A 72,089-nucleotide genomic window follows, 5' to 3' on the forward strand; every position below is an offset into this window, starting at 1 on the left:
GTCACTTTTGGTGGTGTAATTAATATTAGAGAATAATATAAATTATATTTTAAAATTTTATTGTATAGTTTAAATTATTGGATTAAGATGATTTTTTAAGATGATATTAGAATCTTGATAACTAAACGGTCATGAGTTTAAATCTCACCGTCTCTATTTATTTGATAAAAATTAAACATAAAGTAATATGTGCACGTGTAAGTTTCAAGTTTAAAAAACTTTTATTTAAAGAAGTATATTAAAGAATAATATATATCTTGAGACATTATCTATTAGTTTAAGCTATTAAGATGAGATAGTTATTTTAAGACTTAAATCTTTCACTACAGCCTTGGTTTGTCTATAAACATAGTCCACATACATGTTATCTAAATTCTAAAATTTCTGAAAAGCTTGTTAGAAATCGTTATAAATTATGATCTACGCTTACAGGCCCAAGGACGATGATCTGTAATGCTCAGTGAAATCAATTCCTAAGCGAACTTCAACTGCAGCTGAGCTTACTTCTAGCATTCATGCTGCTGGATTTTGCATGTGTTTAAACCCTAGGAATTGCCTGCAATTATTCAGCAATAATTTGTATCAAGTATTTTCTGTGTTCAGTTGACTAAATATTGTAAAGAGCAACCATAAAAATTTAATGTACCTCAAAGTATTCAATAATTTGGTGAGAATGCAGGCCTAATGGTCCCGAGTAGATCAATTGTCCTCCTCTCTTCATTAGGAGTTGCTCGTCAAAGGCTTCTTAGATGTCAACGCCAGGCTGATGAATTGTGCAGACAACTGTTCTTCCGGTGTCCATGGTGTTCCTTACCGTCCTCTAACAATACCTGCAGCCCTAGCATGGCATCGACTCCGGAAGTCAGTTCATCCATGAATATACTTGAAGGGTTTGCAACAGGCTCCATTGCTATTGTCAATCCTGCGACTTCCGGTAGCACAACTTTCACTTTTTTTACATTGTTGAGCTCAACTACTTCCTGTTAATTTATATGCATTTATTTATGTAAAATATATTTAATTTTATTAAATAAAAGTATTATTTATTTTTAATATTTATTTATATTTAATTTATAAATTTAATGTTTGATAAATAAATATAGAGTAAAAATAAAGTTTATTTAACAAAAATATTTTGCAAAACAAATTATAAAGATGTTATAATTATAGGATTCCTATCACATCAAAGTGTTATGCATAAATGTTCTTGATCAATGCTTTTTTAATAATAGATATTTATTAGAGTTATTGAGACAAGTAAATATTATGTTCTGTCATTTGTAAAAGGAAGCAATTGATCTCATAAGTTTAGGTACGAGAGATACTTAAAAAATAATATGTAAGTGCTTATCAGATGACATGTACACTAAACCGAACCACATGAGAATTTCATATAAAACATCACTTGTGTCTATAGAAAGGATCATATGATGATTGTGTAAGTGATCCTTATACTTAAATAATATATGAATATTATTTAAGGGGTAAATTGATATTTTATTTTTTGTAAGATTTTTAAGATTCCCTATAAATATAAAGCTAAGCCTATTTTTTTGGTAGAAAAAAAAGTTATGTTAGGTAGTTTTTATAGAAAAACTATGCAAATACAAAGTTAGAGCGAGTACTCTAGGCTTAGCAAATCTCTCTTTCCTAAATAGAAATTTAGGAGATTTTTAATTAGTGAATTGTGTGGATTACTGTTGGAGGCCGGATAATTTAATGGCTTGTGGTTTGCGACAACCCAGCCCTAAAATTTTAATTAAAGCCGAAGAAGATCAGATCTTCAGGTAAGTTTCATACAACTCTAGTTTTATCTAACAAGATTCTAGAAACTTCTGAATAATCTGTTTCATTGTTTCCGCTACATATATGTGTTTCAGGAACCCAACAGTGGTATCAAAGCCTTTGTTAGAACAATTAGGGTTGTTAATCGCATGCTTAATTTTTATTGGTGTTAATTATGAATTAATTTTATATGTAAATTTTTTTTCCAAAAATAATCAAATTTTTCTCTCTATGATTTTTTTGAAATAAAAAAAAACTCTGATTGGTTACTGTTCTGACCAGATAAGATCTAATTGGAATCTGGATTTCATGCCCAAAATTCCAGTGATTAAAAAAAAAAAGAGGGTGAAACTCTACCAGCGGCTGCGCTAATAGCCAAGAGTTGTTGTTGGCTATGGAGAGTAGCAACAACTACAAGATAAAGAAGAAGAGCAATTTTTGGTCTTTAGGGTTTTGGGAAATTACCCCCTTACATCTTCCCCCTTTTATTTTAAGTATTAAGCTTTTTTATTTAATTACAATTTAGGGTTTCAAGGTAAATTATGAATTTACCCTCTATAAATAAAATTTAGATTTTATACCTTAAATTAAATTAATTGTAGAATTAATTTTCCTAATAGGATTATGAATGAATTAAATTGTTTAATTCAATTTTTTTATTTTATAATATCCTAACAGGATTAAGATTTATTTAATTAAATTTTAGAAAAATAGTTTTTCTAACTTAATTAGAGTTTTTGAAGTAAAAAATTTTTGTTTGGGAAATTATCAAATTGGATTTGATTGAATATTTCTAAGTGTTAGAAATATTATTTTAAATTGCACATAAAGCCATTAATTAGAATAACATGCAATATATATTTTTAATTATGTACATTAAAATGTTTTATGCATAATGAGTGATTATGAACATTAAAGACTAACGTGATTGTGTTTTTATTTGATGGTTTGATGTTTGTAATTTGTATTAAATAAAGCTTGCATGTCTTGTCTTATCTTTATTTGTTTTTCTAGGTTGGAATTCTTTTCTCATCTAATTTCACTTGAATGTAACTTAAGGTTTCTTAATTAATTATATAAATATTGTGTAATTTAGAAATGTAGGAATCTAGATAAGAGATTATTATGTAATCCTAGATGAAGAAAGAAATGACAATGAAGGCTATAATCAAAATTCTTGCAATGAACTTATGAAAACTTGCTACAACTATCTAGAATTTGACTATCTAATTCCCTTCTATGACTCGAGGGAATTAAATTAGATATGTCTATAATCATCCAATTAGAATAGGATGCAAATAGGTGTATATTTATATATAAATTGTTATGTATGAAATGTGTGTGTCTATATATATATATATATATATATATATTATGTCATGTTATGCATGAGACCTAATTAATTGATAATAAATCCTTCATTAATATATTACGTACATGTTGAGAACATGAATAGTTGCCTTTTAATTTTGTAAGCATAAAACCAAAGTTTTATTCATGGATAACTTATTGAGTTACTTAAGGTTACCATTAATCAAATATGTTTAATGCTATATAATTAAGTCTTACTTAACTAACTTGTATACTTTGGATGAGTTACTTACGATCATATAAAGTTAGAGGCATGAGTTAGGTGAAACATATATGATATGTTTAGACAAAGAGTTGTCACCTAATTGATTTAGAAGTCACATAGAGATGTGATTGATAAATTATGTTATATACTTAATTTAATTTATTTAGATTTATTGAGTCACTCAATGTTAGATAAATTAAATGGGATCTTAGCTTACTAGAAAAATCTAAGCAAGATTTCTTGAATTAATAAGATCTATTAATTTGCAAAAAAATAATGAGAGACCAAATTGGGATTAAAAACCTTATCTAAACTTGGATTTAAATATGTATGCATGAAACTACTATTGCTCTCTTTACATTAATAGGTTGATAGATAAAATGAGTGGTAACATATCCTTACGAAGCATACTTGATGTTAACAAATTGACTAGACCAATCTTTTTGGACTGATACTAAAATTTAAGAATTATTCTCAAACAATAAAAAAGATTATATATGCTTGAAAGTGTGTAATGTTAGCCAGCATGTTATCTGAACTTTAAATAGAGTATGAGAATATGAATGCCTATAATATGATTAAACATCTCAAAGAGTTGTTTGATACTAAGAGGTATGAGACTTTTAAAGAATTGTTCCCAAACATGATAATATAATGTTTTAATGTAAACACTCGTGTGATGTTTATAATTGAAAACTATCTTACTACTTCACATAGTAGTTCTTGGGTATTAGATACCAGATGTGATTTTTACATTTGTAATAATGATCAAGAACTAAAGAAAGGTAAAAGATTGCTTAAAGGTGAAGTGGACCTAAGTGTGGGCAATGTAGCAAGAGTTGCTTAATTAGATTTAAGAACTTATAATTTAACTTTACCTGACGGGATGTTACTAGAACTTGATAATTGTTATTTTGTTCCAGCACTTGCTAGAAACATTGTATCCATTTTCTATTTAGATTTGAATGGATTTAAATTTATTATTGAGAACAAATGTTCTTTCTATAATAATAATGTTTGTTATGAATCAGGTAATTATACAAATGGTTTGTATGTACTTGATCTAGAGATACCCATATTTAATATAAACATCAAAAGAAATAAATTAAATAATCTATATCCATCTTACTTATGGCATTGTAAACTAGGTCATATTAATGAAACAAAAATCACTAAGCTATATAAAGAAGGATATTTTGATCCTTTTGGTTATGAATCATATGGTACTTGTAAATCTTGTTTATTGAGTAAGATGACCAAAACACTCTTTATTGGAAAGAGTGAAAGGTCGAAAGAATTGTTACGTTTGATATATACTAATGTATGTGGACTAATGAACATTCATGTAATAGGCGGATATACATGTTTCATTACATTTACTGATGACCATTCTAGATATAGTTATATATATTTAATGAAATATAAGTTTGCATCATTTGAAAAAAGGTTTAAAGAATTCAGAAATGAAGTGAAAAACAAATTGAAAAAAGTATTATAATACTTTTATTTGATCAAGGTGGTGAATACTAGAGCTATAATTTTCAACATTATCTAAAAAAGAATGAGATTCTTTTATAATGTACACCTCCTACAACACCACAACACAATAAAGTTTCTGAAAGGAGAAATCACACTCTATGATGAGTTATACCGACCTTCCACCTTCTTTCTAGTGCTATAGCTTACAAACTACTGCTTGCTTTTTAAATAAGGCTCCATCCAAATATGTTAATAAAACTCCATATGAGATATGAAATGAAAATAGACCAAACTTATTATACCTTATGATTTGAGGATGTGATGCTTATGTGAAGCATAATGTATTTGAAAAGTTAGGAGCTAAGTTAGATAAATATAAGTTTGTGGGATATCCAAAACAAATAACTGGATATTATTTCTACCATCATGTTGAGCAAAAGATATTTTCTCAAAAAAAGCTATCTTTTTAGAGCAAGAATTTGTTCTTAAAAGGAGTAGTGGAGGAAAATTGAACTTGAAAAATTTCAAGAGCCACAAATTGACATCCAAATAGAACTTGAGCTTGAGACTGTAACATTGGATGATCAATCTTAAGTTAAAAAAAAATACAAGAACTTCGTAAATCTAGTAGGATATGTCATGCACCGTTAAGATATGAGCTTCTTATAGATGTTAAGAATGACAAGTTGCTCATGATTGATGAGCCCATAAACTACATAGAAGCAATATCTGATATTGATTCTGAAAAATAGCTTGAAGTCATGAAATCTAAAATGAATTCCATGTACACCAACCAAGTATGGACGTTGGTTGATCTATTTAAAGGGATAAAATCTTCTCGCCAGTAGCTATGTTAAAATCCATAAGGATTTTGCTTGCTATAGCTGCATACTATGATTATATGATTTGGTAAATGGATGTCAAAATTACATTCCTGAATAGAAGTCTTCATGAGGATGTGTATATGGCACAACTAGAAGGTTTTGAATCTAAGGAGCAAGCTACAAAAATTCATTTATGGACTTAAAAAAATTGTTGGAATATCTATTTTGATGAGACAATCAAATAGCTTAATTCCATAAAAAATATAAATGAACCTTGTGTTTATAAAAATGTTAGTAGGAGTGATGTTGTTTTCTTAATCTTATATGTAGATGGCATATTACTAATAGGAAACAACATTCATTTACTTCAATTAGCAAATATTTGGTTGTCTAAGAATTTTTACATGATGAATATGAGAGAAGCAACCTATATAGTGAGAATTAAAATCTATAGAGATAAATCTAAAAGATTGGTGGGATTGTCCTAATCTATGTATATATATAAGATGCTAAAACGGTTTAACATGGAAGAATTCAAAAGATGATACTTACCAGTTTCGCATGAGATCCGTCTCTCCAAATACATGTGTCTAAAAACACAAATTGAGAGATATAAGATGGAAATAATTCCTTATGCTTCAGCTATAGGATCCATTATGCATGCGATACTATATATATATATATATGTATATATATATATATATATATATATGTATATACTTTGAGTATAACAAGTAGATATCAATCTAATCCTGGGGAGGGTCACTAGAAAATAATTAAAATCATTCTTAAATACTTAAGAATGACTAAGAATGTTTTTCTGATCTTTGAAGGAAATGAACTAGAAATTTATAGTTATTTAGATGCTAGTTTTCAATTAAATATTGATGTTAGAAAATCTCAGTTGGGATATGTATTTACTCTGAATGGAGGTGCTGTGAGTTAAAAGAGTTCTAAACAAGAAACCATAATAGATTTTACAATTGAAGTTGAATACATCTTTATGTTTGAGACAGTAAAAAAAGCTATTTGGATCAAGAAGTTCATTACTGAACTTAATATGGTTCCTAACATTACTGATCAAGTAGCCCTATACTGTGACAATAATAAAGCCATTGCACAAACAAAGGACCCAAGGTCTTATCAAAGATCCAAATATGTACTTAGGTAAATCATAAAAAAGAAAAATGTATAGATAAATTGAGTACCTACTAAAGAGAATATTTTAGATCCTCTCACTAAAGTATTGTCCTCGCAGAAACATGATCACCATATGGAGGGATATGATATTAGATATATGGCCAATCGATTTTTATGTAAGTGAGAGATTATTAATTTATATGCCTTGTAGCCAATCAATTAGTTACGCGTGACACTATTTTATTTATGTAAAACATATTTAATTTTAATAAATAAAGGCATTATTTATTTTTAATATTTATTTATGTCTAATTTATGAATTTAATGTTTGATAAATAAATCTAGAGTAAAGATAAAGTCCATAAAATAAAAACACTTTGCAAAGAAAATCATAAAAATGTTATAATTATGAGATTCATATTGCATCAAAGTATTATTCTTAAATTTTCGTGGTCAATGCTCTCTTAATAATGAACATTTATTAGAGCTGATGAGACTAGTATGTATTATGTTTTGTTTTTTTATGAAAGAAAGCATCTGATCTCATAAGTTAAAGTATGAGGGATACCTAAAACTAATATGTAAGTTCTTGTTATATGACATGTTCACTAAACCAACCTACATGAGAATTTTATAAGGAGATATCATATGTGTGTATGGAAATGCTTATATGATAATTGTGTAAATGATCCATAGACTTGAGATTACTAAGTTATTTTATATAGGGAGTATTATGTTTTGATTTTGTTACATAGTAAGGTAAAATGTCTAAATGAAATTCTAATATTGGGTGCACAGACTAGGATAAAAATCTTGACGAATCAGACACTATACTAAGGTTCAAAATTGATGAATGATATGGAAATAAAATAAATTTGGTTGCTCGAATTGTTATTTCACAGGAAAGGACAAAATACATAGAGTTTTTAGTTTCCGATGATTGATATGATTTCTTTCTTTTCCCTGTACATTTTATTGGGCAGATCGCTCGTTAGCTTCTTCCTCGGACATAATTACTAGTGGTTTTCAAAGAGCTATTAAAAAGAATCACGGAGTTCGAAAAATGTTAATGATGTTTGTCGAAGGATGAAAGAAAAGATTGTGTATTCAACCTTGAAAGATTGCCAGAAGGTGACATAAACTTACGGTTTAGGTACATGAGCGAGAAGGTAATTAACCAGAACATCGAACAGAATGGTGAATCCAAGAAGTCCTGTGGATCCAATCCAGTTCCAGTTTTTCTTGGGGTCTACATCAGCATTCTGCAGCATTGTCACCCCCAACTTTCTAGTTTTTTTTATGACTTCCAAAAATATTTTGCAATTTTTGAAACATGAGCATGTTTTCTCGTTTTTTATTAAGAAAATAAAAGGTAGAAATGAGGTAGAAAATTGGAGTTAAAAAATGAAAAATACTTTTCATCAGCGAATAACCTCTTAAATGTCATCTAAACAGTCATGGAAGGCCACCTCAAAATAACAACATGTTATCTCAAGTTTTTCCTTCCTTGCACATCCAGTTTTAAACTATAAAGAGATTGGATCGCTCTACATTTTGATTCTCTTCATTGTTGAATACAATAATAAAACATTGCTACCTATTATATATCTCCAAGCTCAGCTTGACATACAAATCTTGCTGCCTATCTTGCCTGGAAGTTCAGTGTCCTTATGCAGAAGGCATACAAAAATGCAAAGAAGACTGTAAAGCCAATTAATACCGCAGCAACCGGCCCCATGAAATCTGGGTCAAACCCAAAATGGTCTTGTATGTAAAACTTTATTTGAGGATTATCATCATAACCAGGAACTTCAATGGTGTCCAGAACATCGCCATACTGGGACACAATCAGTCCATATACTGTCCACGCTACAGGGCAAATCCAATAGTACCAGACCCACCACTTGGGGATTTTCTGAAATCTCAAACGGAAAGTAACAAAAGTTTGTTATTACACTAAGTTGAAAATGATTAAAAAAATTATACTCTTTAGAAATTTAACATACCGGTCTTGGTATAAAGAAGCCAGAGAAAAGATTGAAGAGAGAATAGAATGTTGCAGCAAAGATGGCTGCTATTTGGTGGTTTGGGGTGACGGAAACAGCCATCATTCCGTAGTACGTGAAGTAAAGGAAGGAGAAGAAATTGATGAAGAAGAACCAGAAGAATTTGGCTGCAGTCCATTCAAAGGCCACCATGGCATATACAATCAGTGTATAATAAGTAGCTTGAACAAATACGTATGGTATTTCACAAACAACCTGCATGCATGTCACGTATGTGTGTATATATATATATAATACAGAATCCGGTCAGTGAATTTGATGTTAATAAGTTGCTATATACATATGTATGTACAAATGCTTTAAGGATACCAGATCGACTCACCTGTGCAATGGCATAAGGTAATGCAGAATACATCCCAGCTGCTTTTTCTCGGTAAAACACCGTTCTTTCAACAGCTACCACTGGTTGTACTGTTTGGCAGTTGTTAATGCCAACAAACAAGACAGAAGAATACATGGCACCGATAATCATAGACAGATCACTTGAGCTCTCCCTGAATGATCAGACAACGTAAACAAATTTTAATTTAGCCTACTGATCAGGAATATGTTAGAGTTCTTAGCCAGAGTACGCACTCGACAACTGACCTTCTAGTCCCAATCTTCCAGAATATGCTACCAACCATAAGAGCACAAAACAAGGTAAAGATGTATCTAACAAGGTTATAATCAGGAGTTCTCCAGTATGTCCACCACTGCTTCCAGAGGCAAGATTTGAACTGTCCCCATATTGACTCCGAATACCGAGAGGCAAAATAAAGGTCTTTTGCTCCTGGCTTTTGCGTGCTCAACTCCTTCACCAAAGCCTTGTTTCTCCTGCTCATAAGGAAACATGGATTGAGTTTAAACCTCATAATTTAGCATATAAAAATAAGCAAATAATTCTCATGTACTTGTCACTTGACACTTGACATACTGATACAAAGATGAACATTTGTAGTGTTCTGCAAAGTCCATTCCAAGCCGGACCTCAACTGCAGCTGAACTCACTTCTAGCATCCATGTTGCCGGATTGTACTTTTCTTTTATTTTAGGGACTCCGTGAATGGCCTGTAAGATGTCAATACCCGTGATATCAGATTATGAAAAACATTTTTATCAATTATTGGATCGATAAAATCATAGGGCGATTAAATTACCTCAAAGTACTCAATGATCTTGCGAGAATTTCGACCCAATGTTCCAGAGTATATTACTTGTCCTCCCCTCTTCATTAATAACAATTCATCAAAGGCTTCAAAGATGTCAATGCTAGGTTGATGAATCGTACAGACAACTGTTCTTCCAGTATCCACGGTGTTTCTCACAGTCCTCATAACAATGGCAGCTGCCCTTGCATCAAGACCAGAAGTTGGTTCGTCCATGAAAATGATGGAGGGATTAGCAACCAGCTCCACTGCTATTGTTAATCTCTTTCTCTGTTCTGTGGACAACCCTGTAATTCCTGGAAGCCCAACTATAGCGTCCTTGAGATTGTCCAGCTCTACCAATTCCGCCACTTCATCCACAAAATTCTGAAAAGATAAATCCCACCTTTAATTTAGCTCGTTAACTATCACCTCAGATTTTAATTATGATTACTTGAAGTCTGAAACAGTAACAAATTTACCATCTTTTCTTGTTTACCGACTTCTTTAGGGAGACGAAGAAATGCTGAATAAATCAATGATTCTTTAACAGTGACTTGAGGAGAGTGGATATCATTCTGTTCGCAATACCCAGAAATTCTTGCAAACGTTTCCTGCTTCTTGGGGAACCCGGAAATTCTAATATCACCGTCAACGTATCCACCAGTCTTTCTTCCGGCCAAAACATCCATCAGTGTGGTCTTTCCAGCTCCACTGACTCCCATTAATGCCGTGAGGACTCCAGGCCTAAAAGCTCCTGTTACTTCTCGAAGTAGCTGCAACCGATCCTCTGGAACTCCTTGCTCCTTCATTTCCTGTTTTCATTCATTAAAATTGGTTAGCGAAGGAGTTTGAGTGGTATTTTATGAATACTAGCTACTCTAGTTTCAAAAGCCCATGCTTCTAGTTAGCAGTGTCTTTATGCAAGAATTATGGTTGATAAGTAGCACGTCCATAAGATGAATGGAACATTTTATAAATTGACGTTTGGGGCAGAGTGGAAGTAGAAGGTATTGATTCTTACAGGAGGCATGTCCACAAAATAATTCACATCATCGAAGGACATGGAAAGAGGAGTGAAAGGGAGGACCATTCCTCTCTTAGGAGCAACTCCATTTGCTGCTTCAAGAGTTGAATCAGAATTTTTAATTGGTCCACCGGGATTGGACGGGTTGCTCATTCTCAAGAGTTCAATTTTACCTAATATATTGCAAGTCCATGTAAGGAATTCAAGCATTTTATACAGAGCATTGAGTTCTGACAAGTGACAAGATTGAAATATGGAATCCTTTTTTGAGGTTCCTTACTCGTTTTGTTTCCATCGGAAGAGGCTAATGACTGCGGGAGTGAACCTTTCTTTGACGTGGTTCCTTCTTTTGTTGTTTCCTCAGAGATTATGGCCTGTGGCTTTCCAGGAGCTATTGTGTAAAACAAAAACATGGAGAAGATTAGCTACCTTAAAGATGAGTGAATTGGAAATAGTTAAGAATGTCACAACATTCATTTTGATAGAATGTAATGCCATGACTTACGGCTAAAGTACTCGAGAGAAATGGTGAAGAGAACATTGAATAGAACAGCAAAACCTAGAATAGCAGCTGTGCCTATCCAATACCAGTTCTTATCAGTATAAACACCAAAGCTATTGAGCACTGCTGCGCCTAATCTGGTAGCGTTGTCTGAAGCCTGAAATGCAATCAAAATATACTTCTTATAAACAAGTTTAAATCGTCACTCTAAAATATTTGATTCACAATCTGAGACGGTTGATGCTGTAGATAGAATTATGTTGGACACGATATCATACCAGTTTGTTCATCCACCTGGGAGCGAACATTTCGTTCACAGCTATGGCATTGTAGCCATAAGACAAAGGGGAAACCCAGTAGCCCCATTCCCACCAATTTGGAATGGTACCTGTCACCATTGTAGCAACTCTTATTTAATGTATTGAAAGCCAACAACTGCAGAGAATTCTGAGACGGGGACTAAAATTTGAGTACAATAAAATTATATTTGAGGTTTTTGTTTCATTCTGACCTTTAGGTAAGATGAAACCTCCAAGCAAGAAAACAAGGAGCAGAGTGAGAGCCCCGCCTGTGTTGGCAACGATCATGGTCCTGCAGACCCCAGCAATAAGCCTAAAGAGGCCTACAGCCATTTGTTGAATGAAAAATACCAGTAGCAGTTGCTTGAAAAACCTGCAAAACAGGCAGGAAGAGATCACTCAAATGATCATGCAATGCAAGAGCATCTTTAATCTAGAAGTTCTGGTATGGTGGCTATGGTGGTTACCTGTTAGCTTCCGGTGCAAAACCAATGGAGTAATACGTAATTGACACCCAAACAAGAGACTCGATTATTGACGATGGCAGCTGCAGCAAGAAAGTTGGCAGAGTGAAAGTCCAGGCAGGATGGAATTGTAGTTCTCTTTGCTTGTAAAATACGGGAAGCCTCTTGATTACAAGTGTGAGCTCAGCGAGACCATTGAAAATGTTAAAGATGATGGTAAACAGAAGAGCACCAATATACACTGCTCCATCTTCTTCATTTCTTGTATGCATTTTAGACTTTATAAACAGCGTTGACACTATAATTGCCATGATAATAAGTTGGACCGTCTTGGCTACATAAACATACGCATTTCTCCGAACCAAAATCCATTCTCTATCCCAGCATGCCTTGAGCAGTTCCATTTTCGGAACTGTGTACTTTGAGAATGATAGTGCTGCTTTGTGGGCTCGGGACCTGTCAAATGGCAATGAAAGCTCATTCTCTATTCGCATGCCTACATGGAACCTCTTGAACCTCTCAGCAAATTCCGGGACTGTTATGCATCTATATGGCTTACTTCTGTCAACCCAATACTGCTCTTGGTCTTTCTTTGAAGTAACCTGCAGTCACAAATCATTAATCAAACTACAAGATGTCTGTGTTGATATTGGCTAAAGCCCACCCATCGGGTTAGGTCTGAAATGTTAGGCTTGGCCGTTTTCAACGGGTTCTTACCTCTAGTAAGAAATCAGCAGCGCCCTTTCTCTCAGGGCAGCGGAACCCACAGCTCTCAAAGAAAGCAAGGATGTGCTCTCGTGGGCCCTGGTACACAATCTGGCCTTCAGATAAAAAGATGATATCGTCAAAGAGATCAAACGTCTCAGGAGCAGGCTGGAGCAGGGACACCATGACTGTGGCCTCAGTGTGGTGCACAATATGCTGCAAGCACTTCACTACTTGGTATGTTGTGGAGCTATCCAGACCGGTAGATATCTCATCCATGAATAGTGTCTTCGTGGGCCCAACCATCATCTCTCCTGAATTAATTAATTAATTAATTAATGAAAATAACTCCCAATAAGAACAAGCATCAAATGCTAGTAGCTACACGAGCACCTACAATTTGACTTGCTCAAAATATTATACAGTATGTCCCAGCATACATCCACTGTTCTTATAAAAGATTTACTGGGTATTTTAAAATGAGATTATGATTTGTATCGGTGAAGTTAAGAGCAATTCATGTAATAATTCTAAGTAAATAGCAAGTAAAAACATAATAAATTAACCTGTCGTCACTCGCTTTTTCTGTCCACCCGATATTCCTCGTATCATTTCATCTCCTACAACGGTGTCCTTGCATATATCGAGTCCTAATATCTGTCTCACGACAACAAAACAAAGGGAAACAATAAAAGTACAGAATAAATTAGCCCATTTATCCTAGAAAGTCAAGTATCATGACAGCAACATTCGTGTTTTTTCAAAGAAAATGGGACGAAATGCTTATTAGTTGGTAGAGTATTTCCTTAAAAAAACAAATGAAGGTTGGGGTCAGCACAGCCCAGCTACACCAACATGGTAGTTAGACGTCAGTCAACGGAGCGAGTGACGAGGAGAAATATTTCAGAAGAGATCTTGAGATCGTCAGAAACTTGAAGAGTCATGAAGACAACTCCAAGTTATTTCAATTCCAATTATCTAAAGCAATAGTATATATTAATTCCATGGCTAGGGTAATTCTCCTTGAGCTTACCTTGAGTGTGTAGTCAGTAATAAGACTGCTTTGAACTCCTTCCATTGCAGTTGCCTGAAAATTACAGATGAAATTTATGTGATTTCTGGATTGTGAATGGCGGAAACTTGCTCTTTCTTTGTAGCTAGACGTATAATATTACTGCTTGGCATTTACCTTCATGAAAAGATCCACTTCTGCCTCTGGAAATATTCCACGTTCCTTCTCTTTGCTTACAAGTGCACTAAGGAGATCTATGAGAATGACATGATTGATTCAATTAAATTACTTGTTTTAGCACTTAATAAACCAAAGTAAAGACTGAAGTTTGGGCACGCTCAGATGTATAATCAGTTAATTAATACCATATCGTGTCCCGACCCCCTGACACCTTGATGAGAAATCCAAGGTTTCTTTCACAGTCATTTCTCCTATGTGAGCATCATTTTGGCTGATATATGCTGATGATTTCCGTGGCACAAATTCATCTAGTCGATATCCATTATATGTTATGTCTCCTTTAACCTGCTTCAACAATAGTTGATGTCCATAATTATCAAAAACTTGTATAAACAAACGTCATTCGTATGCCTTAATTTGTCACGAACCTTGAGACTCGGGTCCAGCTTTCCTGCTAGAGCCAACAGAAGCGTTGTTTTGCCTGAGGATGGTGGCCCTAATAATAGAGTCATCCTATAACAGAAACAAAATTTAAAGCTCTCGTCAAACTGCTGAAATGGACGTTTCTTAGAAGGCAGGCAGGCATGCAAGCTAGCGCTGGCTACTGTCTTGGCGTGATAAAGTACGGAGGTCAATCTATTTACCTTGATGGTTTTATAAGCCCGTATGCATCTTTGAGTATTGTGAGCTTTGTTCTCTCAGACAAATTAATCCCAACCATACCAAGAGCTGATTCAGCAATGTTTCTTGCAGCATTTGGAAGGGTGGGAAGAGCTCTGGTGCCAATGTGACAATCACCTTCAACGGTTAAATGTTCAAACCTAACCTCAATTGTTGGGAGTCGGATTCCAACCCTGCAATTACAAGGAAATTATTAGTAAATAAATAAATTTTAAAAGGTACAAGTGCACTATATTATTAGCACATGCTCATGCTATGACAGGTCGAATCAATTTTCTTTGAATATATATATATATATATATAAAGTGTTTAGGCATTCCTATCTTGTTTTCTTTTCTAGTAGAATTTTTTTTTTTTAATTATGTGAAACGTAATTTAATGTGATTAAGTTAATTTGATGGGTTTAAATACAACTTAAATAATCAGGAAAAATATAATTTTATTAAAAAAAATTCATGATAATATTTTTTAAAAAAAATTCAAGATGACAACATATTGAATTGACTCAAATCAACCCAAGTTTGTTAACATGTCAAATCCACGATTTGAATTATGACATCGTAATAACCCTAAAAAAAAATTAAAATAAATTATGACACTTAATGCTAATCAACTAAATATTGAAGGATAAAATTGTAAAAATCAATTAATTAAAAAAAAACCCAAAAAACAACTCATGTCAATTTGTGTTAATTTATCAAACTCGCAACTTGGATTAAAAGATTAAAATATCCTTATAAAAAAATTAAAATAAATTGTAAAGTTTAATTTTCAATTAATCCAATATTAAAAGATAAAATTGAAAAAAATTCAATTTAAAAAAACAAAAAAAAAGAGTCAACTCAGGTTAACCCGTCAAATCACGATCCAAATTATAAGACCGATATAATTTTTTAAACATTAAATAAATTATAAAACTTAATTTTTAATTAATCTTAAATAAAAAAAATTAAATTAACTCAATAATCAAATCAAAGCTTAAATCTTAAACCGGTTCTATTCGTGACGAGGACAACATTGAATTCACAACCACTTCTGGCTTATGGCTTTTGGCTTTTTACATTGGACAAGCCGATGACTAAACAAATACATATTAGATTTCAACCAAAAAAAAATTAAATAGAATAAGTAATGATGGTGTAGTTGTGTGCGGGCCAAGCTTGACTTGATCAAATTAAGATTTCATTAAAAAAAACAAAATATTGCTACTGCTTTTTTGAAGAAAGGGCCAGAAAAAACAAAAAAGAAATTTTTTTTAAAATTATCTTTATAGAAAGCGTTTTAGAAATATAAATTAATTCGTGTTTTTAAAAATTTAAATATTTTTTAATTAATTTATTTTATATTTTAGATCATTTTAATACACTAATTTTAAAAGTAATTTTTTTAAAAAATATCATTTTAATATATTTTAAAATAAAAAATATTTTAAAAAATAATTACAATTACAATCACACTCTCGAATAAACATAAACATGCAACTTCTGATGATTTAATCTGCTTCTAAACATCCACGTACTAATAAAACAGATGGATAAACCGTCCTCTCTTGTTATTTTACACTAAGTGTATGACTTTAATTGGTATATGTTAAATATGATAGTAACTTTACGGTTCATTTAATTCTCTTCTCTTTTAATTCAGATTATGAAAGTTGATCATACATGTTCATGGCAAGCTTCAGAAAAACATATTTCCTTCGAAACGTGAGAAGATTCAAATTAATGCATATTATTTCTTTACAAGAAGACTGCATATATTGTATAGGAGGGGAACATAAAAGAAAGCCGGGACAGCAAATTAATACTCTAGCCATAATAATATGTATATCATGAGAGATTAATTAATAATTTAGAAACTTACTTGTCAACTCTCTGTCTGAATTTTTTCAAGAATTTTTCATTATCTTCCTCTGCAACCTTAAAGAGATTGTCGATGAAAGTTTTCCTGTCATTCATGTCAAGCTTTCTCACATCAACTTCTCTATGCAGCAGCAGCTTGTTGCCTTGGACCTCGGACTCCACAAAGGACTTGATGATACTTGTTCTTAATCTATTGTATGTTGGTAACTTCTCTATGGCAGCCCATTTTAGAGCCTCTTCATCTCCATCGACAAGGTTGGTTCTCCTAGAATCCCTGCCAACAGAAAACACGTCTTCCATGTTCCAACCAGCCCTGATCAAGCTCCGGCTTATGCTTCTGCTCAAGCTGCTGTGACTTGATCGTCTGCCAGAAGCTCGCGCTTTCTCCTCACCATCCATCTTTCTCTTATTCTGAATTGAATTTAGAAGAAAATGGAATCAATCTCACATCATGAAATGGACAATGCAACAGAAAGGAAATAATTTATATGTTCCAAACAACAACAACAACAACAACAATATTGATAAAAAAAAAAACAAAACAGAGAGAAGACGTTCTATTGTTTGGTTGCTGAGAGAGAGTAAACTAAGCCCAATGTCAAACAAATGTTAAGGTGAGCCTTTTACTCCCGCTGGGACAATAAAAGAGCATCAAAGCCTGAGCCTAGAGAACTTACTCTCGGTGGTTTCTTGATATTGTTACAAAATGGAAATGATGTTGAATTATCTTATTATATAATTCTTAGGAGGATGGAATGAGAGAGGGAGATGATCGTGACGTTGAAGGAGGATTGGATGAGTTTTGACTTTTGAAAGTTCACTTAGCCTTTCACTTTCTCACCAATAAAATCTTGAAAAGTCCTCACTCTCTCCCTTTCCTTGTACGTACGTAGAGAGAGGAGAGGGGTGGGTTTAATTAAGTTCCTTTGCTCTAGAAAGTTAACTTGAGGGTATGTACTGTATAGTAGCAGGTGAGAAAGAGGTGGGTGAGGGAGGAGGGAGAACTTTTCAATGTCCAAATGAAATTAAAATAGAGTAGATGGCAAGTCTTGGATGAATGTGTGTATTCCGACGTGATTGGCCTTTGTCCGTTTCTCCATGCAATGTCCATTGGAAATTAATTTACTACTACTCTCTCGAGGATACCCTGATATAATAATAAAACAAAAAAAAAAAAAAACTTAAAAGCACCTTAATATTATAGGCAATCGTGCTGATTATTTTTCCATGTCAGGATTCTCGAGTGTAGGTAAAGAGAATAATAAATTCTTTGTTTTTTATTAGATAATTGTTTTTTTAAAATTATCATCTATTATTTTAATTATTAAAAATCCTAACTAGTCTTTAAAATCTGAATAAGAGGATACATAAAACATATCATTACTCCTAGTACACTATACTTAAAATAAGCAATATTATTTATTTCTTTATTTATTTGATTACTAAGACACTGTTGTGTTTCTTCTAACTATTGATCTGTCAAATTATAAAAATCAGTCTACTCTAGTAGAGTAAATCATTACTTTATGGGTCAAACTTAGTCATTTTAGAATCCAAACATATTTTTGTATTTTTTTTTAATATTAGGAATACATCTTACATATAAGTTTGTAATCTTTGATATTAAAATAAACACATTGATTTTTTGGTGTTTTTGAAATATAGACCAAATTTTTATAGATTTGATAAACTTGTTATTAAATAAAAAAAATACATGCAAAAACATGTATTTTTATATATTTTTTATGCAAATATGATTTTTATTTGAGAGAGTTGGACATATGTAATTTAAAAGAAATATTTAAATGTATTTTTAGAAGAAAGATTTTTATTGTTTTTTTGTATTTTTTATAAAGAAAACATGTTTATTTAATACTAAAAAAATATCTTACGTGTAGATCACTCACAAATATTAAATAATAAGGGACAAAATATGAAAAATATAAAATTTGCAAACAAATCCCTTGAGGGTATAAAATAAAATTAATTTAAAACATGTTTATTTCATACTAAAAAAATATCTTACGTGTAGATCACTCACAAATATTAAAATAATAAAGGATAAAATATGAGAAATATAAAATTTGCAAATAAATCCCTTGAAGGTATAAAATAAAATTAATTTCAAAAAAAAAGATCATGTTTGACAAATACTAAAAAAGAGAAAATCAACATTGCTGGAAAAAATAAATAAAACATGTTTACCAAACATATTCTTAGCTAAAAATCAGAGACTTAAAAATTATTTAAAGACTGCGTTTGGCAAACATGCCTTAGAAATATAAAAATGCATTTTTTTCATTTGAAAAATTTTAACCAACCAAACACGCATTTAAGCCTGATGAACTCAGCCCAACCAAATGAGTTTGATTTCCTAGTCCAAGCCCATAAGCCCAAAAACAACACTCATATATAGAAAAGAATTGGTTAAACCATTTTATAATCGGTCAAACTGTTTTTTAAGAACCTCAAGAGTTTCTAGAAATATTCTAGAAACAAACTAGTTATTTTGAGAAACGGTCTGGCCATTTTTCAAAACAATTGGATCGTTTTGGCTATTATTTTGTCATTTCCAAAATGATGAGATCGTTTTGGGTACTGTTCAGATTTTATTCTATTTTTGTGTTTTGGTCTTTTCTTGGGTTTTTTTTTTGTTCTTTTGGGTTTGTTTAGGTTATGTGTGTGTTATAAGGTGTTCTAAACAATTCTAGTGTTATTTGGAAAAATATTATTACAAATTCTTGATCAACAAAATCAATTTCGTCAAATCGTTTCCTTGTTTAATGATTTCTTCAATGTTGTAAACCTGTGTATATCATTACAAGGGCATGTGCAATATATATATATATATATATATATATATATATATATATATATATATATATAGAGAGAGAGAGAGAGAGAGAGAGAGGGGGGGGCATATTAACATATCGTTAATTATAATATTAATAATGTGATATGCATTTATCAAAATTATGTCAAACCAATATTTTTAGCCTAAAATGCTTGGTCTCTCATTACGTGTCATTATGTTTCAATTGGTCTCTCGTTGTGTGTCATTATGTTCAATTTTTCCCTTAAGTCTTCACTATCAGGTGGTAGGTAGGCCATTTATACACCTTATTATAATGCATGTCTTGGGTTTTTGAACCATCGATTTTTCTTTCCCATGGTTTATATATCATTTCCCAGTACAAGTATCCATTACCAGCTTCAGTCTTCGCTATGGTCAATCATTCTCTCTCTTTTTGCAACTCTCCCTTTCCAATGAGCTCATCAAGCTTTGGAGTGGTTACTGTTGTAGTGACTTGAAGAATATATCATAGTCCACTTTCTTTTCTTTTCTTTTTTATCTAGGGTATTTGATCAATGAGCAGGAGACAGGAGAGAGGAGAGATGCTGATAATCCAACTTCCTCTCACTTGGACCATCTTTGAGTCTGACACCATATTATTAATGTTGTCCAAGGCACCTTGCGATGAACCCTGTAATTGTACAGGATGCGCATCTAATGCATTGATTCATGATGGGTTGAGAAAAAAACCCATTGACATCCCTCCGAGCTAGAAACATAACTTCTACATATTTATTCCCTATCATTAAAAAACTGTACAAAGTAAATTGAGGCCCCGCCATACCTCCGAGCTTTGCTCGATTGCAGACATCAGAAATCGAGAAAGCCCACCTGGTTTAGCGGGTTGAAAGACTTAAGATCGAACTATGGCTTCTATACTTTTGATTAGAACTGACTACCTATATATATACTAATCAAAATTTCCTTAATTCTAAATGAATGCCACTTGACAAAAGCACCATAGCTTAAGTGAATGGTGTCACGAGAGGAGGCATGCAGGACGCAGCTCACGACGTCGTTCGTCCGTAACATATGCATGCAACATATAGATTTTTTGCCCATTTCTCCTGCAAGGCCCAACTCAAATTTTAGATCCTCAAACATGAATCAGTCTCGAAGAAAAACTTGATGCTATGTCAAAAGATAGACAGCAACCTTAACATGCGTGCTAGGAAAAGCAGAGGTTCTAAGGGTCTCCTGTGTTTCATCTGTATGTTTCCTTTTTGGCAAACTCAGAACGAAAGCCGCCTGGTCCCAAGTTGCTGCAGTTGCTGTGATACGATATCCAGAATCCCACCGTAGATGTATTCCTTCACTAGGATACAGGAAATCAAGTTCAACCACCTGAAATTTAATACAAAATTTAGTTCACCATCCAGGCCTACAGTTTATTAGGATACAATATCTGTAGATCAAAGATGACCTGCTTTGCAAATCCTGCACCACGGGACATGACAACTCCCCATCTACTCCCCGAGGTGGCCATTGCAGTGACATAAAAGCCCTCCTTCCATTTTTTATTAATCCATTTAAAAGGAAATGAATCACTAACTTTATAAGACTGTTGCGTATAACTGGTACCTGAACTCCAAAGGAATACAAGTCAGACAAAATTAAAGTGAAGACATAAAAAACTAATCATTCAAACAGTTTAGACTAACCCTTAGACATTACGATTAATGAGCTTCCATTGTTCGCTCCAGCAATTGCACTGATATAATAATTCTTTTCCCAGTGTTCCATTATCCATTCCTTCACACAATCAAACATAATAATTCAATAGTTACTCTATTTGTTTAGAAGTTAAGTCAAGGAGCAACTTATCTCCAAAGACCAACAACAAATTCAGAATATCAGCTGTGGAAAACAGCTTCAGGTAGGTAAAAGGTATAAGCATGCACCTTGCATAGAAAATATGGTGAGAGCTCATAGACTTGTGCGGAATAATTTGCACCAGCATCCATAATAATGGCCCATTGATTTTGACATGAAGCTACACTGCTAATAAATAAGCCATCCTCGTTTCCTTTGTCGATGTGCTGGCCAAGCCTTGCATCAGCCACATTATAGTGATACCTACAGAAGCAGGTTAAAATTCTCAAACTGATATAATTTGAGTTAATCTGATCACTCCATCCTAACAACATGAAATTGAGATCATATTGAATAAGCAGGAGAGCTTTAAACTTTAAAATATTTGGAATCAACAAAAGACCAACAGTTCATATCAGACTCAAAAAAGTGACCAATCTAATCAACAAAAAAGTGACCAATCTAATCAACAAAAAAGTGCTGAGTAATGGCTAATGACTTCAGGCATAGTTTATACCTTTGTTTCATTGATCTATGTGCATTGTACACACTAATCCATTGTGTTGCCGGCATGCCCATACGAACCTTCTTCTTCAGTTGTTCGTCTTCCTCATCCATAGTCAACCCTCCTCTCTTGTAACCAACCTGATAAATAAGCTTCACAAGATCAAGAGTACAAAAATTAAACACATGGATTCAAAACTTGAAGTGTCAGTTCATTAAAAATAATGTTCATAAATAAATATGTCCAACATAGGAGAAAACAAGTAATAGCAAAAAAACAGTGTAAACATCCCATGCACCTTCTGAGCACCTTCTGTGTTAAGAGGTCTAATATCTGGATTTATGCCAACAATTCCATCAAAGAGGGAAATGCATTTTGCATAATCAGGTTCTTCATCAAACTTTAAGTTCACTACATATTCAATGAGCTGTTTGAAAGGCTGTGGACAGAAGCAACAAAGCGCCTCTGAGGTTGTTGCCATCTTCTTCTTGCAAACAACAAACCCCTTGTTTTCTCCCTAAGAACACCATAATGTTATAAAAAGAAAAGAAAGCGAATAACATATGCAAAATAAGTGAAGTTTCAGTTAATTGTTTTTGCACATGTGAACCAGAAGGGACAAACATTATACCCAGCTAAGAAAAAGGACCTACCTGGTACCCTTGCCAAGGTAAGCGACCACGAAGAAGAAAAATAAGTGTGTAAGCAAGTGATTCCAAATCATCCCTCCTGCTACCAGTTCTCCCTAAATGGCCATGCACACTAGCATATCGCACTGTTCCCCTGCCCAAACAAGTAATGACAAAGCCAGCAATCAAGAAAAATTAAATAAAGGAAATGTAAAGAAACGGTAAAATAATTCAAGCTTAATACCAACAATGATGCAAGAGTCGAACCTGAAAACATCTGGCTTTTGGTCATACTCAACATGCAAACCAGTTGAACTATCCTGCCATCTAGTAGCTGAATGACCAGAACAATTCAGAAAATTGCAGTTCAACCAAGACAGTTGTTTCAGAATCCCAAAAAATCAACAGTTTAAAGTAAAAAGATGAACATGGAGTTTCTCCAATTACCCAATCCAAGATCAACTAGAAATAATTTTTTCTCCTTAGGAGTTCCCAGTGGACCAAGCAGAAAATTCTCAGGCTTTACATCTCCATGGACATAACTGCAGAAATATTTTGTAATCTAGTCTGAGAATCACAAATTTTTAATTCGAGAATATAAAAGTAAAAAAATAGAGAGATTAGTCACTCATAACATAGATAGCCAACTAACAGTTCCACAATTAAAAGTGCATATTTTCCAGTACACAAACCAGACCAAACCCATTCAATTCATCTTATCAAAACTAAAAAGGAGGGATTAATGACATGCAACAAAAAGCTTTTACCCTCTGGAGTGCATCTTTTCCAATATGGATATGGCTTCGATGGCAATACATGCAACCATTTCAGTGGACATTCTGCAAATAAGAACATGCCTTCATTTAGCACGGATCTGGACAAAAGATAAAATAATAGACAACAGAAAAGATAGAACAATTGAACTCACAAGTTCGAGTTAAAGTTATTGTTCCAAACATCCCACAGGCTTGGACCCAACATATCCATAACCTACATGGCATCAGAGTTTTCTGTTAGAAAGAATTCTAAAACCAGGCGAAAATAAGCTATAGAGACCCAACAGTCTAGAACCAGCAACAACAGCCAACAATAGCATACCATGACATAATAGTCACCCTGCCGACCCTTATAGTGTACTAGTGGTACACCATGACTGCCACCAAGAGTACTGTGCAAGGGACAAAAAGCAATGTATTCATATTATTCTGCTGAAAAAAAGAAGAAGAGGAATATGCAAGTCAAAAGAAAGCATGATAGATATAATCAAATACTCACTCATAAACTTGCCACTCGTTAGGTGGTCTATAATTACATCCTTTACTACTCTTATGCTCGAATTTTAGTGCCACCTAAAATCCAAAGTTCAAAGGTGATGGTATAAAAGAGTGAGATGAATTATCAGATCACACTCAAATCATTCAGACATATATGTATTAAGAAAAAAACCCAGGTATACCTCTACAGCTCCTGCACCAGCTTTCTCATTTTTATTTACAGCAGAAACACGTCGACCAACATACACTTGACCAAAGCCACCCTTTCCCAACTTTGTTTCTACTCTGTACACTGGGGAATCCTCAACCTGAACCTGCAGCACCATCACCAAGAAATTAATTTCATCCACGAGATTCAGGGAAAAAGGCAAAGGGGGGAGCAGGTAAAATGCTGCCATAATTCAGCAGTCTGCAGAATGAGAAAATGGTCATCATTTCTTTCTCTACATGTCTAATCACATTACATTTTTTATCCCTGAATAAGTGAAATATTGGAGGAAGACTATCCCAATATAGGTGATTGATCAATAACATCATGAACAGAAAACACTGCAAATTTTTTCATGTTGTCTCCTAAATTACTAGTTACTTTTAGTGACCAGGTCATTACCATATAATGCATACTTATTCCAGCAGATCCAATTTTTTTTTTTAAATAACAATAGTAAGACAAAACAAACAAACAAGAAATGGAGAAGGAGACAGCAAATGGGGTAGACATAGTTGCGATGAAGTGCTTCCAAGCAAACCAAAAAACTTCCAACTTTTACTGAAAAACGAAGGAGAAAAATATTGAGGTCATTTAAAACAAGACTTGCATTTTCTATGAAAAAAATGGCACAATATAATGGCAATGAGTAAAAGAGAATTAAAATTTCATGATTTTTAATGATAATCAAGTTGAGTGCATTATTGGGAATGACAAAAGAGACAAGGAGGGAGGTAAAGAGTGTGTGCCACAGGAAAAAAAAACACACTAGAGATGTATTTGAAAAATGCAGACAATACTCTGTCTACAAGAACAGCTAAGAATTATGCTTTCCATCAATGGTAGAAAAAACAAAGCATTGTAGTTATTCTAAATCCTAGAAATAGTGAGATGAACTATCAAAAGAAAATCGATACTGCAAATGGAAAAAAAACAAAAAGAACATTCACAATGAATTGTGTTCACCAAAGACAGATGATTTTAAAAAAAAATCTCACAAAAATAGGGTCTTTAATCCTTGCCGACGGATGAAAAATACAAGAAGTTTCATTATCTGAAAAAATGATACTAGAAAAACAATTTTGACTACATGATAACAGTGACTTAGTCATAGAAAAAACAAGCCAGAAAGGGGCTTGGACTGAGTGGACTTCCTGCTCACATTCACACTCGCAAAGGCACAAAATTGATTGGATAGACTGCCTAGACTTTCTAAAAAGCATTGGCTTGCAACTGTTGACCGGCTGGGGACTGTATAAGGGTGTCTATTAATAGTGAATGAAGAACCTGTTTGGCATTATAGTAATGGTTGGTTTTCAAAATGCTTTTCGCTTGGAAATGCATAGAAATAATTTTTTTAAAAAGAAAAATTGTTTTTGACATCAACATATTCAAACAATATAAAAACACCAAAAAACTAATTTGAAGAAAAAAATTCAAATTTTTGCAAAAACACTTTGCAACCATAAAAACAAATGGGGCCAAAGTAGAACTAGAATGAAGTGGCGATGAACTGTTTCTTGAACCTCGTGAAGTCATCGCCGCCGCTGCCAACAACAATGTCCTTAATTCTCTCCCTGTTTCCCACTAATACTTGATTTCTTTTAATAGTTGATGGGTAGATTTTCTTGACTTTATTGGTATTTCACTTTTTAATTCCATCGTGTCAAGAGGCGCTCACTCGCATAAGCACTCCAAGCGAGAAAAGGGGAGACCTAGCGCTTTTTATTTTTTCAGATGCGGCATTTTATCTAGGTGTTGCATAGGCACTCACTTGGAATGCAAGCACTAGGTGCTTGTTTCAGCACCTGGTCAAAATATATGTTCTTTTACCCCTTTTTTTAATTGTTGTGTGTTTTAACCTATTTGTCCACATTCTTTTTATCGACCACCAAAAATATTTATAGGGTATAATTGTAAAAGTAAAGAGTAGGGTTTAAAAAAAAAACCAATATCATCAAAATGGATTAATTGGTGTTTGATGATGACACTTTAGCCTTTAGTGACGTGGCAAGGGCAACTAGAGCTGAAGAACCTAGAAAAAACATTAGGCAGGAAACAAAGTTGAGAAGCGTAGGAGGACCATCAAGTTCAAAATCTAGACATGAAGTGGGATCAAGTTATAATTCTAAAGAAGTGCATTATAGTTTAAGAGATAATGATTCAAATGATAATTTTGAAATGGAGCATATAGGCGACTCAAGTGAAGAAGATGAAAGGATAGATGATGATGTGTTGAAAGATTAATGATGATAATATGTAAGTTTAACTATTTTAATCTACTTACTCTTTTAAATTGTCTTATTTTGTTTTTAAGGGTGAATAGTAGTACTTTATATTACTATGTTAAAATATTTCAAGTTTCACTTTGATTTTCTAATCTTATTTTTTAACATATATATTTGTGAATTTATAGCATAGCACCTTGTTTTATTCAGGCGCAGTGCTTTGGACATTTGACAGGTTGTCAAGAGGGGCTAAAGCACTTGCCTATGCACTCCAGGCAAGGCGAGGAGAAACCATCGCCTTTTAATTTTCAAGGTGGCACTCACCAGGAGTGCAAGCACCAAGTGACTAGTCAAGAGAACGTTTTCACTCCAGACGCTTGCATTTGAAAACCTTGACACCTTAGGGTGCCTGGCGCGTTGGCAACATTGTTTAATTCTTGTTCTATTCTTGTCCTTCTGTTGGCAACCATAACTTTTTATGAATTATAGATTAGACAGAATTATCTGGAAAACATAACTTTTATGTGTGGGTAGGATCTAGTGGAGAAATCTAGAAACATTTGGGATATCTAATTAAACAAGCTAGTTGATCCAACAAGGGTGCATTCAACTGTTGCTTTCTACTACACAAATGGGGCCAACATACTAAGACATCTTTCCAAAATTTTCTATAACTCATCTCAAACCTTTAGAAATTATATTCAATATTCCGGTTTGAATCTTAAGCTTTCTTATTTAACTCTACCATCTAACATTTCATACAACTATCCCATCAATCCAACAGGGAATCCCATTTAGGAGAAACATTGACTTAAATGGACATGGCTTTAACAGTTTGGGCATTGTCCCATAGTTAAAGGGCTTGAGGGTGCAGGGTAACTACCTTTGCAAAGTAGTTTTCACTTTTCTTCTGCATTGCTCTCATCTATTTTCCTAATCCTCCTTTTTCATTGAAAATTACCAAATATCAATTCCAATAGATAAAGCAAGAACAGTACTTGAGACAAGATACATAGTGCAATGATTAGTTGTTTACAAATTTCTTGCACTATTCCAGTTTCTACAAACAAAATTATAGTTAGGAAACCCATCTTCCCAACACTTTTGTAGTTCGTCAAGAAAACATACAAAAAAAATTCCGCAGCCCTCCTCTAAAATATACGTCAGAAAACTAAAAAGACTCCGTCTTGGCATTGCTTAATTTCAAGAGTTGGCAAAAAACAAAATTGCAAATTTTTGGATTGAACAAGTAGCATTCCAGCAAAAACAGGTTTCTACAATGATCTCAATCTCATATGCAATCAGCAGAATCAACATTAACTATTCTTACCTGGTTGTTCAATCAGAATCAGATACAGTAGAGGAAAATATAGTAATTATGAGCATTGTATATTCCTATCTAATTGTTCAATCAGAATCACACAACAGAGAATGATATAGCAATTATTAAAATCGCTAGTAGTCGCGGTTCAGCCATACTGTGGTGAATTTGCCCAATTCCCTTTGTTAATCACAAAGACAATAGCGATCACCATCACCCAATTTTTCAAAGCTAAAAAAATTAAATTAAATTTTAACAAAAAATAACCTGGTCGGGTATCGGAGCAGAGGTTCCCTCATCCTCTCCGCCAGCAGCTAGTGGCTTATCATTACCTTTGCCACCACTATCAAACACATCCATCGGCTTCTTTTCTCCAACAAACTCTAAATCCCTTTTCTCCTCCTCCTCCTCCTCTTTCACCGTCCCCACCACAACAGCACCACCCCCACCCACACCCACTACTACCCTCTCATTGCCGGCTTTCTGTTCCTTATCCAATGCCGCCCCCGCTGCTGCCCGCCTTCTCCTTGTCCTTGTCGCAATCGGCTCTACTACTTCGTCTGGATTGTTCTTGTTCTCCTGATGCATCTTCTGTTTATTTCCTTGCTTCGGTATTGCTTCTCCTCCCCGGCCTCTGAGCACTTGACTACGCAGCACCGGCATCGTTCATTCTTTGATTCCAATTATCATCCACAATTTTAAAACAAAAGGAACCAAAACCAGCAAGAGTCAAGAAAAACAATCACAAGCGCGTAATGAAAACGACGCCGTGAGTGCTAGAATTTGATCATGAAAATAAAGAATTGGAGAATCCAGTCGATTAGAAGATTGAGGAATTAGGGATTCCTTTTTTCAATTAGGGATCTGTTGTTCTTGGTGACAGTGAAAGAGCAAATCTTGGGAGGGAGGGAGGGAGGGAGGTTGATTGAATTTTTATATCTGGAATATTAAAACGTTGTTTAATTATGTGGCGGATTCTTCGACGTTGATTTGGAAGAATTGAGAGGTAAGATTTGCGGATTTATTTTTTTAGGAAAATTAAGATAATAAAGATACGTGGTTGAATTACGAGAAAGGGCTATGAGTAGGGGTTTATTGTCCTATTCTCGCAAAAACCCTGACCTAGAGGCAAGGCAAGGATGACGAGCCCATCCTGTATCCTAGTTTGTCTTCCTCAATGTACAAAAGGGTTCGGTAGCGTGTGGGTAGGTACATGGTCTCTGTGGTGGGGTGTATTGATCTGCGCCGTTCGATTTCTGATCTTTTCATTCAATGCACAAGATATGATGGTGCTCTCTGAGATCAGCTCAGGGTGGGCAGGTCGTTTTCTTTTCAAATTTTTATTTTGACCCGAATATGAAAATCTTAAAATTAATAAAGGGATGTGTATTGATCACATATTTAGTTATTCATCTCCTTCTGGTCTATTAAGTTAATTCACTATTCTACTTGGTAAAAATTCAAATTAATTTTTATTAAATTTTATAAAAAATCATTTTTATTATAAAAAATAAAAAATTATAAAAGAAAAAAAAAGTGTGTGAAAAATAGAAGAATGTTGCCTTGTCAACTTTGTGTTTATAATTGAACTTTTTTTTCTTATTAATGTTGGTGTTCGGGTCAGCTTGCGCACACCTCGACTGATCCCACGGGTCCTGAAGTTAACGACCATGTACACCTCCGGTGGCCATCATATGAGCAATCACAGAGCTCGAACCTGAGATCACAGGAAAAGCAAATTCCTTAGTCCCAAATTTTTATTATTAGATCAGCTATTATATAGTTTTTTTTTATAATTGAACTTGATTATACAAGTCATGAAACAGTAAGGGTGGAACAAAAGCACATCAATGCTGTTTCACTCAATGATTTAACTAATAACTAAGCTATGCATGTTTACCACAAGGAGAAGGTAAGAGATATTGGAAGATACAATAATAATGAAAAGCATACTGCTATGCTCTACTCTAAATAAATTGGAGCATGAAGAAGGTTTGTAAATGCCGAGCTTGCGTGTTTGTGAATTTGATCACGTTCAAGTGCCTTCGTTACAATATCTGCAAGCTGATGAGTAAAAGCGACATGGAAGGTGAATGTACATATTCATGGATTAACGTATTTTAATTTTTTTATTGTTCGTCTAAGCACGTGTTTAAAAGAGTCAAAAGATAAAATAATAATTCAATATAATTATAATTCAATATATTTAGACTAGGTAAAATATTAATCCTGGATGACATAGATTTAGCTTGCTTTCATGCATAATATTTTTGGGTTTGATTACGTGCTGAGTTTATGTAAATATAAGTCTAGTGATTTGTCAAACTTAGGATGTGTTTAGGAACGCTATGCAAACCGCGTTCCAAAAAAATTTTAATTTTTTTTGCTAAAATTTAATATGTTTTGGATCGTTTTGATGAGCTGATGTCAAAAATAATTTTAAAAAATAAAAAAAAATCATTGGCATGCATTTCGGCACGAAGAGTTATTTGAAAAAACAACCGCTACCACACTGCCAAACATACTCTTAATATCTCTAGGTTCAATTACATATTGGGCTCAAGTGCATATGAGTTTAGCGTTAATGAATGAATTTATTAACTTGCGTTAATGATTTTTTTTCTCACTATAAAATGGAATTAAGTAGAAGACTTTTTTTAGTAATTCGAGTTAATTGTTTTGATGAATATTCACAATGTAAATTTTAAACCTTTATGTTGTGATTTGACGGCAAGAACAATTATATAAGCTATAATATTTAAACAAAAAGAAAACAAATTAAATGATAACAGAAATAAAAACAAGATAAGAAATTAAAAAATAGTAAACTTAAATTTAGAGCCAAGCTCTAATACCAAATTGATGAAAACGTAAGAGACTAAACCTTAAAATCCACGATCAAAAATTGAAATACACATCCAAGAAAATTAAAATTAGATTGAAAAACCCTGACAGAATTATTTCTTAAACCAAGATTCAAAGGTACATGGTTAATGCTATAAATATGATATATTTGATAATTTATAGAAGTTTAATAAAGAACTCAAAGTAGAAGCGCTCTCACGCTGCTCAATTAATAGTGACGATATAAATTCTTTCTTTTCAATGTTATTTCAACTACTTATATAATATGGCTTATAAAATAAATCATGATTCACTAATAGGTCTAAATTAAATCCACATAACTAACCAGCTTAAATCTAAAACTGAATAAGAATAGAGTACAAAACCCATACTTGTTTCTAATGGGGCCCAATTCATATTTGTTATACATGTTAAACAACTTAATCTATTACTTAGATAATATTAATCAAAGTTTGATCCTTCTTGCAACTCAACTTCATGTTTGACATCATCTTAGAAAAAGTTTGTGAAGCTTGCTTGGCCCAAATATCATGAATCGGCCCATTAAATATATATTTGATCCTCTTAGCTCTTTTCCTTGTAATATTTACAATCAATACATGTAATGGATCTTATAGTATTGCTTGTTGATTCTTATGATTTATAGTATCCAAACACCATAGCTGCATAGACCCTTTTTAATTGGTCTGAAACATGTAACTGACCGAAAACAAGCAAAATAATAGCTATCTAAACCCAAAGTCATGATCCAACTAGTATCATCCACCACCCTTATTAAATCAATAACAGCCTCCAACTACCTAGACATAGAGTACCGTTTGGTATTGTGGTTGGAACTGTGTTTTGTTTCAACCACAATTTATAATCGTTTGGTAAACATTTTGAACACAGATTTTGGAGATGGATCCCACTATAAATTGAGTTTGTACCGCCGGTTTTCGTGAAGCAAAAAATTACTGCTTTTCACTTTTGTCCCCTATTGCCAAGAGAAAGAAAAAACTTAAAGGCCCACCCAATTTGTTGTTTGCTTTTTTCCTTCAGCTCAAGTAGGAGTTTTTAATATTTCTTTGGCAATCATCATCATCTGAACACTGCCAAGTGGATTAATTCACTTGGCACTGTTCACGTGAACAGTGCTAGGTGAATTAATTCACGGGTCACTATTCTAATGGTATTTAATGGATTAACGTCCATTAAAAAATTTAATATTATTTTAATAGTTTTATATAAATATAATTCTACTCTAAAATGACACTTGAGCTTGTTAGGTCGAGTCGTGCCTGGTCCAAACTAAAAAGCTTTAGCTTTTTTTAAATGGGTGGAAGACCTTTATTTTTTTTAAAAAAAAAAACTAACATTATATTGTCGGTCTAGGCAAACAATGAATTGTCTTCTAGTGTAGATTCTATTTATTCCTAATAGATATAAAGTTAGAGTTCAGGTTTGTCATCCCAAAACCTATTTTAAACTTGTTTTAACTTGATTTCAAAAAATACTAGGACCCCATTAAACTTATTTCAAACAAAAAACTCTCTCTATCGGTTAAAAACCTGAAATTAAACAAAAAAAAAACTTCTTAAGTCTCAATATATCTTTTCCAGCAAGATAAAGAATTTAAATCACCTCGATGAAATTCCTCCTTCCAAGACAAATTCATTAACATCTACATTGATCTTTTTCATGGTTGAAATGTGCATATCTAATCTTTTTCTCTTTGTTCTATTTTTCTGATGACTTTTTTTTTTCTCAATGTTTAGAGACTAAAGAGTGAAAAAATAAATTAGAACTATAATATTAAGTATATATAAACTTCAGGTATTCACTATTGGGTAAACTAAGAATTCATGGGCTAAATGTAGTTTTAAATTCTAGGTACTATTTTATTTTATTTTTAGTTTGGTTCTTATTTTTTTATCCACAATAAAAAAATTATATTTTACAAAATCAATTTTTAATACATTATCGAAATATTTTTCTACTTTTGTACATACGAGAGTATGTAAAGTGAAACAAGCTTAAATATATAAAATCATGCTAATATATCTTGAAAGGATTTGATTGAAAATAAATAAAATTAGATAACCAATATGAAAAAAAAAATTATCAAATGAATAGTTACTCCATATTGTCACATGAGGGAGTAAAAAATAGAGTCTAGTGAATTGTTATTATGTTTTTATTGTTATTTTATTGTTCATAAAATCCTCTTCAAGGTGCCAATTTTATACAGATTTAATTAGTTCTATATTTACCATTAGCAAAAAACAAAAGTGAAGGGGTTACCTGGGTTAATACTTAATACCCGTCGTCGCCTAAACATGAACGTCATCATGCATATGCTATTTTTATTTTGTTCAATTTCATTTTATTAATATGTTAACTTAATAAAGTATTAAAAAATAATATGACTCAGTATTTTCCGATACCTTATAAGAGAAAACACAATGACCTTGTTTTTCTATGGTTTCCCATTGTTACATGCACAAACTAGACCAAGGAAAAGGGCAGATTTGAATTGTTATAGCCATTGTCGAAGCACATCTTTTCACCAATCTGCACCATTCCAATAACAAATTGTAAGGAGAGATATAAAAACATGATGAGAGGCCATTTTCATTGCCTACACCTTCTTATTGTTTATTTTCTTGCTTTTATTGTGTGAGAAATCCCTGCCTAACTACTGGATTCTATCCATGTGGGTTCCATAAGAATATCACTTACACCAACTGGTATCAAAGCCAGTGAACGTTGGACGCAAGCAATGGCTCCAGACACTAGAGCACATGATCTAAGGCGCTTGGAAGACTCCCTTGAGTCTACCAACAAGAAGCACGCAACGAAGTACGAACAAGTAACCAAGTTATTGGAAGGATATGGTCAAAAATTGGATAGCTATAAGGCTAAATTTGGGAAGATCAAAGACTGATAAATGGGTTAACATTCCAACAAAGTTTTTTTTTTTCCAGAAGTTAAATCTGGCAATGGACGAACCATGTGTTAACTGAGAGCAGTCAAGTTACTCTAATGGGGTTACCAGGGATTGCTAGACAAGGGAAGAAGGTCAACATCTTCAACAGGTATACTAACTCGAACGTGAATTTCCTAGTTTTAATAGGAAAGATGTTTCTCAATGGTTATTCAGATGTAACTAGTATTTTGAAATTGTAGAAATGAATGATTTTGAAAAACTCAAACAAACATCATATTATATGGATATGAGAGCCTTATATTGGCATCAAAATTTTGTTAAGAACTACCTTAATGTCCTATAGAGTGAATATATTAAGGTTATGTGCTGTCGTTTTAGGGGTCAAAAGGAACCTCTGAAATAATTGAAGGATCTTAAGCAAATGGCAGACTTAGAAACTTATATACAAGAATTTGACATACTCTGAAATACGGCAAAGATAATAGAGAGGCAGGCTCTGGTATTTTTCCTTGAGGGATTAGAAGTTAAGATTAAGAACATGGTCAAAATATTTGAACCAAAAACCTTATACCAAGCTTACAATCTAGCTAGACTATAAGAAAATACCATTAGTCATAAACAACCCCATCATTCATAATCAAAGAACACCTATCAAACTACTAGTAGTGCCAACCTACGGAAGCCTTTCCTTGCCCAAAATACCACTAAAACTATATTTTTCCACAATAATAACACTGCAAAACCAGTTCCCTGCCACTATAAGACTCCAACCACTAATAACTACCATGTTAAAACACCTTACAAACCCGCAAAGACCATTAGACATAAGAAGTTGGATGAGAGGAGGGTGAAGGGACTGTTTTTGGTGTGATGAAAAATTTATACCTAGACATTGATGCAAAAACAAAATGTTGTATTTCTTATGCATTCTAGAAGATGAAGATGATGTAGAATAAGAGGTTCAGGAAGCTAGGAAGGTAGTAAGACTGACTCTGATAGTTTCACCCCTCAAATATCCATCAATGCTTTGGAAGGTACTTCGGTTTTTAGACACTAAGAGTGACTGGCAAAGTGGACAAGTCTCCACTCTTTATCATGGTCGATACAGGTAGTACACATAATTTTATCAACACTCAGGTAGCTTGGAAACTGAATTGTACCCTTACTTTAATTAGGCCCTTGACAGTAGAAGCAGTAAACGATGGTAAAATGACTTGTTCTCATGTGTGCAAGGAATTTATATGGAGAATGCAAGGAGTCAAGTTCTCAGCATATGTGTTTGCAGTGGAACTAAAAAATTATGACATGGTCTTGGGAGTACAATGGTAGGCTACATTGGGTAACATCTTATCCAATTACAATGAATTGTGGATGTCTTTTGTATGGCAAAGGCAAGAAGTATTGTTGCAAGGAGACACCCCGGTTAAGCTTTAAACTATTGGCTTTGAACAATTTGACAGTTTCCTTAACAATTCAACTCGGCTAGTAGAGGTTAGTTTATGTAGTCTAAGATTAGTGGAAGAGAGTGATCACATCGTAAGCTCTATGACCATTAACATGCAGCTTGGTACTAGGACTAGTATTGCTATGGAAGATCTGTTGAATTCTTACAAGGATATTTTCAAGGAATCTATTGGGCTACCTCTTCTTAAGACATATGATCATGTTATTCCCCTCAAGAAGGGATCACAACCAATCAATCTTAGGCCTTATCGACACCCAGGCTTATAAAAAGATATGGTAAAGAAAATAGTGACAAAGATATTGGATTCTGGCATTGTATAACACAACACCAATCCATTTGCCTCCCTAGCGGTTTTGGTGAAAAAAAAAGACAACACTTGGAGGTTGTGTGTGGATTACAATGTCCCTTACCAAGATGACAATAAAGGACAAGTTCCATATCCCTAAAGTAAAAGAATTATTGGAAGAACTAGTGGGAGCCATTGTATTCTTAAAGGTTGATCTACGAGCTGGTTATCACCAAATCAAGATGTTTGTTGGAGATATACGCAAGACAACCTTTAGAACGCATAATGGTCATTATAAGTTTTTGGTGATGTCATTCGGCTTAACCAATACACTAGCTATCTTCCAAAGCTTAATGAATGATATTTTCAGAAGGCATTTACGAGAAATTCATACTATCTTTTTTACGGCATCTTGGTATATAGCCCTATATTAAAAAAACACATGGAACAATTGTAGATATTGTTTGACATACTCAAAAATCAAAGTCTCTTCACTAAAAGAAGTAAGTGTGTCTTTGGTAGCTCTAAAGTGGAGTATCTAAGCCACGTGATAACCAAAACTAGGGTAGCCGCACATCAACACAAGATCCAGGAAATAGTGAACTGGTCATTGCCTAGAAACATCAAACAACTAAGGGGTTTTCTAGGACTAACGAGTTATTACAGGAGGTTTGTCAAAGGGTATGGTACCATCTGCAAACCTTTATTATTATGTTCTCATTGTTTTTATTTTTAATTTTAGTTCTTAGTTCTTTTTTTAATTTTTAGTTTTTTCATTTCATCCTTGAACCCATAAAAATAATTGTTATTTTTTCAAATATAATCTTCATTTTTTGATTATTTGTTTTGGATTTTTTTATAAATTTGATTTTTCTTTTCAATTTCTTCCTTCTATTCAAAATTACAGGTGACCTATCATTTCCCTTTTATTTCAAATTGGATTCTTATTCTCTTAATTGCTATTTTTTTTATTCTTATCCTTTTGTACAATTGATACTTTGTATAAATGTCTACTCATTTATTGATATTTCAACTTTGCTCCTCATTATTTTTATTTTTGGCTATTTTGTCAAATTTAAATTTGTTTTCAATTTCATCCCTGGGTCCATAATTATAATTTGTTATTTTTTTTTCAAAATAAGGTCCTCAATTGAAGACTCCTCATTCTTTTTATTTTGATTTTTAGTTTTGGATTTTTTTTGTGAATTTTTTTTTCTTTTTAATTCCACCTTTCAATTCAAAATTCTAGTCCTCTCATTTACTTTTTATTTCAAATTAGGTATTCATTATCTTAATTGCTATTTTTTATTTTTTATCCTTTTGTATAATTAATTTTTTTTTTGTCAGTTTCATCTTTCAACGTTTGATTTGTTGGGAGTTTGGATTTATAGTTTGTTCAAATGAAGTGCTTTCTGTTTAGTGACTTGAGTCATGTTTTTGAAAAGTTAACATGGGTGTTTTTTGCACTTTTTAATTGGATTTCATCCTTTGACGTTATTCATTTGGAAAAATAAGCTTTATAGTTTTCTTTTGTTCAAGTTATCACGATCTCGTAACTTGGGTAGTAGGTTTAGCCCGGTAACCAGAGTATTTTTTGTCACTTTTTTTTCTTCAATTTATCCTTTAACATTGGGTTATCTTATAATTCATTTTTGTAGTTTTTCCCCTTTTAACAAGCGATATTTTTCTTATGGTTGTCGTTATCACCTTTTCTTCTAAAATTTGATCCATTTACCGTTGTTGTTTTTTCTATCATATAATTGAATGAAACCATTTTATAAGACTCAATAGGATCTACAACTCAAGTTCTTGATTTGTTTTTGCCTTCTTTAAAATACATAGCAATGTATGAGTATCATTATTTTTATTACAAAAAATAGGCCTGACCCACATCAAAACACAGGTCACCTATCTAGTTTTTAGCTAAGTAATAAACTTGTAATTTTTGAAAGAATTATACTTGACTTATTTTACATTCAAGAGTTAACTTGTTTTAAGTGGTTAACTTACTTTCTTTTAAAAAATAGCATATAATGTTTCTAACAAGTGAAAAAATAAAACTCTAAAAGTTCAAAATATTATACATGATCCTTTTTAGTGTGTGTAATGGCTAAGTGAAGGTTTTTCACCTATAAATACCATCTATTCACTTCATGGGGACCACCTTACAACCTTACATTTTACAACACTTCATGGTTACAAATTTTTTTTTATATCTAAAACCTTTCATTATTTTCATAATATTCTCAAAGTTTTAAACTTTCTTTGCATTAAATCACAATTTCACATTCTTGAATTAGATTACATTTATAAAGACTTAAGCCTTATTTATTGTAATCTTGTCTTCATTGTAAGGTGTAAAAATTATTGTGAGCGACATACCTATTATTAAATTATAAGTGGCACTTAAACTACTTGAGAAAATATTAGTTGTTAGACATTAAAAGGTTTTGATCTTAATCCTTGAAAAATATTAGAGAGAAAGGTTTTTTTAATCTTGATTCTGTAAAAAGAATATTGTATCGATGTTAAAGCATTAAATTTCTTAAAGTATCAAAATTTTAACTAAACTATAATTCAACCCTCCCCCTCCACTTAAATGTATTTTAGACTTTTAAAAAGCATAAGCACACTTAAACTTGGAGGGGTTGGCTTACATGCCTCTTTTTTTTCTTAAAAAGTCATCCACCTATATCTTTCTTAAATGGAATGGGTGACACATCGTTCACCTGTAATATTTTCTAATCATCAAAGATAGTTATGTTGACCAAAAAAGCTAGGTTTGAGTTTTTAACCTTAAAAACTCAAATTCCTACTTCGCCTAAAAAATAAGGAAACATTATATAGCCCTCTAAAACCACATTTTTAACCACATAAATATATTTTAATCAAACTAAAATTTTAAAATCAAATCAAATAAAAATAAAACATTATCGAGAATTGATCTACTTTTTAGACATCATTGAAGGTAGAAACCTTCCTTTATTGAGTTCTATGAATCCATATACACCGAAATAATAACTACCAGTTGTAATTTATTTATCTAAGGGCTTTCTCTCTCCTTTCATAACAATAAAAAGGCTGTATTTATTTCTTATATTATTTTTTGTACTTTATCTTTTATTTCTTATATTATTTATTTCTATTTAAATTATATTTCATAAAATCTATCTTTAATTTAATGAGGAATATTATATGACATGTCATATACAATAGAATATACAAAAAATATTGTTAACATAATGAAATTAAAACTTTTTTTAATTTTTAATGTCAACAAAAGAATATCTTAAAAAACTATTAAAAAAATAATGCAATATATATATTTTTTATGATTGAAGATAAATATAACACAGGTGGAAAGAGTTTCCAAAGCAGCAACACCCTATCTTTCCCAACGTTACATCAACCACCCACCACCCTGTCTGTCCAGATGTGTATATTATATATATATATTCCCATCCCACATGTCATATCACATCCTATCACTTATCTTTCTTATTTATTATATACTCCCATATTTGTCATGTCATGCATCTCATGCCTGCCTTGGCAGTGCCTGATGATGACGTGGCATTATTTATTGATAAAAATAAAATATACTCTTTAATTGGAATTAAAAACAAGTTCTTGTTCAGGCTGCCATGGAAGGAATGTTTTTTATTTATTTATATCATTTTGGTTTCAGCTTTAAAGAATGAATCGAGAGAGACGCATGCAAAAAACTCATCATGCTGTCCTCTGCCGTGCCTTCATGGTTGGTTGGGCTCCTACTGCTCTTTTTCTCGTAAGCTGCCCCCCCTCCCCCCCTCCCATTCGCGCATTTTATTACTCTCCCTTTTCCTTTTGCCCCCCTCTCTACCCCTAATTTACTCCCTTGCCACCGACTTCATCAGCTTCTTCTCTCTCCTGGGATCCACCTGAAATATCTGCCGTCGTCTGAAGACCCTTTTCGGGTTGATTTCGGCGTTTTAAACAATAGTCAATTTGTATTTAACATCAACGACAGCCCTCGATCCCATCCAGGTTAGAAAATATTATTTACATTTTAAGTTAATCTCAAGGTTAGAAAAATATACATTTTGTATTTTTAAAATCAATTTAATACAACTACGCGTTAAAAATAAATTTTAAAAAATAAAAAATATTATTTTAATATAATTATAAATTAAAAAACATCTTAAAAACCACACATTCTTAATTAGCACTAAATAATAATAATAATAATAAAACAACGCACGTGGAATAATAAGAAACACAGCCAAGGGAGGCAATCATAAACAAATTAACCTAAAACAATTTTTAACTGTCACACCAAAATGATCCGAAAGGACATATCTGTCATTACAAAACTCAGCCATCTGAAAAGAAAAAACAGAACTTCCCATTTCTCCATACAGTGGAAAGGAGGTTTGAAGAGTGAAAGAAAAGTCTGTTCTCTCTCTTCTCTCAAAGGCGAAACTGACAAACCAATGAGAAAGACACACATACTACACAGACAGACAACATAGCAAAATCCTCAAAAGCCAAGTCACTGCCCACCACCACCACCTCCACCTCCACCTCCACCGCCTACTACTACTACAAGTACTGTTGTTGTTCCTCCCTTCATTTTCCCCCTAGTTCCAAGTTTTAATCCTCTTTGACGAGCAAGGTTGTCCTTCTCCTCTTCCTCCCTCCCTTCATCTCTTCTTCGACAGTAAAGATATTTAGAGGAAGATAAAAACAAATTCTACAATTACATATTGCGAAGCCACCATTAAAAGGGAATCAATTTCCGTTTTCTTTCTTTCTTTTCTTTCCCCAATGAGGTGAGGGCCAAAAAGGGATTGTAAGGAAATGTTTCAGCGGTTAGGGACGATTGCTTTTCAAGTTTGGATCGGCCATACGGTGCCGTAAAAGGAGAGATCTCTCTCTGGCTAGTGAATGTTTTGGGGTTTTGTGGCTGAGACAGATCGTTTGGTGTGGAGCTCTGATCTCGAAAGGTTTATGCTCTTCTTGTGTTTGGGTACTGTCTGATAAGTAGACAAAATACAAGGATGAGGAGGATAAAGATGTATCCATCCTGGACGTCGTTGTCCCTTGTGGGTTTTTCTCTATCTTTACATTTCACAATCAGCAGCCATTAAAAATCCAAAAAGCACTTCAAATTCTGGTTAAGGAAGAGAGACTAGCTGGGCTTAGTTTACTTCTATTTAGGCTGTCTGAGTTTTAACAAGTGTCTCCCAGCTTTACGTGTCTGTTTGTTCAGGCCCTTCCTTTCCTTTCCTTTCCTTTCCTTTCCTTTCCTTTCCTTTCCTTTCTTTAAGCTGGTAAAAGTGTTGTAATCTATGATTAAGGGAGGTTACGTAGGTGGATTTAAAGCTGCACAAAGTTTGTTCAAGGTGTGATTAAGCACAAGAAGGTAGTTTGGTTAGAAGAGGCACTCAAGGGGTTTTCTTTGGGATCTTGTCGGGGCTTAGAAATTTAGGAGCTTTAAAGGGAAAGAACCCGCCCCACTTTGTGTGGTTGTTGTGTAGCAAATATATATTTGTTGGGTATTTGTGAAGTTGAATTTGAATATGGCAATGTCCTGCAAGGATGGTAAGCAGCCTATCATGGACAATGGCAAGTATGTCCGGTACACGCCTGAGCAGGTCGAAGCCCTGGAAAGGCTCTATCATGATTGTCCCAAACCCAGCTCCATTCGCCGCCAGCAGCTCATTAGGGAGTGTCCAATTCTCTCCAACATTGAGCCCAAACAAATCAAAGTTTGGTTCCAAAATAGAAGGTATAATAATAAATTACTGGTTTCACAGCCAAGAAAACAGATTTTCGATTTTTTTATAACGTTTTGTATTTGTTTGACATGTTAAATTGACTTACTTTATTTGTATAGAAGAACAAAAATGGAAAGGTTTTTCTCCTCTAACTTTTGTACGACGGCTTGATGCTCCTTAATGACAATGTGATTTTTGAAATTCTGGATTTGCTATCTTTCCATGATTTTATCTTTGAATTCTTTTGTAATGCTTGTTATATTCTTCAGATGTCGAGAGAAACAGAGGAAAGAGGCGTCTCGCCTCCAGGCGGTGAATAGGAAGCTAAGTGCAATGAACAAGCTTCTGATGGAAGAGAATGATAGGTTGCAGAAGCAGGTGTCGCAGCTGGTGTATGAGAATGGCTACTTTCGCCAACATACCCATAACGTGAGAATTCTGCCTCTTTTTTCTTGCTATATCATCCGCTGCACATCATAACATGCTTGGTTACTGGGAACTTGAAAGGGACAGTAAATTGAAATTTTGGAATTGCTGATGAGATGTGGAAATTTTTTTTTCTATTCGCTATAACTTGTTAGCAATCAAGGGGTGCGCAATGTAAACGCTTTTCTTTTTGTTAGAAAAAGAATTTTTATTGTTTATTTACTATTGAATTATGTGGAAATTGAGATAGAGATGGTTTGTTTTCTTTCAGACACCGCTTGCAACCAAAGATACAAGCTGTGAATCAGTGGTGACAAGCGGTCAACACCACCTGACACCTCAGCATCCGCCAAGGGATGCTAGTCCTGCAGGGTTAGTGGGGTTCTGGTTGTTAGGTCCTTTTCTGTTATGGTGCTTTGTGACCACTTGGTTGTGTGTATGTGCGAGCTAGTGTGGAATTTCGAATTCATGCTTTGCATTTTTTTCTAGGCTTTTGTCCATTGCAGAAGAGACTTTAACAGAGTTTCTTTCAAAGGCTACTGGAACTGCTGTAGAGTGGGTCCAAATGCCTGGAATGAAGGTATCTCTCAGTGCTCTTTTTTTTTTTTTCAACTTTCATAAATTAAGAACTGTTTTATCTTACAAAAAAAATTGCAAAATTTAATCAGCTAAATTATTTTATTTTATTTCTTTAATGGTTTTGCATTTAAAGAAGTATATAAATATGCAAAGACGGAACTAAGTTGATCTCCTCATTACAAGCGTCTATAATGTCAGGCTACTGAATGCTAGAACTTTCCATTGACTCTTTTCTAAACGATGGTTTGATTTGAATTTCTTGATCTGAAAATACATGCTTTGTTCTTTGCCCTTTTTTAGCATTATGCGTGAATTCCACCAATTGATTTTCACCAAGTTGGGTTTTTCTAATCTGTTTCTTCATCACAATTTTGTTTTTTCAAATGTGTAGCCTGGTCCGGATTCCAGTGGAATCATTGCTATTTCTCATGGTTGTACTGGTGTGGGAGCACGAGCTTGTGGCCTAGTGGGTCTTGAACCTACAAGGGTAAGTGCACTTGGTTTGCCATACCATTTTCTACTGAGTTGCCAAGGTTATGTAATAGATTGTGTTCCTTCCAGGTTGCTGAAATCCTCAAGGATCGGCCATCGTGGTTTCGTGATTGCCGAGCTGTGGATGTGCTTAATGTGCTGCCCACCGCAAATGGTGGAACCATTGAGCTGCTTTATATGCAGGTAAAGGACTAATCATCATGCATTTGTTGTTTCTGTTAAAACCCTATAGCTGCAATTATTTAATTACTTCTATTTTTTATTGAGGATATAGCTCTATGCGCCAACTACATTGGCACCTGGTCGTGACTTCTGGTTGTTGCGTTATACTTCTGTTTTAGAAGATGGAAGCCTTGTGGTATGCTCCCAAACTCTTAACATTGTTGTTCTTAGAAAATTTAGAAGAATTATTTACTTTCTACTCATGCAATATTCAGGTGTGTGAGAGATCTCTGAAAAATACTCAAAATGGCCCAAGCATGCCACCAGTGCAGCATTTTGTGAGAGCAGAAATGCTCCCAAGTGGGTATCTGATACGGCCTTGTGAAGGTGGTGGGTCAATCATACACATAGTTGACCACATGGATTTGGAGGTAGGATGTGCCGAACACAATTGTTTTTTTAATTTCTTTTTATAAACTATGTGATGTTGAATTTCTATTTGACCCAAGATCATAACTTGATTGCTGATTTCTTCAACTAGCCTTGGAGTGTGCCTGAAGTACTACGGCCGCTTTATGAATCCTCAACTGTACTTGCTCAAAAGACAACAATGGTGGTAAGCAATTTTTCGACTTTTTATGTCATGAACATTTTAATGGATGTACAGAAACACTGATGTAGTTTGGGTGATGCAAGTGTAACTTTTGAACCAGACAGGGACTAATATTTCAATAATGTATATCCTTTCCATTCAGGCTCTACGCCAGCTGCGGCAGATAGCTCAGGAAGCTTCTCAGTCTAATGTGACCAACTGGGGCAGACGACCTGCAGCTCTACGAGCACTGAGCCAGAGGTTGAGCAGGTATTAATATCTTCTTTTGTTTGATAGTATCTGATTCAATCCATTAATGATCTGCCAGTTAGAATCTAATGTAATTTTGGCAGGGGTTTTAATGAGGCTCTCAATGGATTTAGTGATGAGGGATGGTCAATGATCGGAAATGATGGCATGGATGATGTTACTATCCTCGTGAACTCATCTCCTGACAAGTTGATGGGTTCAAATCTTTCCTTCACTAATGGGTTTCCAGCTGTCAGCAGTGCTGTCCTGTGTGCTAAAGCATCGATGCTTTTACAGGTAGGGATACGTTTTGTCCTAGGCTTGTGGAAAAAAGTTGAAATACAAATATATGCTATAAGACTTGGTAAATTGTGCACTATGTGTCTTACATGTAACTTCAACAGTTAGGTTCTTGCAATAGGGAATTGTATTGTTCTTTATTTATGGATTTTTTTTACTATACCAAGAGATAGATACATAGTATATCTCATAAAATTGAATACAAAGAAAGGCTGACAATTTGTTTCTAATGAAGTCATAATTTGAATCTTATTTTCCTTTTTGTTTATTCCTGTGCCTTGTCATTGATTTGTTGTTTGTCATCTTTTCCTCATGCTGTGCACTTTACTTTTTCAGAATGTCCCTCCTGCAATCCTTCTCAGATTCTTGCGAGAGCACAGGTCAGAATGGGCAGATAACAATATCGATGCCTATGCAGCTGCAGCGGTTAAAGTTGGTCCTTTTAGCCTACAAGGTTCTCGAGTTGGAAGTTTCGGGGGTCAAGTTATACTTCCGCTGGCTCACACTATTGAACATGAAGAGGTGTGCCATTTGATCATGCTTTTACAGCTTGGATAATGCCTTGTATCATAAATTCAACATGGGTGTTATATTTATTATTTTCACCTTTGTCTTGCATCTGATAAGCTCTGTGTTCATTAGTTCCTGGAGGTCATAAAACTGGAAGGTGTTGGCCATTCTCCTGAAGATCCAATAATGCCCAGAGATGTGTTTCTTTTGCAAGTAAGACCTTTCTTTTCTATGCTTTCTGTGTTTCTCTCTTAGGCAAGACAGGCTCGTTTTTCCTGTCCCAAGTCAGCAGATCAATCTTCAAACAAAGCTATGGAGTGAGGGAAATCAGTGAGAGTTCTCATGAACTTTTGAAATGGATCCACCATGTAGTTCTATTTTGGAATGAACTACAGAATTTGAAAGACAGAAATAGTCGTGTAGATTTTTTGTTCAGATAGGAATTAGTGGAAATCAGCTTTTCCGTCTTTTGAAAGATCGCATTTTGGTTTCATAGCAAGAACAAGTTTCTAGAGTAGAAGTTTAAAATGAAAAGAAAATTTGCTTCATCTTTCCAATTCTCTTCCAAAATATATTTTTGAGGTCCTGAATTGCCAATCACCTGGGTATCCTGGAAAGTATGGGGAATCTAGTTACCCCTGGTTTGGTTTATGAATTATGAGTATCCTTAATTAGACTTGGGCTGAGATTGCACCACTTGATTCATTTCAATCTTTTATCTCTTGATGACATACATTATTCTTCTGGTTCTCTTCTTATTTGCTCCACTTGTTCATCTCTGACAGCTCTGCTGTGGAATGGACGAGAATGCTGTTGGAACATGTGCTGAACTTATATTTGCTCCCATTGATGCTACTTTTGCTGATGATGCACCGCTTTTACCTTCTGGTTTTCGCATCATTCCCCTTGATTCTGGGAAGGTTAGCTTACTTGATTCTGAAGTAGTTTATTTCTCCATGCCTATTTATTAGGCTGTTAATTAATGCATTGAAAAATGATGCAGGAAGCCTCCAGTCCAAATCGTACCTTAGATCTTGCGGCTGCTCTTGAAGTCGGACCAGCTGGAAACAGAGCATCCAGTGATCATTCTGCTAATTCTGGTTGCACAAGATCTGTAATGACAATCGCATTTCAATTTGCATTTGAGAGCCACATGCAAGAACATGTAGCATCAATGACTCGGCAATATATCCGCAGCATTATATCTTCAGTTCAGAGGGTGGCATTAGCACTATCTCCTCATCTTGGTTCACAGGCTGGTCTTCGGTCACCACTGGGTACTCCTGAAGCACAGACACTTGCTCGTTGGATCTGCCAGAGCTACAGGTGCGTTGGTTGTTCCCTCTCATAGATGTTATCTTGATCAGAATGGGTCATTTTGTGACCTGGGTGATAATCCAGGGCATTCAGCTTAGCAAGTCAATTTAATTATCTGAGAGATGTTGCCTGATGACCAAGTGATTCTAGTCTCTGTCTTCTCCCACGAGAAATAGATTTCTTTGTTATTGAATTCTCTTTACTTTTGTGACATAATTTTAAAATGATAATGAATTTGAATATGTTGATAAAACTTTTTCTGGATTCTAATAGGATCTTCTCATTTGTATACACAGGAGAAAATATATCTGGACTGAAAAAGAATTGATTTTTTGTTTTGGTCAAAGGACAAATTCTTTCAAGTTTCATGTTGCTTTTAAAAGCTTTTCTATAATCTATGAAGTGACTACATTTTCCAAAGAAAAAACATTTCGAACTTGGACAGTAGAGATATTTAATTGACTGAACACTTGTTACTTCATTTAATACTTGGTCACAACTTTGCAGGAGCTATTTGGGTGTGGAGCTACTCAAATCCAATGGCGAAGGAAGTGAATCTATTCTGAAAACCTTGTGGCATCATTCAGATGCTATTATGTGCTGCTCACTGAAGGTGTGCATGACAACAATATATCCTGCTTTCCATTTGCCGTTAATGATAGAATACTTGGACAAGGATTTAGGAATTATGGGGACCTACACAAACATGGTATTAAATTGAACAAAGGCATATCTGCCCATGAATGTTCCCTGTTACCTTGCAAAGGTGACACTTTTATAATGTGGCATATGTTCTATCTTCTACCATGTGGTTACTCGCATGCATAACTTGAAGTTTTTGGAGTCTGTTATAAATGATTATTTCTGGACATATCTTGTCGTATTTGTAATGTGCTGGAAAATGTGTTGAACCAACAAAATATTATTATCATTCTCATGTTCCTAGAGTGATTTTTTCATGCATATAATGCAAGTTGAATAAATATTGTCAGCTTTTTTGTTTAACATGCATTGCTATTTTGTATTCAGGTCTGAATTCAAATGTCATTATTATGCTGAAGTACTATATCAGCTCTGTTGCTAACCTTTACTTTTTGCAGGCGTTGCCCATCTTTACTTTTGCAAACCAAGCTGGACTTGACATGCTTGAGACAACCTTAGTTGCACTACAAGACATAACTTTGGAAAAGATATTTGATGATCATGGAAGAAAAACTCTCTGCTCAGAATTCCCACAGATTATGCAACAGGTTTTTTTCCCTTCTCTCTTAAATCTTAGTGAAGGAAAAATGGATCCAGGTTAAATTGAGATTTATATTCACCAAATGCCACCACAAAAGGACAAAATAATTACTATGCTTAAGAACAAGCCTTAGTTTTCATTTCTTCCAGTTTATTATTTTTGGTTTCTCATTTATCGCAAGTAGTTATTGCCCATCTAATTGCTTTTGGTCTTACACTAGTGTTTGGTTAAGGGCCACTTTGCTTTGAAAGCAAAATACATAGCATTTTGAAAGGAAATTGCTTTGTGTTTAGATCAAAGCAGGTGCCTTGGCTTAACAATAAGCAAAACTGTTTATTTTGGGGCCTATTTTATTAAGTAAAAATATAAATTTTTAAAAGTTCAGGAGCCAATTACCCAACACTGCTTCTACAAATGCTCCTTTCTCAACAAATTGTATACCGCAACACACCACAACATAACAGTCAAAGCAATCACAACATTGCAAGACCAAATTGGCGTGTTTTTGTATATGTTTGGTAGCAATCATTTACATTAATCTATCATTTAAAACTTTCATTTCCCTAAGATGCCTGTATTTGTTTTTTTTTTTTAAATTTTCTATAATTCTAGATTTGTTGATTTGCTTGAATAACCTCGATTTATTTTGAAAGAAGATGAAGGGAGGAGATTGAATTTCCATCTGTCATGTTAAATTACAAATTTGCCCTTGTTTTTTTCTTTAGGTTTCTCATTTTTTTCTTAATGTCTGGCCCGACTCAATTTGCACTGGCCAATTGGGGTTGACCTCTCTAGATACATGTTTTGTATTTTTTTTTATTGAAAATCAAACTCAGCAATATACGCAAAACCTTTTCTTTCCCATAATTGCACACTTCATATTTATATTTGGAAGTTTATTACCAAGCTGATAGCAAATCTCTATTCAAATCTAAGTTTATTCTGCATGTAGACCTAACATGTTCAGGCAAATGCACACATTAATCAATAAACAATGAACCATAATAATGTTTGTGTAGAGATTATTTCATCAATAAAGTACGTGTAATAGCCTGAAAAATAATGAAGTATTGAAGCATGATATGCTAAAGAATAACATCTTTTGCTTTGGGCAGTTTTCCCCCATAAGATATTGTAGTGTGGAGCCTGGCCTGGCTTTGGTAGATTCAATATCTGGCTTTGGTAGATTCAATATCATCATCTTATGTATATTTTTCTCTTGCTAGGGTTTTACTTGTCTTCAAGGTGGTATCTGTTTGTCAAGCATGGGCAGACCAGTTTCATATGAAAGAGCTGTGGCCTGGAAAGTGTTGAATGAAGAAGAAAATGCGCATTGCATCTGCTTTATGTTTATAAACTGGTCTTTTGTCTGAGACTTGAAACCAGAATCTAGTGGAGTGGCTGATTTAAGAGTGAGAACTCTATACCTGTCTTATTTTGCTGGCTTGTATTTCTTTTATGTATAACATGTTACAACCGTGGAGCACCTGGTTCATTTGCTATGTTATAAATTTGTGTGGGGTTCATTACCGTAGAGATGATATAGTTGCCGGGGATCATTTTGTTTCTGACTGGTTTGTTCTTAAGTCCTCACCTGGGTCTGTTGATTATTTGCAACCGAAATCTGTCAATTCTAGTATTTTCCTGTGTTGCTTACAGGGATGTTCTGTGGTGATTATTTGTGTCTGGGATAAGTTAGGCAGGTTCTTTCTGCATCAGCAATCATGGACTAACTAATGAATCTGTAAGAAACCTAGGTTGCTGTTTTAGATTTTATTTGCAATACGCAGTAGGTTTTATCCAAAAGACTTTAAGTAGAATTTTGTCTCCAGAAGTCCAGTCGTCCATGAACTTTGCTCCCTTTTCACCAACGAGCTCATACCTTTGTGCATCCTTGTAATCTTTAATGTGTTAAAAAGTCTTCTTTTATCATTTTAATCTTACACGTTACAGTTTTTATTCTTCATCGTCAAGGCTTTCGTCAGCAGGTGTCTACTCACAGCATGACAACTTTGTTAATGTACATCTTGATCCTTAAAGTTGTGTTCCATCAAGGACTTGTTTGCCAGGAAAAGTTTAGAATCCAATTTCATTTGAGCACATGACATGAAAATTTTGGGAAAATTACATTTATCCTATTATAGTTTAGTTCTTATTTTACTATTTTTATTTATTTATTTATAAATTATAGCTTGCAGCTCATTGTTTATAGTATTTTACATCTTCATTGATGCTTGCAAAGAAAAAATCAACAATTTTTTTTGGATTATTTACATTTTCTAATTAATAATTAAAGAGTTTTAATATTAAATTTTTTTAAAAAACCTTTACCAGCCACTCTCATAACATTATTCAGACCTGTGAATGAGGCATCGATTGGTATTGCATTTGTAATTGTGTTTTATCAAATTTTGAAATTTTTTTTTTGCTAAAATTGAATGCGGTTTGTATTTTTTGAATTGTTTTGATGTGCTGATGTTAAAAATAATTTTTTAAAAATAAAAAAACATCATTGACATGTATTTCATCACAAAAAACTATTTGAAAAACATCCGTAACTACACTGCGAAACACGCCATCAAAAAAACTTTCTACAAGGAATTTACTCCTATCACTATCCCTAATTTCACCAAAGACAAGGCAATCTTCAATTTTTCTTTCAATTCATTTTTCTTTCAATTCATTGGTATTTTCTATTTGTCATTCTATGGTTTTTGTTTTAAAAGTGGTTTTTATAGAAAGATAAATTTCTAAAAATAGATTATTTTATAATATTTAATATGTCATGAAAAATAAATTAAAAAATATTTAAAATTATTTATACATGACATGAAAAATAAACTGAAAAATAACTTATTAATATTTTATTTTATTTTTAATTTTATTAAAAAAATAAGAATTAAAATTGACAAATAAAAAATTGAAGAATGATAAAATTTTAAAAAAATTAATTTCATAAATTATTTTAAATAAAATAAATAGTAATAAAAAAATATCAATCAAATTTGGAAGGATAATGAAATTAAAAAAAATATTTTTATAAATTATTTTAAATAAAATAAATAGCAATAAAAAAATTAAAAACCAAATCTGATAGATAAAAAATTTCAATTAAAAAAGAATAAAAAAAATAACAATAAAAATTGATATAAAAATAAAATAAAATCAAATTCTAAAAGATGAAAATAAAAATAAAAATAAAAATGATGATTCAACACAAAATTTATAGAAATAAAAAATTGGGGGCTAAGTTTGGAATAATCAAGAAATAACATGATTTTTTTTTAAATTTTTTTTTACAACTTTTAAAAATTATATTTCACCCAAAATATTTTTAAAAGCAGACCAAATTTGTTTTTAATTAAAAAATATTTTTTATTGACTAACTTCTCTGATAATATATAAATATAAAAAAAATTCAGAAAATAATTTACAAGAAACACTTTTTATTAAACAATTATAGCCGAACAACCATCAATGAAAAAAATATAAAGCGAAGTAGAACAAAGCTAGTTTAATAATGGGAAAAAGCACTACAATTTTGTGGGTCAAAACACACACACACACACACACTCACACATATATATAGACCCAAACATCGATCTCATACATATTAAAATAAAAACTGGTGTATAGAAAAAAATCCTGCAAATCATGGGCACAAGAACACCTCCTGATCATTAATGAGTATTGATCCCTAATTTCTTCATTTAATTTAGCCATGGTGGAATTAGATAAAGCGTGAAAAAGACTAAACTATAGAAGAGTTAATGTACCTTTTTTTTTCTTTTTTTTTTCTTTTCATAAATCCTTAATGATATTAAAGTGCCAACTAATGTAAAGGAATAACAATGAAAGGTTATTATAATGAAAAAAATAATTTAATATACAAGGTTGATAAGAAGATAATAATTAATGGACCTTTTAAATACAATAAATTAACTGCAGAAGTTATTGGCTTGATAAAACTAATTACCTTCTGAAATATATAACGTATTTTTAGTCAACTCTTTTAATTACCTTCTAAAATATAACTCATTTTTAGTCAACTTTTTAATAGTATTATAAAAAGAGGGGATTTTTTTGTTTTTATTAACGTGAATGTTCAGACCAGTTTGTGCACATCTCGACTAATTTCACGGGTCCTGAAGTAAACGACTATGTAGTGGCCATCATATTAGCAATCGCAGAGTTCGAACCTGAGATCATAGGAGGAGCAAACCCTTTAGTCCCAATCTCTTATTACTGGACCATCTACTAAATATTTAAAAGACGAGATTTCTTAACTTTATTTGTAGGGGGATGTATAGGGAAAAAATTACATCTTTATGGATACTTGACCACTAAATTCATTCTGATTTGATGGAAGTGGGTAGGTGGGGAAGTTTTTCACCATAAATAAATATTTTTGTTCACAAGAAAAAATAAAATTATAGAGAAAAATTAATGTATTTTTATTCCCCTTCTCCATAACATAGCTATAAAAATATTTATAGTTTTAATCTTTCATCAAACTTATTTCTTAGAGTGCTTATTAGTTTGACCCCTTAATGAATTCTTTATATTTTACATTGCATTTGTATATGGTATTCTCAAACCATAATTGTTGTTATGTCATTTGGACCTTATAACAGCTATTTGGGAATAAAAATTGATTTTGCTTCAATTCTTTTATATTCAAAAGACAAAATAGTAAAACTTGAAAATCTCCTTGTCATCCCTCCCAATTACTTTTCTAATGGAGAATTTTTGTCTTTTCCCCTCTTCCTTTTCTTCGCTTTTCTCACAATAACCAACATAAAAATAACACAAAAAACCCTACAAATTTAACAACTCAATATTTCAAATTCATAAAGTATTGTTATGGAAATAATCAAGGTAAATATTCTTGATTATTTTCTAATCAATAAAAAAAACCTCAATATCATATGAATGATCAAATGACATCCAAAGAATAAAAAATAAATAGAGGTGTAAGATGATAAAGCTTTACAAGAGAATTGAGATCTTGCATCAATAGAAAAAAAAAACAAGAGGAACTTAGTGCAAGTTGATAAATTCTTGCACAAGAGATGAGGTGGTGCAAAAGAGACCACCATAAAAATAAAAGAAAGAGAGCATTTTTCCTAAAGAAGGAGATGAAAAAATGGCCAAGAAACCATGATAAAAAGGAATCAATCTAATGAAGGGTGAGCCAAAATAGAATTGAAAAACCAAATCTTGGAAAGAGATATTTGGCTAGAGAAATGTGCAACAACAATACGAAGAAAACAATGGCCAAGAATAACCATGTTTAGAAAGATATAATTGTTGAAGATAAACAAATGAGGTTATAATGACAATTAAAGTGATGTAAATCAAACTCATGAAAATTAAAATTATCAAAGTAAATATCCTTGATTATTTTTTTTTGAAATAAAAAGATTAATGAATTGAATAACTCAAGAAAATCAGTAAATTATTTTAATCATGCAATCAAAAAAGATGATCAAGAATTTTTTATAATTTAATTTATTCTATTTTATTATATGTCTTGTTGTATGTCTATATAAACACTACATGAATTGATTGTAAACATATAATAAAACTATTGAATAATATCTTTCTCTTGTATTCTAAATTTCTTATGAAAAGAAAAACAAGAAAAAGAGAAGAGAGTTTGTTTTTATAGGTAGGGTGGAAGTTGCCTTCAAACTATTAGATCAATGGAAAGATTGTTGTTACTGTACTGAGTTCATGATTCGAGAATGATCCCTTTCCATAAATCATAGGATAACATAAAAGATGGAGTAATACTTATACTGACTGCATGCGACGACCATTTTTTCATACATCAATGTTTTATTGGATATAATAAATCATATGGATAATGTCTTTAATGTTACGTAACAAAAGGAGCAAATACAACAAAGACAAATGTTTTTTTTTTGGAAAGACAAAAACATAAATTAAATCTGTTCTAAAATAATTTTGAAATGATTTTACATCATTTCAAAATAACAAGGATAAAAAAACATATTATTTTTATCTCAATTATATATCTTTGTCTCTTATTTCTTGTGATAATAATCAAAGAGCTATTATATATGATGTAATGATTTTTTATGTTTCGTTATGAGTTTTTCAAAATTGTAATATAATAGATTATAATTGTGGTGATTCATTATGTTACGCCATTATATATATAAAGTAATGAACTATTAAATGATTAAGAGAAATCATGCATGGATTTAATTATAAAAGTTTTTTTTTATCATAAGATTAAATTGTAATTTTTATAAAATACAGGGACCGGAAAATTTTAAATTAAGAGCCAATTTGTAAATAAAAATATATTATAGGGATTGAACAATTATTTTTGAAAATAGCAAGCACTAAAATGAAACTTTTTCAAAACCTCCATCACATTATTATATAGAAAAGAAAAAAGTTTGGTCCATATTACGACAATTATCCGCTATAGTTTAGAAGTTACTATTTAAAATTAATTACCTTGCTGAGTTATATTAATATGAATGCTGGCAGTCCTCAACACTTTCTAAATCTAATCGACAACGTCTAAATTACCCTTGTTACATGCAGATGGCAAATTTAGCCACACATTTAATTTAATTAGCTTGAGTTTGGCATCTACAGGCACTGCCAGTCGTAGAAGTATGGAAGAGACGATCCGGACCAATCCCTAAAAAAAAAAAAAAAAAAGAAGAAGAAGAAGGGAGGAGAATCTGATCGCCTAGAAAACCCATAGAGGGTATATATATTTATTAAAGATGGGGAGCAAAATCAACGAAGGGGAATTAAAAATAGCCCTTGGTTGAGAAGCATGAAACAGGTTTGGATCAACCCAAGAAAACCTTGTAAGGTAGCAAAAAGGGCTGGTCCACCGAGCATAATCTGATAAAAATATGTCCTACAACGTCTGAAACCTGATGTGGGCACTGGAAATACTGTCATTCCAGATCAAAATACTAGTGGGGTTTGGAAATTAAGGCATAGAGAGGAAGACAAAAAGAAAATCCTAAGAGTTTTAAGGGCTTGTTTAGAAGAGATGGGGACGAAGGTTGATAGATATAGCTAGGCCCATGACCCCATTGAAGGTGAGCAAGCTTGGCAATGATCATTTTTTCAACTTGAGATCATCCATGCCCCTTGTAATCGCTGCAATGCAGCTTGAACTCCTTGCAATCCCGACCATCTTTTGAGCACCTTTAGGACCAAAGGATTTGGCCCTTAATGTGCTTTTCTTCAACATCTCCCTCATGGCCTCAGCTTGAGACAAAACTGGATACGCCCGGGCAAACTTGTTGAACGTCGTACAAGCACTCATGTGTGCATTCAAAGCCTCCTCCTTGTGGCCTCCATTTTTCTCCATCTCTTCTTTCACTGCTTCTGTACACAACCCGCATATCCACTTCCCTAGAAACTTGTTCCGAACGCGATCAATATACTCAGGGGTGCACTCTTCACTCATGCCGCAACACTCACATCTTGCATCTTCAACCTCGGATATTGGTGGGAGATTGATATCAATTACTTCTTTGGTTAGTTCAAAAGAAATATCGGATTTTGTTCGATGAAGATTGTCTTTTGAGAGCCTTGGTGGCTCGGGGAAGGAATTTTTCCTGGTGTAAGCGCTAGCAATAGCCTCCCCATGTGGTGCCATATTATGGTACGTGCCTCTTACAGATGGAAAACAACAAATCCCTAATGATGAGATGAGAAGTTAATTTGGTTCAAAGCTTCACAAAAACAACTGAAGAAAAGGCACTTCAAATAGGGTTAGAGTGATGAAGAAATTGGAAGATTATGATCTCTGCGGTGGTATCTATATCGTTCAAGTACAGGCACCATATTTATAATGGTTCACCTGTTTTCTTAGGAATCTAAACAGTGAGTTTATGTGGTTCTTGAAGATTCACATGTCAATTATCATAATCGTGAGTTTATGCTAGATTTTCTCAAGAAAGTATAGAAAGAAAAGACGGTTCACGGCTATATGTGAGGAGCATCATTGTCATTTCATGGGAAAATGAGGATGTTTTGTACTTTCAACTGTCTTTGCCTTTCATTTTTTTTGGTAGATTAGGCAGGAGATGTGGGGCTGTTCCTCCACCATTGCTTTCTACGATTGGCTTAAGACGTAGCTGGTGTCAATTTGAGGTATTACATGCAAATACGTGGCACTTTGTAGTATCTTCAAGCTGGTTGAGGGTCCATAGTTGAACCAATAAAAATTACATATTATATACTCTAATTATTAGGTCGAACGTCGTTCTATGTAATAAACAACTACCTCGAAGTTCTGCTTTGATTTGTTTTTTTAGTTAATGAAGTGGGTTTTAATTTGCCATGTGATGATGTTAGAAACCTCTTTGAATTCTTCATTCAAAATAGTGATTTTGGGAACTAAAAAGATTAGAAAATGCTAAATAAAAATTGATTGTTCACGTGTGGGTATATTCCAGCCATAGATTTATCTTGTCTTTTGATGCAGATGCTGCTGACAGAAACACGAAGAAAAGAGACTCCTGCTTCTACATTACAGCGCATGCATCAACCCGCTGATCTGACAACCAACCAATGATTTCACGAGCATTTATATAAATGAACCAGTCTTTTGAGAGGTGGTGAAGTTTACGCATGGCAAGAAAGTTAGTGAAGACAAAGTATAAAGTCTTTACAAATTCACAGATGAAAGAGAGAGACAGCAAGGCTTTAAAAGTGAGGGTTTTGTAAGTGGGCTGCTCCTTTATCTTCTTGAACAATAACTTCACATGCTGATAGACAGTGGTAAGTTGATGGATATGCATGACATTGGCACCTAGTGGTTTGATTCTTATCTGTTAATGGGGTTAAATGATGAATAAAATTGAAGTTATTAAGAGATTAATTTAGTGGCTTGGTATTTGCTAAAACTTGAGATGTACCGGTCATGTGATTATAACGTGGGAGCGATGAATAATGATGGAGTTTATTATAAGATAAAAAAAATATTATAATTATAGGAAGACACCTATAATATGTATTTTTATTTATTTATCCATATCTCACATGTTAAAATGTTATTGTAATTCTCAATATAATTAAATAAAACAAATAAAATAGGAAAACCATTATCTTCAAATGAAAAAAAAACATAATAAAATAGAATAGGAAAATGAATATAGGTAAAAGTAAAATTAACCTAGGAAAATATTTATTTTTCTAAAAATATCTTATAACAATTTTTCAAGTTGGAAAACACTCATTCTTGAGTTCAAATTTCAGTAAGAAATCATAATTTATGACGAATATCCTTTAATTTAATATGTGATCTACATACAACACTTTTATGTGAGCTATTTTATTGTGGATGTCACTATCAAGATTTTTAATAACAATAACAACAACAACTAACATGAATGAAAATAACATGCTAATTTCCAAATGTATCTTTTCTAAGGGGAGATGTCCTCATCCCCTTCTTCACAAGCATGCACACCCTGATTTGTGACTTTATCATGGTTATTCAACAACAAATATCAACTAACTATCATGAATCATTAAGTTTTGATAGATGTTCTTTATGACCACTTACTATGATGCTTTGACAAAACATAACAAAAACCACAAAGAATCTCTGGATTTTGATACTAGCTTACGTGGCTAGGAACAATTTTTTTTTTTTATTACAAGTCAACCTATAAAAACCAGAAACATCATAATTATAAAGAAACTCTTTACATATTTAATGTTTATTAATATAAATGTCACTTGTGAAAATTCTATTACAACTTTTCATATAACTGAATAGAAAAACCATTCTCTTCAAACTAGAAAAAACTAAAAAAAAACAAAAATATTTATTTTCTGAAAAAAAAAGTATCAATGAACCAAGATTCAAAAACTGATTTTCATTCGTCAGATGCCAGCAGTAGATATGTTGAAGCTGGTAAGGTTAAAAGTAAGGTACTCTGAATCTTTTGTGGCTCATCATTGTGAGAAAGGGAAGCGTCATTTGTTGGTAGCCTTTGATTCTATGAGCCCAATGTGTTTGAGGCATGAAAAGCTCGATGTCCTTTTCGGTTGTAATTTCTTTCCAAAGTTGAAAACCAAAAATAATATGGCCAGACATTTTTAGTAGTTGTTAAAGTTTCTTTTTCTACAATGTGATGTATATCAAGGACTCTGCTGAGATCACTTCATTGCCAATTCAACCACAGCTGTTATCATGATAAGTGCCAGATTTTGTGCTCTTCATAATCATAGGACTAGTTTGAAATATTGCCATTAATTCTAATTGTAATTATCTTTCCGTTACACATATTTAAACTCCTAAACTTAAGGTTCTTGGACTGTATAAATGTTACAACAAATGAATAGAAATGTGTGAGTTGTATTACATAATATTGCAGTGTAAAGTTTCTATATGGTATCAGAGCTTAAAAATCTCTAACGAGTATTCATCCCTCCTACTGTTCTTCTACTGCTTCCTGCAAATGGCAACTACCACTGCACCTACCACCGATTCAACACACCCAACCATTATCATAATCAATGCAGCCACAACCATCAATGAAAAACTTTTTCCCTCTACTTTTTCTCAGTGGCGGGCTCAATTTGAAGCCTTGCTAATTGGCTATGATCTTATTGATTTTGTAACAGGTACACATAAATGCCATTGATGCACAAAACTTCACTACATTTAAAGCTGCGAATTCCCACTGGATTTGCCAGGACAAGCTTATTCTACATGCTATTCTCGCCTCCACCTCCAGCACTATTACCCCCCTCCTCTCTGCCTACAAAACATCAAATGAAGCCTGGACAACACTTACCCGTTTATATGCAGGCAAATCCAGAACGCGTGTGATGCAGCTTAAGGAAGACCTAACCTTGAGCAATCATGGGTCTCGTCCAGTTATTAAATTTCTTCAAGGAATTAAAGTCATTGTCGATGAACTAGCCGTCATCGATCATCCCATTTCAGACGATGATTTAACTCTATACATACTTAATGGATTGGGTATTGAATTCATAGAAATTGCGGCACCTATTCGTGCCCGTGAAACGTCTCTGAAATTTGAAGAAATTCATGAACTTCTTATTAGTCATGAAAATTATCTTCGGCGACTGGAGCAACAATCTGCAAATTCATTTATTCCCATTGCTAATTATTCTAATCGCTGGAGCCCTCAGTTATCTTCCAATTCTAGACAGTCCAAATGGCATCCCCCGGTTGCTTCTAATACTCCACGTGGACATAATAGGGCTCACCGAAATGGATCATTCAATTCGGGTCACAGGAGGTTTAAACCAAAATGTCAATGGTGTGATCAACTAGGTCATACAGCAAAACAATGCCAAAAAATGTCTACTTTTGATTTTTCTGCAAATTGTGCAGCTTCTTCTTAACCCAAAAATCACAAATGGCTAGTTAAGTCAACAACATCTCACAATATGACCACTGATCTCTCCAATCTGATGATTAATTTTGAATATGATGGTACTGATGAAGTGGTAATTGGGGATGGATCAGGTTTGCCTGTGTCTCATATTGGATCGTTGTCTCTAAAATCATCCAATCATGTCTTTCATTTACGTGACACTCTTTGCGTTCCAACCATTCATAAAAATCTTATATCTGTTCATCATTTTACTAAGCATAACAATGTTTACATTGAATTTCATCCTGTTTATTTTTTGGTAAAGGATCGAATCACGGGGGAGATCCTACTCAAAGGCGAATGTGAAGATGGAGTGTACCCATTTCCGGAGCATCTACCATCCATCAAGACAAATATTATTGCCTATGTTCATGAACGTACAACATCTGATGGATGGCACAAACGTCTTGGTCATCCATCACCTAAATTGGTTAATCATCTCATTCATGTTTTTTCTTTACCCACCAATAAAACTGGCCATTCTTCTTTGTGTACTTCATGCTCTCAAAACAAAGCTCATCATCAAACATTTAGTACTCATAGTCTTACCCGCACTACTCCAATTGATCTGATTTACACGGATGTTTAGGCCCATCTCATGATCTTGGAATTAATAGATTTAAATATTATGTTATTTTTCTTGACCATTATACCAAATATATTTGGCTTTATCCCATGACTCATAAATCAAATGTTCAAACCATTTTTCCACAATTCTGAAATCTTGTGGAAAATTGTTTCAACACAAAAATAAGTCTTTATTTTGATAATGGTGGGGAATATGTTGCTCTAAAAAATTATCTTTCAGTTCATGGCATTAGTCACTACACTACTGCTCCTCACACTCCCCAACAAAATGGTTTGTCTGAAAGGCGACATCGCCATCTAGTTGAAACTGGTCTTACCTTGCTCACCGATGCTCACATGCCTCTGAATTAATGGCCTTATGCATTTCAAACTGTTGCCTATCTTATCAATCGCATGCCCACTGCCAGCTTCAATAATCAATCTCCATTTGAAAAATTATTCAATCAAAGACCCAACTATTTTAAACTCAAACAATTTGGTTGTCTCTATTATCCATTAACCCGACCATACAATAAACACAAACTTGAGCCGAAATCAAAACCATGCATATTCATGGGTTACAACTTATCTCAAAATGCATATTTGTGCTTTGAGCAATCTACCAAAAAAATATTCACCTCCCGACATGTCATTTTTCATGAAAGCACTTTCCCTTTTCAACAGCCCAGTCATACTAGTGCTCCTCCTTCTCCATCAGTTGAGCAACACTCTTCTGTGCCAATCTTATTATCAAAGCTACCTTTTGATTCACCTAGTCTTCACTTCTCTAGATGTGGGTACTAAAGTCTTGCAATTGTTTGAGCGTGGGTCGTCCTCTGCATCGTCTCCTCTCCAGGTAAGTATTTTCTCTTCACCTCTGCTTTTAAATCCAATCACTTCCCTAGAATTATCTGCTTCCACTGTCCCTGAAAATACCACTGTGAGAATGCATCGTATGACAACTAGGTCCATGAATGACATTTACAAACCTAAAAAATCCTTCCTTGTTACCAAACACCCCACTCCATCCTCCTTGGAACCCTCAACTGTTACTGCTGCTCTCACTGATTCTAGATGGCGTGAGGCCATATCCTCCAAATTAACTGCTTTAATGCATCATAATACCTGGCAATTGGTGCCTCCTCCAACTGATTGTAATATTATTGGCTGTAAATGGGTATTTCGGGTGAAAGGGCATGCTAATGGGTCTGTTGACCGGTTCAAAGCCAGACTAGTGGCCAAAGGGTTTAATTAGCGACCCGAACTGGATTACAAAGAAACATTTAGTCCTATTATTAAGTCGGTCACCATACGCACTGTCTTGACTATTGTTGTGATGCAGGGTTGGATTTTGAGACAGTTAAATGTTAATAATGCATTCCTTCATGGCCATCTCACTGAAATAGTATATATGAAACAACCTTCTGGCTTCAGGAATTCTGAACATCCTAATTATGTGTGCTGCCTCACCAAGGCTATCTATGGCCTAAAACAAGCACCCCGTGCTTGGTACTCTGCACTTAAGCATGCCTTGATAGAGTTTGGTTTTCTAAATTCTAAATCAGATTCATCTCTGTTTGTCTTTCATACTGGTTCCACTCTTACCTATTGCCTAGTGTATGTTGATGACTTAATTATTACAGGAAATAACTCAATTTTTGTTGCAAGTATTATTGATCATCTTGGGAGGAAATTTTCCATCAAAGACTTGGGGTCACTGCATTTCTTTCTTGGTGTTGAGGTTATTCCTACTGCAGCCGGCCTGTTTCTATCTCAGCACAAATGTATCAAAGATTTACTTGCCAAAACCAGTATGGATGGTGCTAGAGATATTGCCACGCCTCTCTCAACATCAGTTCCTTTACAATTGGATGATGGTTCTTCATCTGTTGACTCCACCGAATATTGTCAGGTCATTGGCGCTTTGCAATACCTGTCCCTCACACGACCTGATATCAGCTTTGCTGTCTATAAACTCTTTCAGTATATGCATCAACCCAAACAGACTCATTGGACAGCTACAAAGAGACTGTTGCGTTATTTGAAGAACACAATCTTTCATGGAGTTACTATCAGCAAAACATCAAGCAGCACATTAACTTGTTTCTCGGATGCTGATCGGGCTGGAAGTCTAGATGACCGGAAATCCACTTCAGCTTATCTGCTATTCCTTGGTAACACACCAATTTCCTGGAGTTCTAAAAAGCAGTGTGCAATCGCACGATCATCAACTGAAGCTGAATATAAGGCCTTGGCAACGGCTGCTGCTAAGAGTGTGTGGTTGCTATCTCTACTCCAAGAACTTAAGTTTTGTCTATCACAACCACCTCTGCTCTTATGTGACAATTTAGGTGCAACACACCTAAGTTTCAATCCTATCCAGCACTCCCGGATGAAACATATACAGATTGATATTCACTTTGTGCGAGATTTGGTTGCGAAAAATATTCTTGATGTTCAACATGTCCACACAATTGATCAGCTAGCAGATCTGCTCACCAAGCCTCTCTCTAGGCAGAGAACAAAATTCTTATGTGACAAGATCGATCTATCCGATGGTAGCCTGTTCTTGCGGGGGCGTATCAAGGACTCTGCTGAGATCACCTCATTGCCAATTCAACCACAACTATTATCATGATAAGTGCTAGATTTTGTGCTCTTCATAATCATAGGATTAGTTTGAAATATTGCCATTAATTCTAATTGTAATTATCTTTCCGTTACACATATTTGAACTCCTGAACTTAAGGTTCTTAGACTGTATAAATGTTACAACAAATGAATAGAAATGTGTGAGTTGTATTACATAATATTGCAGTGTAAAGTTTCTATAATGTAAACCATCTCATTGCAATGGCGAACCTGAATGTTGGTCGTCCTAATCAGAGGTGAAACTAGAAACTTAGGATCTAAGGTGGATGAATTGCTCAAAAAACTTCAAGAGGATTGACATGCTTCAAAGCATATTGGAATCACCCTGTCCATCAGTGAATAATTATCTCTCTTATTCTGACGCATCCTAGCTAAATCTTGACAGCAAGGAGCCAATCCACTTTGATAGAATCATGAAAACGATGCCAAGACAGTCTACGAGGCAATCATCAACTGCACCTTTCACGTTAACGCATGAAATTCACAAACCTGAACACCTTCAGGATCAACTTTGGGAGGAAGCAAATCGAGCTCTGAAAGTTCTACAGAAAGAGGTGGCTTGTCATAGACTAGATAACCAGGATGCAGCTGATTCAACTGCTAAACTGCAAGCAAAAGCCAGGGAAATACGCGCTATATAAACCAGTTCCAAAAGAAGTTGAAATTGGAAGTGTCGTAGCTCCTAACAAGAGTGTCAGTGCTGATCTCAATTTTGAGATTAGGGGTGCCATGGCACCTACAACACAGGATCGCCCTTGATCCTAACCTTTGGGTTAGCCCAATAACAAGAAGGAAGGAAGACCGAGCTCGTGCTTGAACCAGTGGTATCAAGTGCGAATCAATTTATATTTAAGATGTGTTTCTTCACTAAGGAAATCAGAAATGGTTTCATCAATACTTGGCTGATTCTTACAACTTAAAATGTTAGTACGAAGAATTTTGAATTCTGATAATAGCTTCATAAGAAATTGCATGGCTTCTTTTGTTTTCGGCCTCAAAGGTTGTGACTGGAACATTGACAGTAGTAATTATATCTTGTTATGCCCACAAAGAAATAATACCTGAATAACAAGTCTGAACGTCTTTGTCATCCTGTTGATAGATTGAGTTCAAACTCCAACTCGAATTGCCTTGCTTGACTAGTCTGAGAGTAAACTCTCTCTCGGTGTTTCCACATAGCAGTAGCAGTTTGATAAGGCCTAAGACTCAAAGCGATGTCGTTGACAGGGTTGGTTATCGAGGAGATTAGTTATCTTCCACTGTGCCTTCTGCTTGTCATCTACAGGTTCGGGACTAGAGCCATCAAGAACGCCGAGCTTATCTTTTTCCCTTTACAAGAACACGGAGATGGGACTCTTAGGAGAAAAATTCTTCCTATCAACCTTGACAGATAAAACCTGATTATTGTGCTCCATGATGCACTAATTAATTGATTTGTCAATTAAGAAATAAGAACCTCAATGAGTTCTCAAGAGAACAACAGCTGGGGGAAGTTAAAGATAACAATAAATATAGAACATAAATATTTAATGAGCAAAAAGGATTCTCGATATGAAAACAAAATTCACAACTTTATTCTTTCTAGAAAGAGGTTTGCAAAACCTTAAGATTGCGATATTTTGGAACCTAATAGACGTTAGAAGAATTAGAGTTATTTGATTGCTTGTTTTAATTGTTATTAGTGTTAATTAAAAATTAATTTTATATGTGAAATAAATATTTTTTTTCAAAAATTCAATTTTTTATCTCATAATTTTTGAAATTAGATTTTAAAAAATATTTTTTATCACTCGGTTACTGTTCCAGTCAGATCTTGATAGAATTTCCAGATCTGCCCAGAATTTGGTCAAGGGTTGGTTGGAAAAATCATGTCTTTCAAAAAAATTAAAAAAAATTCTGGATACTGGTTTAGCCAGATCAAGCCGTATTTTTTTAGGTTTGGCCAGAATCCACAATTGATTTTTTTTTAAAAAAAATTAAAGTTGTGCCTCCACTAGAGGTGGCCCTTACATCACTAGTGCGACTGACCTATGTTGCGTGCACAAGCCAAATCGCTGGAGGTTGGAGAGGTAGCAACTAAGGGTTGTTGCCTTTGCAATGCAAGACCAGTTTGGCTGACACTACTAGAGATGCAGCACTAGGTAGTAGCCTCGTGTGGCTGCACGTAACAACTGCCATTGTTGTCGCTACTAATCACTGCTACCAGCATGGGTAGCCCAAGCCGGCAGCAACTATAGTAGCAAGAAGAAGAAGAAGAAGGGGCATTAATTTATGATTATGTCCCTGCAACTTATATCTGACTACTTTTAGGGCTGAAATTATAATTTTAGCCCTCCATATATAAAATAATGATTTTTTTATTAAAATTGAAACAATAAATTAAATTAATTCTAGAATTACCTTTTCTAATTGGATTAGGATTGAGTTAAAAATTTTAATTAAAAATTTTTGAGTTTGGTTATATGCTAATAGATTTAGGATTTAGTGAAAATGTTTAATTAAATAACGTTTAGAAAAATGGTTTTTCACTTCTTTTTCTAAAGTGAATAGAGTTTTGAAACTAAAATATTTTTATTTAATTGATCCTAAAATAGTTCAGGATATTAATAAGAATTCTAATATGATTAATTGTTTTATTAAATTTTGAAAAATGGTTTTTGAATAAAAGAATCTATAAGAAATAAAATTTATTATATTTGGGAAATTATCAAATTTTATTTGAATTTAATATTTATAAGAGTTAGAAAATAGACCTTAAACTAATACTCTCTATAGAGAGGGCTATTAATTTGCAAGAAAATAGTGGAAGAACAAATTAGAATTAAGAACCTTATATAAATTTAGAATTTAAATATATATGCATGAAACTAATACTCTCTATCTTTATAAAAATAGGTCGGTAGATCAAAATGAGTAGTAACATATCCCTACAAAATATATTTGATGCTAACAAATTGACCAGACCAAATTTCTTGGATTGACACTAAAATGTGAGAATTGTTCTCAAGCAAGAAAATAGATTATATGTTATAGAAAATTTTCAAATGCCCCTACTGAGGATGCCAAAGAAGAAGTTAGGAATGAACATCAATGTTATGTTAATGATGATGAACAAGCTACATGTGTGATGCTAGCCAATATTTCACCTAAACTTCAAAGGCAACATGGGAATATGGATGCCCATACTATGATTATGCATCTTAAAGAATTGATTGATGAAGCTAGTAGGACCGAGAGGTATGAGACCTCTAAGGAATTGTTCCACTATAAGATGATAGAGGATTCTTTAGTGAACACCTATGTTTTGAAAATGATTGGCTATATTCAGAGATTGGGCCAATTGAATTTTTTCAATGATCATGAGTTAAGTATTGACTTAGTCTTGTAGTCATTACCCAAAGCTTTTCGTAACTCATTATGAACTATCACATGAACAAGTTGGATAGTATATTGCCAGAATTGCTTAATATGCTTGAGACTGATGAATGAGCTTTTAAGAAGAAAAAAGACATAGTTCTTCTAGTTTAGTCTTCTAAGAAGAAGGATAAAAAGAATAATGGTGTTATCTTTAAAGTAAACAAATCTAGTGGGGGCATCAAGAAAGACAAGAGCACTTGTCATCATTGTGGCAAGGAAGGACACTGGAAGAGGAATTGCAAGGAATACCTTACAACCATAAAGGCAAAAAAGCTTCTACTTCAGGTATGTTTATAATTGAAAACTATCTTACTACTTTGCATTATAGTTCTTGGGTATTGAATATCGAATGTCGTTTTTATATTTTTAATTGAATGGAGGAACTAAAAAAAAGTTAAAGACTAATTAAAGGCAAAGTGGATCTATAACTTAGTAATGAAGCAAGGTTTGCTGCATTAACTATAAGAACTAATTATGTATTAGTTTTAGGAATTAATTATTTTGTTTTGCCTAATAAGTTGATACTTGAACTTTATAATTGCTATTTTGTTATAATATTTTAAGACATTGTTTCCATTTCATTTAGTATTAAATGAATTTAAATTTATTATTCAGGATAAATATTATTCTTTTATAATAATGATGTTCTTATGGACCCAATAATTATATGAATGGTTTGTATATACCTAAATTTAATATGTTTGGGTTCAATATAAACTATAAAAAAATTGAAATATAGATTGAATTAAGTATTAACTTCAATTGGATCAAGGTGATTGATATTTGATCAAATATTTCAAGGATTATTTAAAAGAGAATGAGATTCTTTATACCTCTTCGAACATAATATCTAGATGAAATATATTTTCAATGCTAAAGCATTGGATGTTTAGCCTGAATCTTAAGAAAAACAATCTCTCTATAAATTTGGTAGCATATGTCATAGATCAATGATATAAGGACTTCTCATGGAAGTTGTGAATGATATGTTTCTCATAATTAATGACCTTACCAATTACTTTGAATTAATATATAATATTTATTTGAAGAAATGACTTGAAACTATGGACTTGATGTATAAACCAAGTTTGGAACTTGATTGATCCACTTGAAAGGATAAAACTTAATGGATCTAAGTGAGTCTTTAAAAGAAAAATTAACATGAAAGAAAATGTACAAATATACAATACAAGCTTTAAGGAGTGGGAATATCCAATTTTAATGGTATAATCAACAGATTTAATTTCATAAAAAAATAAATATGAATAAACCTTGTGTTTACAAAAAGGTTAGTGGAAGTGGTGTTGTTTTCCTAATATTTTATGTAAATGACATATTATTGTTAAGAAATAATATATCTTTACTTTAATCAATAAAGTTTTGGCTATCCAAGAATTTCTCCATAAAAAAAATTAGAAGAAACAACTTATATATTGAATACAAAGATTTGCAAAGATAGATCTATAAGTTTTGCTTAAATTGTCTCAATCCATGCATAAAGACTGAATGTTGAAATAGCTTAGCATGCAAGAATCTAAAAGATTGAATTCTTATCTATTTTGCATGGAAAACCTCCCTCCAAAGACATGTGTTTTAAGACACAGATTGAGAGATATATGATGAAAATGGGATCCTATACTTGGTTATAGGATCCATCAATGACGAAGATAAACTAGAAATTCAAAATTGTTTGGATTAAATTTTTTCAGTGAAATGTTGAAAAAATAGTAAATACTAGTTAAAATATGTTTTACTCTAAATGGTAGTGCTCTGAGTTGGAAGAGTTTCAAATAAAAGAGCACAATTAATTCTACAACTGAATAAGAGTGCACCTTCATATTTGAGGAAACAAACAAGTTGTTTAGATCAAGAAGTTCATCAGTGAACTAGGTTGGTTCCTAGCATTATTGATCTAATTGCCCCGTATTGTAATAATAATGGAGTCGTTGCATAAAGAAAAGAAACAAAGTCTCATCAATGATCCAAACAAGTACTTAAGAAATTCTATTTGATTCAGTAAATCAATAAAATAAAATATGTAAGATATAACAATTACCTACCAAAGAGAATATAAAAGATCCTCTTATTAAGTCATTATCCATACAGAAGCATTAATGTTATATAAAGTAATATGATAATAGATACATGAGCGATTGATTTTAGTGTAAATGAGAGATTGTTAGTTTAATATGCCCCATAGCCAACCAATTGGTTACACGTGTCATTATTATATTCATGTAAATATATATTTGTTATTAATAAAAACTTAATTTATCTTTAATATTCATATAATATTAGATTAATGAATTTAATATTTGATTTATGAATCTAGAGTAAAGATAAAGTCCATGAGACAAAAATGCTTTGCAAAGAAAATTATAACGTTGTTATACTTATAAGATTCCTATTGCATCAAAACATTGTTTCTAAAATATTTTTGGTCGATGCTCTCATAAATATTAGACATTTATTAGAATCGTAGAGACTGATACATATTATGCTCTTTCCTTTATGAAATGAAGTAGTTATTCTTATAAGATGAGGTATAAGATATACTTAGAACTGATATGTAGGTACTTGTTATAAGACAGTTCATTGACTCGCATGAGAATTCTATATGGAGAGATCACCTATGTCTAAAGAAAGGCTCACGTGATGGTTGTGTAAGTAATTCTTAGACTTGAGATCACTAAATTATCATACATAGAGAATGTTATGCTTTGATTCTGTTACATGTTATCTTAATCGAGGTAATAAAAGGGTAGACATTGAATATAACATGAATTATATGAAGGTATATGAGTGATCAAGAGAAGATTCATCACCCTAAGTAAATTAAGAAAATGTTTTTCATCTGTTCTCAAATAGTATTGATTGAAAAATCATTGGTCAAGGTGGAATAAGATTTGGAAAGAGTTTCAAATCTTATTCAAATGATCAATGACTATTATGTAGTGAATAAATATGATTTAACATAGCAGACATACTTCATGCTTTAATGTTAAATTAGAACATTATTGATTAAAGGATATTAATTACACCGAAAAATCGATTATTGAAATATTAAGTCAAACCATTAATGACTTTTCTAATATTTAGGGGATCATGACACGTTATTAGACAATGCACCTGATATTCAAATATAAATTAATCAATTATTGAATTGATAATAAATTAAATTATTTAATTCTATTCAATTAGAATTATAATTTATATGTACTAGCATATTAGGAGCCTAATGGATCACACACATTAAGGTCTCGTTTGTTTGACGGAAAATGATTTCCCGAAAACCACTTTCCAAACTTTCATATGTTTGTTTGCCATTAGAAAAATTGATCAACAGAAAACACTTTCCAGTTAAAGAAAAATCTGGCTTGGTTTTTAGGAAAGTGTTTTCCCTTTATTTTGGATGGAAAACACTTTCAAGAAGTTGTGGAAAAAATTAGAAATATCATATTATTTGTTAATTATAATAAATTTGGTCCTCAAACTTTTGATTGCTATATATTTTATTTTGAATCTTTTTTTTTTCAATTTCACCCCTTAGAATTTGATTTGATTTAATTGTATTTTTATATTAACTTTGGTCTTCATTTTTATGATTTGTATTTGCTTTTTTCTTATTATTTTTTTAATTAAAATTATTTATATATCAAATTTAGACCTCATTCTTTTGATTGTTAATTGTTTTATTTGAAATAATTTATGAAATTGTAATTATTATTATTTTAATCGCATCATCTTTTAATTTTTTTATCTGTTAGATTTGATCTTTATTATTTTGATTATTATTTATTTTATTTAAGATAACTGATGAAATTAGATTTTTTTTTCAATCTCATTTTCATTCAACTTTTTAATTTGTAAGATTTGTTCCTTATTATTTTAATAAACTTATTGAAAAAAATATTAACAAATTATTTTCCAGTTTATTTTTCATGACATAACCAAATACTGAAAAGTGTTGTCCAACTTATTTTTCATGACACTATCAAACATTATAAAATAGTTCACTTTCCAAGCAAACCATTTTTCAAAAGGAAACTATTTTCCAGCAAACAAACGACGCCTAAGAACCATTAATCAGAAATAAAATTGAGATGATTTAATTAATTATGACTTGATTAAAATATATTTTAGAAATTAAGTACTATAATATAATTAACACAAGGATTATATTTTTAGACCTAGAAAAATCAAGTAAGAACTTGGTTGAGTTAATTTCTAAAATTATCCTGAATTAATATATGAATATTATTTAGGGGCAAATTGATATTTTGCTAATTTATAGGGTTTTTTTTTTACATTTTCCTATAAATAGTAAGTCATGCTTCTTATTTTAGTATGATTATTTGTTAGATAGAAAAAACTATGTAAGTCATAAAATAAAAAGTTAACACTCTGTTCCTAGTAATCACTTTCTTCTAAGTAGGAATTTAGGAGATTTTTTACTAGTGGTTCATATGGATTACAATTGGAGGCTAATTAAACAATTGGTTGACTTATGGTTTGTGGCAACTCAACCTTTAAAGAATTATTCAAAGCCGAAGAAGATCAAATCTTCACGTAATAAATCCATAAACAACTCTAGATTTGTCTAACGAGATTCTAGGTACTCCCAAATAATTTTGTTTTATTGTTTCCATTACGTGTATGATATTTAGGAACCCAACACTTATCATATAACTCTCAATAAAGATTAGTTAGACAACTACAGGTTAGTCAATTATGATTTTGTTCTTATGGGTAACGATGATCCATGCAAAGTTATTAGAATAAAAAATATCAAAATTAAAAAGTTTGATGATACTGTTATAACTTTGTGCGATGTTAGACATATAACAGATTTAAGGAAGAATTTGATTTTCTTAGGCACTTTAGACCGTAATAGGTGCAACTTCGAGTTTGAAGATGGAGTATTGAAAGTGAGTAAAAGAGCTATGACAGTTATGAAGGGACAAAGATTGCCGAGAAATATTTATAGACTACTAGGTACCATAGTTGTAGGTGGAGCTACAATTGTAAAATCTGAGTTAGGTAACACAATTTTATGACATATGCGATTAGGCCATATGGGTGAGTGTGAGATGATGGACCTTCATAAGAAGAATCTATTGAAGGGTGTCAAAACATACAAACTTGATTTCTGTAGGCATTGTGTTCTTGGAAAACAGAATAAGATGCAGTTCAAGACAACCATACATAAAACAAAAAGGATTCTTGACTATGTTCATACAGATGTTTGAGGTCCAGTAAGGGTAGCATCATGTTGAGGATATATATATTTTGTGATTTTCATTGATGACTATTCACGAAAGGTTTGAATGTGCTTCATGAGATATAAGTCAGAAATGTTTGCCAAGTTCAATGTATAGAAAACAAAAGTCGAAAACCAGAGATGGAGGAAGATTAAATGCCTCATGTCAGACAATGGTATTAAGTGTATAGATTTGAAGTTCATAGAGTTATGTGAGCATCATAGGATCAAGAGACACTTCACGGTATCCAAGACACCACAACATAATGTTGTAGTGAAAAAGATGAGCATAACAATAGTTGAAAAAATAAGGTGTTTTAGGCTCAATGTAAGGCTTGCTAAGAACATATGGGTAGAAGTAGAGAATATGTTATGTTTTTTTATTAATAGATCACCTAGGGAAAAACTAGATGGGAAAGTAGCAAAAGAGGTATGGACAGGCAGTCCAGTGCCTATTCTAGTTTGAAAGTGTTAGATGTCCAACCTATGTTTATGTTTCTAGTGATAATAGGTCAAAGCTTGATGTGAAGTCTAGATAATGTATCTTTCTAGAGTATCAAAAATAGGGTGAAAGGTTTCAATCTCTAGGATTCGATGGCAAACAAGGTGGTGATCAGTAGAGATGTGTTGTTTTGATGAAAAAGCCATGTTACAACTGATTAGTACTTAAAAGTGCATTTTTATCAAGGTTTTATATCATCATTTTGCACTTAAAGTATCAATAACTCCTTAACTAAAGCATTTTTTAAAATAACATATCTAATTATATAAGATACCTTTAATTTATGGTAAATGTTCATCTTAAATGTAGGCCTATCACATAAATGAAAGAATTGATTGAGGAGTTGAAGTACTGAAATTGAAAGGATAAAAAGATGGCCAAAGAGATGCTGGTGCAGTCCAAACTGGAACACAGTTCGGTAATTGGGTCATATCTGGAGCTGTAGATCTTGGATTTAGGTCCATTTTATATGGATGGAAAGATAAGACATAGGCCTACAACTTTTATGTGGAGCCCAAGATTTAAAAAGGCTGTTTTCAAGTCCAAATTGTAGCAAAAACAAAGAAGTCTGAATCTGTCCTGCAGCCCAGACACTGTTCAGTGTTCAGCCCATATCTCAAGTTCTAGAATTCCAAATGATCTCAAATTTTTACCCTGGAAAGATGAGACAATGTCCTATAAATTTCATGATTTAAGTTTGTTCAAATTATGAAGTCATCAATGACTTTTTTGGCAGACAAGAAGATAAGAATTGTCACCAAGTCAAGATGTGGCCACCCACTCATCAATTAGTCAACAAATCAATAGTTCCGAATTTGGCCTATAAAAGGAGGCATTTGCCATGTATTTAGGCATCTTGGTGTTGAGATCAAGATCATGCTCTTGCTTTCTCTCTTTGTATTGCTTATGCTTTGCTTTCATTAATATCAAGTTTATGCCTTTCATTTCCTTTCCTTTACTTAGTTAACTTTTATCTTACTTATGTTCTTATCTTGTTTATTTATGTTTCTTTCTTTCATTATGTCTAGCTAAGTTAATTATGTCAAGGTGAAAAGGTTACACTAATGGTGTAAGGATAAGTATAATATAAACTCAACATGGACTTTAATGTTGGATACTAACATGCTTTATATTTGTTATCTTATTCATTTTTAATACTTTGCTTGTTAAATGGTTAATCTAGATTTATGTTGTATAACACTTGGTACAACAAATACTTGGCACTTTCATAGCCCATACTGTATGGTATAACCGACACCTGAGCTATGAACAGAACTTGATTTGTTGTTAACATAAGTTATAATCATGAATGCCTGAAAACATTTACAAGTATTAGCATTATTCGAATAAGATAGCTAATGTAATCATGTTAACAATTTATAATCTGATTGGAACCTCCTTGTGTGTGGTTTCCAATTGAATAATAAGGGTTTATACTATACTTGTTTGAAATACCATTAGTGGATCCTCTAACCTTGACATTTGTTGTTATCATTGTTTAATCCTTACGTTAATCTTTCATCTCAAAGTT

At 33.1% G+C, this 72,089-nt stretch overlaps 4 protein-coding genes across 5 annotated transcripts; 1 reads left to right on the forward strand and 3 right to left on the reverse strand.

Moving 5' to 3' along the window:
• Positions 1-8,195: 8,195 nt before the first annotated feature.
• On the reverse strand, positions 8,196-17,150 carry LOC133701229 (ABC transporter G family member 29-like). Its single transcript, XM_062125071.1, has 21 exons — positions 16,731-17,150; positions 14,831-15,040; positions 14,615-14,699; positions 14,372-14,531; positions 14,184-14,260; positions 14,028-14,081; positions 13,561-13,651; positions 13,007-13,308; positions 12,293-12,891; positions 12,038-12,198; positions 11,805-11,914; positions 11,530-11,683; positions 11,305-11,415; positions 11,022-11,197; positions 10,480-10,812; positions 10,010-10,384; positions 9,787-9,920; positions 9,459-9,686; positions 9,193-9,364; positions 8,811-9,065; positions 8,196-8,719 (listed from the first exon to the last, which is right to left on the reverse strand). Exons 1-21 carry the CDS (start codon positions 17,126-17,128, stop codon positions 8,447-8,449), a joined length of 4,458 nt encoding a protein of 1,485 aa, XP_061981055.1. The 5' UTR covers positions 17,129-17,150; the 3' UTR covers positions 8,196-8,446.
• A 3,143-nt stretch (positions 17,151-20,293) lies between these two features.
• On the reverse strand, positions 20,294-28,655 carry LOC133700662 (casein kinase 1-like protein HD16). Of its 2 annotated transcripts, none has more exons than XM_062124257.1 (16): positions 27,828-28,655; positions 23,986-24,117; positions 23,805-23,878; positions 23,628-23,697; positions 23,458-23,519; positions 23,297-23,368; positions 22,977-23,071; positions 22,797-22,863; positions 22,554-22,683; positions 22,199-22,417; positions 21,913-22,040; positions 21,485-21,659; positions 21,245-21,335; positions 21,007-21,164; positions 20,739-20,927; positions 20,294-20,650 (listed from the first exon to the last, which is right to left on the reverse strand). In XM_062124257.1, exons 1-16 carry the CDS (start codon positions 28,221-28,223, stop codon positions 20,591-20,593), a joined length of 2,118 nt encoding a protein of 705 aa, XP_061980241.1. In that variant the 5' UTR covers positions 28,224-28,655; the 3' UTR covers positions 20,294-20,590. The 2 variants fall into 2 exon arrangements, with proteins under 2 accessions (XP_061980241.1, XP_061980240.1); XM_062124256.1 differs by having other exon boundaries at positions 21,913-22,052; positions 27,828-28,491.
• Positions 28,656-39,489: 10,834 nt separating this feature from the next.
• Positions 39,490-48,373, forward strand: LOC133702066 (homeobox-leucine zipper protein ATHB-15-like). Its single transcript, XM_062126251.1, has 18 exons — positions 39,490-40,875; positions 41,134-41,293; positions 41,562-41,662; positions 41,780-41,870; positions 42,261-42,356; positions 42,431-42,544; positions 42,636-42,719; positions 42,799-42,954; positions 43,065-43,139; positions 43,279-43,385; positions 43,469-43,661; positions 44,001-44,186; positions 44,307-44,387; positions 44,960-45,094; positions 45,178-45,500; positions 45,999-46,104; positions 46,592-46,741; positions 47,961-48,373. Exons 1-18 carry the CDS (start codon positions 40,667-40,669, stop codon positions 48,105-48,107), a joined length of 2,514 nt encoding a protein of 837 aa, XP_061982235.1. The 5' UTR covers positions 39,490-40,666; the 3' UTR covers positions 48,108-48,373.
• Positions 48,374-53,465: 5,092 nt separating this feature from the next.
• Positions 53,466-54,547, reverse strand: LOC133702356 (uncharacterized). Its single transcript, XM_062126690.1, has one exon. It carries the CDS (start codon positions 54,395-54,397, stop codon positions 53,852-53,854), a length of 546 nt encoding a protein of 181 aa, XP_061982674.1. The 5' UTR covers positions 54,398-54,547; the 3' UTR covers positions 53,466-53,851.
• Positions 54,548-72,089: the final 17,542 nt, after the last annotated feature.

This window comes from Populus nigra, chromosome 8 (genome assembly GCF_951802175.1).
Source record: "Populus nigra chromosome 8, ddPopNigr1.1, whole genome shotgun sequence".
Taxonomy (NCBI): Eukaryota; Viridiplantae; Streptophyta; class Magnoliopsida; order Malpighiales; family Salicaceae; genus Populus; species Populus nigra.

Coding starts and splice junctions, on each gene's coding strand:
- LOC133701229 (XM_062125071.1), bottom strand. CDS start 17,128: ATGGATGGTGAGGAGAAAGCGCGAGCTTCTGGCAGACGATCAAGTCAC. Junction 12,199..12,292: donor TTTGCACCGGAAGCTAACAG/GTAACCACCATA, acceptor CCTGTTTTGCAG/GTTTTTCAAGCAACTGCTAC. Junction 8,720..8,810: donor GCTTCTTTATACCAAGACCG/GTATGTTAAATT, acceptor TTGAGATTTCAG/AAAATCCCCAAGTGGTGGGT.
- LOC133700662 (XM_062124256.1), bottom strand. CDS start 28,223: ATGCCGGTGCTGCGTAGTCAAGTGCTCAGAGGCCGGGGAGGAGAAGCA. Junction 23,698..23,804: donor AACGAGTGGCAAGTTTATGA/GTGAGTATTTGA, acceptor TCCCTTGCACAG/TACTCTTGGTGGCAGTCATG. Junction 23,072..23,296: donor GAAAAGATGCACTCCAGAGG/GTAAAAGCTTTT, acceptor ATATTTCTGCAG/TTATGTCCATGGAGATGTAA.
- LOC133702066 (XM_062126251.1), top strand. CDS start 40,667: ATGGCAATGTCCTGCAAGGATGGTAAGCAGCCTATCATGGACAATGGC. Junction 40,876..41,133: donor GTTTGGTTCCAAAATAGAAG/GTATAATAATAA, acceptor TATATTCTTCAG/ATGTCGAGAGAAACAGAGGA. Junction 46,105..46,591: donor TTATGTGCTGCTCACTGAAG/GTGTGCATGACA, acceptor TACTTTTTGCAG/GCGTTGCCCATCTTTACTTT.
- LOC133702356 (XM_062126690.1), bottom strand. CDS start 54,397: ATGGCACCACATGGGGAGGCTATTGCTAGCGCTTACACCAGGAAAAAT.